The 71,615-nt window shown below is 43.4% G+C and overlaps 2 protein-coding genes across 2 annotated transcripts; one reads left to right on the top strand and one right to left on the bottom strand.

Moving 5' to 3' along the window:
- The first annotated feature begins 15,607 nt into the window (after positions 1–15,607).
- LRIG3 (leucine rich repeats and immunoglobulin like domains 3) lies at positions 15,608–60,783 on the top strand. The gene is made up of 19 exons (XM_032493251.1): positions 15,608–16,125; positions 21,828–21,899; positions 22,194–22,268; positions 41,993–42,124; positions 42,661–42,804; positions 43,823–43,966; positions 44,281–44,424; positions 44,829–44,972; positions 45,920–46,000; positions 46,911–46,982; positions 49,109–49,180; positions 49,689–49,852; positions 51,897–52,217; positions 54,048–54,329; positions 55,334–55,786; positions 56,562–56,720; positions 58,337–58,480; positions 58,577–58,852; positions 60,112–60,783. The coding sequence occupies exons 1-19, from the start codon at positions 15,908–15,910 to the stop codon at positions 60,354–60,356; spliced, it is 3,342 nt and encodes a 1,113-aa protein (XP_032349142.1). The 5' UTR covers positions 15,608–15,907; the 3' UTR covers positions 60,357–60,783.
- Positions 60,784–63,950: 3,167 nt separating this feature from the next.
- Positions 63,951–64,756, bottom strand: LOC102515911 (60S ribosomal protein L10a-like; the record flags this gene model as incomplete). The annotated part of the gene is given in 2 exon segments (XM_032493805.1): positions 63,951–64,141; positions 64,144–64,756. Coding segments are annotated over 2 exon segments (741 nt in total), but the record flags the coding sequence as incomplete, so codon positions are not given.
- Between the last annotated feature and the right edge of the window lie 6,859 nt (positions 64,757–71,615).

The raw sequence follows: 71,615 nt of genomic DNA, 5'->3' as shown, positions 1-71,615 counted from the left end.
CTCTGCAGTACGTATGAGGGGTAATTGTGCATGGATTCTTTTGGTAGTTAATTCCAAAAGGTTCATACAAATTTATACTCCTGTGTGATTTCTTTTTCCTCTACATCAAGGGCCAGCAATCTATTGCCCACGGGCCAAATCAAGCCTGCTGCTTTTTCTTTTTTATAAATAAAGTTTTATTGGAACACAGCCACCAATTGGTTACAGATTGTCTCCAACTGCTTTTATGACACAATGGCAGAGTTGAGTCCTTACAGGAGACCTCTTGGCCTGCAAAGTCTAAAGTATTTAGTATCCATCCTCTGTAGGAAGTTTGCCAGCCCCTATTCTATATCCTTGTAAATACTTGATACTTTCTGACTTTAAAAATTTTTGCCAATTCGATGTATATGACATATTTCATTGTGGTTTAACATGTAAATATACCAAATTGAATTTGATTTAATTATGAATGATGTTTATCATCTTTTCATATGCTTAAGAACTTTCCCTGTTTCCTCTTCTCTGAAATGTTTATTCATGCCTTTTGCCAATTTTTCTATTAGCTTTTATTGGGTTTTCCCTTCACCTTTTTGAGCCATAGAAGTTCTTTATACTTAAGAGTTAGTAATAATTTTTTTAGTGACATATGTTGGAAATATTCTGTCCTGGTCCTCGGCTTATCTTTTACTGTTTTTATTTATGATATCTTTTGCTAAATGGAAGTACTTAATTTAAATGAATATTAAATATCTTAAGAGATACCTCCATATCCCAACATTAGAATATAAAAAGATACTCTGTTATATTGTCTTCTTAAAGCATTTGTTTCAAATATTACCTTTCGTATTTAAGTCTTTAATCCACCTGGAAATAATTTTTGTGTATGAGATGAGACAGGGCTCCAATTTCATTTTTTTCCACAGGGGTTATCACTTTTCCCAGCATCATTTATTACATTGTTCTTCCTTTTCCCATTGATTTGCAATGCTTGTTCTTCCAAAATTCAAATTCCACATAGGAAAGGATCTTTCCAGTTTCCCTACTTGTTCCTATGGGTCTAATTTGTATGGAAACCCAAGCTGCCCCAACATCTGGTTAAGCAAGTACTATCACACTGATCACCTCTGCTCTTACGTACATATTTTGAAAAACCAAGTTGGAATTAACTTTGAGTTTTTAGATAAAATTTGAGGGAATTCACTTTTTCATAACATAGGGCCTGAGATTACAGTATATACGTCTCTATTTAGGTCTTATTTAATGTCTGACAATAAAACGTTATAACTTTCTCCATAAAAGGCATGTATGTTTTGACAGTTGTTTTTTTCTTGGTAGTGATTAGTTCTTGTTGATTTGGGAGATATTAGAAAAATGCATTATCTGCATTTATTTTAATTGCATTTCATGACTGTTGAGGGTACGTGGGTATAGAATTGAGTTTTGTATTTTTATTTTGGTATCAAATAAACTTGCAGAACCCTTTTATTGACTTAATATTGGTTAAAGGCAATGAGAGTGGGCATCTTTGGCTTGTTCTGAATTAAAAAAAGAATGCTTCCTACATTTCACATTGAGTATGACATTTACTGTACACTTGTGGTTAAGAAAGTTCCATTGTACTCCTAGCTTACAAAGACTTTTTACTATGAATGAATATTGAATTCCGTCAAACTTTTTTTTTATTATTTTTAATATAATTAAATACCTTTTCTCCTTTAATCTGTATATCCTATAAGAAGAATATAGTTGGATATCCTATGAGTGTATGTCCTATGAGAAGAATATAGCTGGAATTTCTTATGTTTTAAAATTCAACCCAACATTTGTTTTTTAACTGAAGAGTTTAGTTTATTTACATCAATTGTGATTACTAATATATTTGGATTAGTTCTACATTCTTCTTATTTGCTTTCCACTTTTTCTAATTTTCCTGCTTCTTTTTTAATCAAGGAGATGGCATGATTGAAACTTTAAAAATAGTAAAGAAATTTAAAAAATGTTTACATAGGCAAGATGTACTCATTTCAGAAAACAAGAAAACACAGATAAGGAACAAGAAATTTTAAATGCAATCAAACATTCCATACTCATTACCTTCATATATACCTGTACATACTTTTATTATTTTTCATACGTTTAAATAGATTGGTTATAATGAGATTGGTACATATACATAGAACTGAAATTTTTTGAGGAGAAAATTTATACTATTAAATAATATGTAAATTAAAAGTATGGGATAGGTCAAAGGAAAGAGATTAGCATCATAAAACACAAAACAAAGAGGCTGTTGTAGTTATCTGAGCATAAGATAAAAGTGTGGTTGAAGTGCATTAGAGCTCTCAGCACCTGCTTATCCTTGATAAATATGTCACTAAAATAAAAGCCAAAAGTCACACTAAGTTTGAAAGCAAATCTTCATACCCACATCATTATTAATGGAAGACATTGTTTTAAGTCATAATTCAAGTATATTTTAAAGTCACTGAACCTTAGCTCTTTAATGATATCATCAATCTCAGTTGTGTGAAATAGAAATCAGCCCACTTTCGCAACATTTTGACAAGTGATTGGAAGATGAATTAATTGAAGGTCTGTTCATCTACACGTCATCAAATTAAGTTGGGGCAATAGTCTCACTGAATTAACCAGTTTTTTAAATGTTGTGTAAATACAGCCTTAGTTTTAAAATTTGGCATTGGCAGCATTTCTTTTGAAGGTTGCCAAGTCTGGAGCTGTTAAAGGTTGTCCCATCCCAAGAACTTTCCACTTGTAGCTGTCAAAGATACTTTTTTTCTTAATTAAGCCAAAATAGCTGAATGTCTGAGCTACTTCCTGATTGCAAATTTAGTGACTTTGGAAACCATTCTACATCTTCCAGGCCTAAAGGCCAGTCCGTGGTGCTCTTAAGATTTATGTACACTGCCGTGGGGAAAGCAGAAGGAGAGGATACCGCAAGGAAAGAGTGTCCTGTGCAGGGAGGCAGGTGTTACTGGGTGGGACTCACCACAGAGGAAACGTGTCCACTGGGGAGTTCGTGCTGTCATGAACAGTTTCCATAAACTGTCAGACCAGCCTTGTTTCCACCCTGTGAGGAGCTTTTAGAAAGGCATCCAATATCCTTACCTTGCAGAGTTCACATCTTCGTCCTGAACACCCACACTGATCTGTCCTGTGCTCAACAGCCTCATTCTTCCAGTTCAGGGTTCTGTGCGGTTCTCCGAAAACGGCCACATACTACTTCTTAGACCTGATCTTCAGCAACACTTTCTTTTTCCCACTTTAAGTTTCTTTCTTCTCCTTTTGTGCATTTCAACACACAGACACACACAGATCCTTTTTGGTACATAAAATTAATGTGCTAGATCCCAGGCACTTGGCTAGGCTCAGGAGATATTGTAATAAATCATTTAGAAATAATTTGTGCATTTTCCAAACTCATGAATACGTGGGCTCAGAAGACAGATGGCAAAAGCATTACCCATATTCACTCTGGAGCCTCCAGCTGCCCTGGATAACCATCCCTCCCCACACAGCCCCAACCCAGGAGGCTTTATTTTTGTAATGACTCGAATAAATAGACCTGAAAACACGGCTGAGGAGGACCCAGTTCAGTCGATGTCTCGGGCGAAGGCTGCTGTCTGCTCCGAATCCCATCCCATCGGATCTGGGCATACAGTGAAAGACAACAAACAGAAGGGGTGACTTCACCTTCTCCGGGCTAAATGTAGCTGCTTATTTTGAGTTGCTGAGTGTTGTTTCCCTCGCCCCGTTTTGAGAAACTCTCTTCAATGAAAATTCAGTGGTGACTCATCGAGACCCCACAAGGAGAGAATTGTGCTCCGTGGAGGACACCTGTGGAGAGGGCCACCGTGGCAGTTCCCCCAGAGTGGGTCTGCTGGGCACACAGCCATCCCCCCCAGGCCGGCTCTGACCCGGGTTACAGGAACGCTAAAGATCTGCTTTAATCCAACCAAAATAAGAGTAGGCAGTCTTAAAGCTTTTAAAGAAAAGGGGAAAAAAAAAAATCTAGTTTTACCTTTGACCCTGGCTATTTTTCCTCAAATATTTCAAGTTCAAAGGCACCATGTGCTTATACTTTTATTTCAAACCAGAAAACCACTCTTATTGTGTTTGATCACCCTCTTATTTTAATTTGCACTCTTGCTTAGTAGTAAAACATGAGCTGGACTTTAGCCTAATATATTATGTGTGCAATAATATCAGAACCCTTTTTTAAATTATTAACTAGGAAATACATAAAATACTGACCTTGTGGGTAAATGACTTTAGCATCCATTTTTAATCATTATTATGTTGCTAAAGAGCTGGCGAGAGTAAGGTTTTAATGTGGCTCCTGGGAGAATTATACCAGTCTTTATGGAACACATTGCTCACAGCTGTGGGGACAGAGCCAACGCTAAAACTCACAGCACCTTCTATTCCATGTCAGTGACATCACTGGTGTGATTTAACCTTAATCCACATGCGGGAAGCAGTTGTCTACCAACGCGAAATTCCCCTCAAACTAATGTGAAGGGTAGGGGAGAACTGGAACATAATTTTATGGTTTCATTTGCACTCAGCATTAATGTCATTTTCCAAATATTTTAAATAAGGCCATACTTCTCCCACTCTGACAGCAGATGATAATTTCAAGATACTTCTTAAGATATTAATAGGAAGATACTTTCCATAAGACTACTGAACTGGCTAAGATTCCTGGGCTTTTCAATGATCCATGTTCCAAAGTTTTTTATCCCATAAAGACTTTCTCTTTAGAAGCGTGACAGTGAGGCAGTTAGTGCCTAAAACCTAAGTCCGTATCCTCTGAGAATCGTGATGAGGAATCTGAAATTGTCCTGGGAAGAGATGAGGAATCTGAAATTGTCCTAGGAAGAAATCAATAACTGGCGGATTTGTATAGGGTATTTGAGTTCTCGTTGGTGTAGAACAAGAAAGAGAGGAAAACATTCTTTGGAAAAGGCCCATCTTTGAGCGTTTGTTGTCTTATCTCTGATATTGACTTGTTTCACGATAACTTCCGTGTCATCCTATAGCCTTCGGCTGGGCAACGTTAATTTTCAGATTATTCTACAGTAGAAAACCAGCCCCCAAATCTCAGTTAATCGGAACTAGCCTTCTTCCTGACTTCCTTCATCCAAACGGGAGAAAATAAATGTGTTCTGATGGGAGAATACGATCAAGGAGGGAGGGGAGGACTAGGTAAGGGCCCTCATCTGAAATAAGTACGTTCTGCTCAACAGAATATTTGCAACCAGAAGCACAAAGCTTCTAACCGTCATTCACGTAGACGTTCAGCTCGGTACACAAACCTCGGATTACGTGATGGCTTTAGGGGTGCAGACCTTCAATGAAACCTCACTGATGACTAAGCCATGCCAGACATTGTTCTAGTGTGAAGTTTCAGTGGTAAATATGATCAAGTTCCCACTTAGCCAGAGGGCTTACCTTTTGGTGGAGGACATAAGCAGTAAAAACATAAATATATATACACATACATGACGTAATTTTTCGGTGGTGATAATACAAAGAAGACAGATAGGTCCGGTAAGGACTAGAGGTTGCCTGGGCAGGGAGGGGAGGGAAGCTATTCGGAAGCTGTGGTAAGATAAGTTTCCCTGGGAGGTAAAATTTGAGCGGAGACCTTAATGAGGCGAGAAAGAGCTGGAAGTGAACAAGGAAGCACGCTCTAAGTCCAACGAACAGCAACTGAAACTGTCCTTGGGTGAGAATAACCTTGGAATGTTCCAAAAATATAAGGAAGAGTGTGGTGTTGAAGAGGGAGCGTGGTACAGGGTGGTGGGAGATAAGATTAGGGGAGAAAGCAGATCCTCTGGGGGTCTCCTGGACACTTGGATTTTATTCCAAGTGTCAGAAAAACCATGGGAAGATTTTGAGCAGGAGAGGACTCGGGCTTATGTTTAAAAAGAAGATTTGGGCTGCTTTGTGCAGAACTGATTCTAGGATTGCGAGAGTGGCATCAGAGAGTGGGCCAGAGGTGTTTCCATTAATCCAGGTGCAAGACACTGACAGCGCAATAGGGGAGCGGGAGTGGAGGCATTGAGACTGGTGAGAATCAGCACTCGTGCTGAGAAGCAAGCGGACGGGACACGCTGATGTGGGAGGTAGGTTGCAAGCTGTCAGACAAAGGGGCGAGTCGGGGAGGAGCAACTCGGTAAAAGGCAATCTACCAGCTGAGATGGGTTTTCAGGGACTGTGGGCAGTCGGTCCACGGCCTCAAAGACTCAAGGAGCTCCCATCATGGGGAGACGCCAACACACACACACACACACACGCACACACTCACTCACTCACTCACCCCTGACAAGTATGGTAATAGAAATACACTCAGGAATTTCCTGATCTCTGGATTTTCCTTAATTTTCATTCAAGTGCCCCTTCTTTTGCCCTTACTATAGACAGTGGACTAGGGTGGCGTGCTGGGACACCTGGTATTTCGGTCCTGGCTGATTGTACGGATTTGCTTGTACAGCAGCATATTCCTTATTGTTCTCTGTCATCTAAGTATCTATCACCACAGAATGTATTCTCCTTTTCCACGGAAACATATGGGAAAGTAGCCCTCTTTTTTCCAAATTTCCATACTGGTCCCAGGCAACCATGATCACTCAAGATAGACTCATAACGTCTTTTTCTGTATTCCTTAAGATTCGTCTATATTTGACAGAGCAGGATGGGAAGAGAGGGGAGTTTCATGTGCTTATGGTAAGGGTCTCATCACCCATGGAAAGAAACCATAAGGAAGGCTACACTGTAATAGGAAAGTTAGTCCCCAGCAATTCCAGAGATGCAACCTGCAGATTGTCAAACTTTGAGGAGTGTGTTAAAATGTAGAATTCCCCAGAATCCATCTGAAGAATTCAGTATTCAAGATTCAATATGTTGGGAAAGGGGCCAAACAGTCTTTATGTTAATAAGCATCCCCTGTATCTGATGCTACAGTTACACTGAATACACTTGGAGAAACACAACCATCTATTTATTGTTTCATTTTATCCTGTGCCTTCTAAATGGCAGACAGAGGAATCATATTCAATATAAAGGTTTAGAACTTAAGGATGATAGAAAATGAAAGATATTTTAAAGATTCTCTGACCTAGACCTCCTTTTATTCTTTTAAATATCAGAGTTTTAAGAAGCTAATTGCTCTTAATTTTAGATCTACTCGCGTATAAAACACATCTTAAAGAAGTAACTCTAGTTCCCAGATATGGATTGCCCCAGGATATTTCAGTTATTTTTAGTGGAGGCAAGCATGCTACATTTGAGTGATTCTTATAAAAGCTAATTTGAGAAATATTTTTTTGCCTAGGGCAAAACTTTTAGGAAGAGCTTTTGTGACTGCAATCAGTATGTTCAAATTATGCATAATTTTGTTTCCAACATTCTCATCTTGGATCACAAGTCAAGTATAATATTAAAAAGATGGTGAATTCTACCCTCACCTTGAGACATTTATCATATACTCTCATGAATACTATAGGAAAAGATCCAAAGTTACAAGTTAAAAAAATATAGTACATTTTACTGTTCCTTTCACAAGCATATGAATTTCAATGAATAATCACAAACTTCAGGAAAATGCCCATTAACTTCTAATGCTATTGAATCCTTTTGGGACAGGCCCATCAGCATTTCCTATAATTAATTATTCATTTTTCCACTAACTTCCTCTGTGTACTTTCATTAGGTGAAATAAAGGTTTTGTCCCAACTCCTGTTTTTGAGATACGCTTTGGCTTTTAAAAATTTTATCACTACATTACATAATTGAATGTTCTAGGACAAAGTGTTCAAATAAACTGTATTTTAAATAACATATTCAAACAATAGCTGAAAAAATTGACATGCTTTTATACGAATTATTTTTATGTGCAGTCTCATAAAATTGTAGGTGAGCGCCCTTCATTCATTCAAAAATAAATCCACAACATTTAACATAGGGTACCTTGTGTCTCTAGTGCTTTCTTTTATAATATCAGAAAATTTAGATTTTTATGAGAATCCCATCTCTTTCTTGATGTCTATTACATTATTCATAATAAAATTTGTCATGGTGATGGATGGTTTGATCAGTACAAATTAAGATAATGAAAGTTACTGTCTTACAACTTGAGTTGGGTCTTTGAACGTGAGGAAGACTTCAATGCAAGCACATCACTGAAAGGCCTTGGGCCGAGTCCCCTAAAGAAGGCAAGCCTTTGAATTGTTACTGGAGCAATGCACTTGACGGGGAGCCTTATTTAAAAAGCTGTTTGGGAAATTAGAACTTAAAATGAGCCAATATGGGACACTTAAAAAAGTTTCTCCTTATACTGTACAAGCATTAGAAAAGCGTAAAAGCTAGCATTAGCTAATAAACCAAAAGCTAAAAGAGAATTCTGCTACCCCATGTAAAGCATCTCGACAATTGAAATATAATCTCTAGTATTAATATTCCATTTCTCTGGCCTTCTTGGATTCATGGCTCCCTTAATTAGGTGCAGCCCTCAACGAAACTAAAGAAAGCAACGTCTGTTTCCTTTCTACACCTTTCTTCTCTTCTGATTACCAACCACCTAGGCTCTCCTGCAATCCATATGCAGTTTCATAGAACATCGACCCGAAAACGCCAATGCCACCCATGCAACACTCCTGGAAGCAGGGGGCACTGACAGTGCAGAAGAGAACTTCAGGGAGATGGTTGTGCTTGAGCACATACAGTTAATCTCTAATGGTGGAATTTCCAGGACCACTGGAAAATACCTAGGCAGGAACATCAACCTTTACAAATCAGAACCCAAAGCAACCGATTTGTACACCTGCATAAGACAAATATTTCTTCCCCAAACTTGGATCAACAAAGAAAGGAGGGAAGAAAGAGGGAAGGAAAGGAGAGGGAGTGATTGCAACTGATCACTTTCAAGAATTATCAGGCAAGTTTCATTGCTTCCTTTAATGACCGCAGTCTGCTGGCTGGAAACCCCGTCTCTTGAGCATAAAGGAAGCCCCTGGAAACCCTTATTTCTTCTGACTCTAGTGGCGAGCAGCATGCATAGCAATTAAGAGGGTGCACTGTGGAGTCAGAGTGACTGGGTTTGGATAGCAGCTCTGCCATAGGCAACTTCCTTAGCACCTCCATACCTCGATACCTTATCTGGTAACTTAGGGATGACACCTTACAAGGTGGTTGTAAGAAATAACCGAGCTAATACATGTTGAATATTTAGAGGATAGTAAGAATGGTGAGAGCTTAACCCGTGTTGAACGTGCTCATTTGTGGAGTTGCAAGGGTCTCTTACTCCCCGCCCCCCATACCCATCCATCCCTACGAGGCACATAAACAGAGAGAAGACATTTCTGATCCTCACAAGGGCATTGGAGGAAGAGAAGTACTTGGGAGAAAGAATTAAGGACTGCAATGACCTGATTTGCAAAGAGAAAGCTAAGGACTACTTCTGGTAATAGCTTCTCTTTTGTCCCAGAGAAGCAGAAAAGCTCAAATGGCAGCAAGAGAGCAGGAGGAATTCATTTCTGTGGGCTCTAAAGATGAAGGCTCAGACTGGAAAAGTTGTTCAAGTCTGAAATAACTGCTTTGGGAGTGGAGGGGGCTGCATGCTGCAGATATGGCTGTGCCAGGGGCCAGCAGATAAGCAAGGTGCCCTTGAAAGCATCTTCATGCTCTGTGTCAGTATTTCCCTGGAACTTTTTCTGTATGTATGTATAAACATAACAGAAGTGTGTAAAGCTTTGGGATAGAAACGTAAGACTTTAGCAGACAAGTGTCTGTTCTGCCTTTACCGTAACAGGAGCACAATGTCACGTTGAAATGAACCCTATAGAACCAAAACCTTCATTCTCTATTTGAAAATACTTATACAGAACGACATTGTGAATTCTGCAGCTTGAAAGTGGTCCTTAGATTTAGGGAGAGAAGCAGAGTTTTGAATGCAGGGAACTTGATTTTGAGAATACCCATGACAAAGTCACCTTAATGATTTGATAGTCAGGCTTGGGTAAAAATCAAATGTGTAAGAGAATGAAACTATAAGTAAAAGTCATAAATAACTCACTTATGAGCATTCTTCTGAGTTGGAAATACACATTAATTTTTAGACTAGTGTACAGGCCAACTGTTCAACCAAGAAGTGGAAGAAAAATATTCTGTAAAAAAGTTCCCTGGAGGGATATATGAGTCTTTTTAGCAAATATGTCTAATCATTCTCTTTGACCTCATGGCATAAATCATAACACATTGAGTTATGCAGTAACTTTTTGAGACAGCATAATAAAATTCCTATGAAAAAATCTCAGGATCTGGAGAGTCTGCTGTCATAACACACAGATTAAGGGTTTTATATGAAAGTTATAAAATGGTTTTTGTTTGTTTTCCATTTGAGCATCAATTCTTTTCCTCATTTTACTTAGAAGAAATAGTTGAGGGTTTATATAATTCCAACATTCCATTGGTCAATAATCCCAGCAGGAGAATGTTTCTGCAGTTAACTCACTTTGTCTCCCCAAATGATGAGAAGAAAACAGCAATCTGAGAGTTAAGGAATAGGAACCAGCATCCATCCGGGACTTCACAGTATAGCAACGTGTCACTCTTCACCGTTTCACAGGTGAGGAAGATGGTGCACAGAGCTGGTCACTAAGCCGAAGCTACAGGGCTTATGACCTCAGAGTCGGACTTCTGGCCACCGTGCAGCCTCGGCATCTAGTTCTCAAGCATTTGGATTTCTGCATTGCTGACAGGGTGGGCTACTTTCTGTGTTGAGATTCCAAGGGAGGGTCTTAGTATTGCTGTTAGCTACAGACAAACATGCAACAGGGTTGGAAGAAGAAAAGATCCTAAAGTCCCTAAAGGAGCAGAGCGTCTGAAGGCCACACACAGAAAACATCTGTTGCCAGGAAGGACACCAACCACTGAGGCAAGTCTGGTGGGGTCCCAGCCGCCCTGAGCCTTCACCCATTCCCCACCGCCACCCCCACCCCAGGGCTCACAGCTCTGGGCTCCACCAAGGTGCCTGCCAGGGTATCCAGTTTTGTCCACCATATGAGATTTCCTCAGAGCACACATTAGTCCCAGAGAGTGACTTGAGAAATGAGCAAAATAAAAGCCAGCATATGCTTAATTTATAGTTAACTGAACGTGCAGATAACACTGTTTGTTTTCAATTCAAGTAATACCGCACAGTTGGCCAACTCGAGAGAAACAGATGGGTGACTATCTTCATTTTTCTAAATACTTTCTAAAGAGTTTAGGCATGCTCATTGCAGGGGTTTTGCAAAGTAAGATTCTATTCTCTGGCTCTCTCAGCGAAGCATTGCATTTTTTGTGCGTGAGAAAAGGGGGTTATCTATTTCTTCTAAAATGCCTTAATGAATGGGAAAAGATATGGTTAGGTTACAGAGCACAGCAACGTTTGCTTTTGGCATCATTATCTGGGGCTTTTTGTGCTTTTCTTCCTCCTTGGCCTTATCTCTTTTCCCTTTTCACAGTTCACACTTACACAAACTGTGTCATTCATTGTAATGATAAAGCAAGTACTGAGTGTTTAGCTTTCATTCTTGTCCTTGGATGTGAAAACTGACAGCTTAGCACCTCTATTACTTTTTATCGGTGAGTCATTGCCCTTGCCAGCACTCAAGATAAGAAAGTCTCACACTTGCCCGAGGAGGAAAAAACAGGAAAACTGACAAGAGCCCTGGGGCTGGGTTCCACTAATCACAGAACGGACGGGAGGAGGCTGTTTGGAAAATGGATGGGCCTTGCCATTCTCCGGGACAAAGTTATAAACGAGAAACTCTCCGGCCTGATTTAGGTCATTTCCAATGGAGAGTGCATTTTCAGCACCCCAGTTCTGCAGCCTAAACCAGTCAGAAGGAGAGAAGTTCGACACTTGATGGCATTTTAATCCCAATGTTAAAAGACCAGAGTGAATCTGATCACCTCACACTGAATCCTTATTTATGAAAGATTAGCCATTTGATACTACTGTACTCTGTGTGTGTGTGTGTGTGTGTGTGTGTGTACACAGAAAAGCTACATCATGAGAGGATCAGAGAATTCAGTGACACATTAAGGCTGTGTGTGGGTCACTGCTATTCACTGATAAATTTGGGGACAGTAAAAATTGTGCGTTCCTTTCCCGCCTCTAATTCAGACCATCTTTCCTAGTGCTGGGACTTCATTCCTATTGTGTAGATACTACAAAAAAGGCTGCACAGGGCTGCGAGGGACCTCAAAGACACTTAGTCCTCACCTGCTCGGGGAGACACCCCATTGGAGTTCTGCCCTGGAGTTTGTGAAGGGTTTGGGAAGTCTGAGAAAATATTACTTTGGTTGAAAGTTGCCAGGTAAGGCTAGTTCCTCTTCCTATTGACTGCGTGGGTGAGGACCTACTGAGACAGAGAACAGCCACATTGAACGTGAGATGCATCCTTTCCATATCATCACGGTTTGCTTTCTCAAAAACCTCAGATGAAGTTCTGAGTAAAGCATGAGCCACACCCATGAAACATCGTCTGCTAGTTGATTCCCAATCATGATGACTTTAAAGTGGAACAAGACCTTAAAGGCACTTGCAAAGCAACCTGGGTGACAAAACCTCCTAGATTTATCATTTCTCCCTGGTTCTTATCATTGTCTCACCCAAATCTAATCTGATGGCGTTGTGTGCTAGTGATTACCTACAAGAATCTTTCCCAAGCTTCAAATTCATTATCATTGAAATGGAGTTATTTTCTGGTTGCACTCGTATTCATTTGGTTGGTACAATATTTAATTGTGTACTTATAGATATAGACACATCTGCAACTACAATGGGTTCACATCCGACTGGCAGGAGCAGACAAACGGAGGATGTACTAGGGAGGGGCTGGTAGCCACTAATTCCAGCTAGTCTTGGGCATTAGTCCATAAATCTTAGAGAGGGAAAGTGAGTGATGGCTAATCCAGTAAACTGATTAATGGAAATCAGGTAAGAGAGTTTTTTACTGTGTTCCCAACTTACAGATAAAGAAACTGAGGTAGTGAAAATTTAAGTAGCTTAATCAACATCATATATCTGGTAATACCCTTAAAGGCTATATAGGATACACGGTCATGTGGAAATAGCTCTAAGCATTATTTAGGAAGTAGCAGAGTGACAATGGCCAAGTACATTGCAGCGAATTCCGGATGTGCTGGGAGTGCATTAGAGGGATAGCTCAGACAGGACTTGGGAATATTTCTCCGAAAGAGGGATGCTTAACTTGAAATGCCAATCAGCCAGACAATAGAGTGGCAGAGAGTGATTTGGACAGAGGGACCCTTCTGTGAAGCAGGGCCAAAGGCAGAGAGCACAGCAGGGGAAGAGAGCCCCAAGGAGGTCCTATAGTAAAAGATTGATGATCAAATAGAATGAGTTAAAGGGGAAAGTAGAGGCCAAGCCCCAAACCAAACCAAAACCAAACGCTACATAAGTCTTCTAGAGGATTTAAACTTTACTTTGAGAACAACAGGAGTCTGAGAAAGGAGTTAGGCAGCTGAGTCACAGAATCAGATTTGAGCTTTTGAAATATCACTTGACTGCCCTGTGGAGAAAGGGCTGGAATGCCTGATAGGAAAGAGGCTCTGGCAGTACTCCAAACAAGAGCTGATGATGGTCTGAGTTTGCATAATGTCGACAGAGATAGAGAGGAGATATATTCACTTGCTAGCTTCATTAGGACTTGCTAATTGGTTGATTGTAGAGATGGTGGTGAGAAGGAAGAGACGTTGAGGGTGAATCAGGCTTCTGGGGCAGTAGTCATCTGAATGGAGGCACGTATCATTCCTTGAGATAGTGAACTTAGGAGGAAAAGGAATAAGGTTCAAGGGTGGGGAAATTTAATTCTAGATATGTTACATTTGAACACCCAACTTAAGATAAGCTGCGGGTGGTTGACTATGTGGGTCTAGACTTCAGGAGACAGATCTGGGCTAGAAATCAGCATATGGGTGTAAATGGAATTCACAAAAGAAGATGAAATAATATAAGGAGAGTGTGGAATGAGGAAAGAAAATGAGCCAACCTTCCCCAAAACGGTAGCTAATTTCTGATTATCTCTGTCACATAGGTGATACATCAGTGAGCATGGCACTATGCTTATACATAATGGCATCTCTCTTCTTGTTGAAAAACTCCAATGCACTAAGTCTGATTTTCCCTGTATGAAGCACATGAGGGAGACTGAGCTGGAAAATCCATGCCATGGCTGGGGTGTGTCTTGTCCACTCCCAAGCAGGCAAAATAATCACTCAAAATCGAAGTGCCTTCATTATAAATATTTTCTAATTGTACACAATCAAAAAAAGTGGTGAGGTGGATCCTAATGGTAGCTGGAGAATAGAGGATGGGATATCATATCTAAAGTGGTGTGCTTCAACTTCAAAGTTGAGTCCTTTCCCGCCCAGTGTTCACATGGGTAATTTGCTACAGAGGAAAAATCAACCCGAATGAGTTGGAGTTAAAGTCTCAATTCTCCAAGCGATCTCCACTCCTCAAGAATGAACATTTTAAACAGCCCCAAGGGCTCTTTTGGCAGACAGCGTGCAAGAAACAGTTGTGCAAGAAACAGTTTAAAATAAGCTTTCAGTTTTTGCCACAATTAGTTCCCTTCTCTGGGTGCTTTTCCTCACCCAGAGGAGGAAGATGTTTCCAGATGATCTCTGAAGTCTCCGCTATTTCCTGCGGCCCCAGTCACCGGCTCGAGTTAAGTGAAGGCACAGACTTCACTGCGAGGTTCTGTACACCAGAATCCACCCCTGACGGGGGAGCAGGCAAGCAGGACTTCTAGCCTGGTAGCACAATCAGGATTTGTCATCACTCAAAGCACAGGTGGACCATGGTGCATATATTAATGTTTCCTCCAAGGTCCTTGTTTTCATTTGCCTTTGAAATATTACTATGACTATTTTTATTACTTTTACCTATTGCATGCAGTCTGTGCTTGCCACCGCGGTTCCTTAGAAGGTCATTTCCCATCATCTCCCCCCCAAGTCTATCCAGTGCACTAACGCTAGCTATTTGTAACTCAATACACCATTTCCAATACCATGACTTTTACATTTTATTATTCTTTTTACCTTTGGAGCTGACATACGGGAAAAACCCGACCAGGGTTAATGTTAAATAAAAAAAAAACAACAACCTGCATTTTCATTTAAACCATTGTTTCATCTGATTGGTAGGATAATTAATACTTGCTTTAAAATCTGGAATGAAAGATTTCCTAATAACTTTACTCCCCTGAAGTGCCCCAAAATACCTCAACACCGAGACCTGGCCTAATTTTTTGCTCACTTGTTAGCTCACTCCCTTTTTCTCTTCAAGCCCATTTGATGTATGTTTCCCAGGACGTCGCGGAGACTTCTGGCCCGGGAGGCTGGAAAATGTAACTCCGACTTTCCTGCAATCTCGGTCGCACTTTCTCCCGCGCGCCGGCCCAGGGCGGGAGCCGTGTTGCTGTCACGTGGCCGCGGGCGACGGGCCCGGCCGGCCAATGGGCGCGCGCGGCCCCCCGCACGGCCCGCCCCTCGCCCCCGCCGCGCCGCGACTCGGCGCTCCGCCGCGAGGAGGAGGCCAAAAAGTTTCTGCGAGGGAGTCGGTGTTTGCGCGCGCGGACGCCGCTCCTGCTGCCGCGCCGCCGCGGCCGGCCGTTCTTTCCGGGTTCCCTCTCGCTGCCCCGGGGCATGAAAGGGCTTTGCGGCCGGGACTGAAAGACCGGGGTTTACCTGCGGGCGCGAGAGGAGGGTGCGCACACGCGGCCCGGAGCGCGGGCGTCCGCCCGCCCCCGCCTGGAAGTTGGTGCCGGGCCCCCGAGTGCGCGCCCGCTGCGGAGCCCCGGGCAGAGCGAGAGGCCGCCGGCCCGCGATGGACGCGCCGAGGCTCCGCGCGCTCGCGGCGGCGCTGGGGCTGCTGCTGTGCGCGGTGCGGGGGCGCGCCGGCCCGGCCGAGGGCGACGGCCCTTCGGGGGTCGCCGCCGAGCACCCGTGCCCAGCTCCCTGCCGCTGCCTCGGGGACCTCCTGGACTGCAGTCGCCAGCGGCTGGCACGCCTGCCTGAGCCGCTCCCGCCCTGGGTCGCCCGGCTGTAAGTATTCTTCCTCAGGGCGGAGCGGGGAGCCGCTCGAGTTCGGGACCGCCGGCGTGGTGTCAGGATGCTCGGCACCTCCTGTTGGCCCGGGCCTGGAGCGGCTCAGTCTCCAGGAGCCGGGCCTCAGTCTCCCTCCACCGGCCAGTGCCCTGCGGGCGGTGCAGGTGGGCCCTGGGCGCGCCCCGCCGGCCGAGGGGACCGAGCCACTGACAACCCCGGGGGCAGAGCCAGCGTCCTGTGCGCGGAGCTCGCCCAGGGGGCTCAGATGCGCGCCCTGCCAGGCCTGGGCAGGAGCGGCAACAACCTGCGGCCAACTGGAGTTCGCAGTTCTCAACTTGAGAGTATGATCCCGTGGCTCGGTAGCTTCTAACTGGTTCAAGCCCCTTTCCCGTTCCCTTCTAGTAATCGAACGCGCTCCTTTCGTTTGGGAAGCCCCCTTAATAGAGTTCGATCACTGTCCACGCTGTGATAGACATCCTTTTGTTCCTTAACTTGGGCTTAATTTTGCGTTAATAAATTCCATAAATCCCTTTTTTCCCTACCAAATTATAGCACATCCTCGTTCGGGAAAGAAGTTGGCAAGACTGAACACTAGGTATAGAAGGGAAGGAGCTAGAGGGTTGTTTGTTTGTTTGTTTGTTTGTTTTTTCAGAACCCAGGGCGTGATTTCTGTGGCGTCTCAGCACGCCAGAAGGTTTAGGAGGGAGCGCTGGGTGCTATTATGCAAGTTTTGGGATGCTAGCTGTGAAGTCTGAGAACCTGAAATCACTGCCAACTGCGTGGACGAACAGGGAAGAAAATGTAGTTTAGTTGGAAAGGCTGATTCTTTCCAAATGTCATCTCCTTATTCTCTCCCAGCCCTAGTTTTACTAAAATTGCAAGATTTCTGCTAAATGTGAACAGTCAAAACTTTTTTTTTTTAATGGCTATGCTGTTTAAAAGAAACAAAAGTGCAGTCCATCCTTAATCCTTAGATGTGGGCCTAGCAAAATTGCAATGGAAATTCTAAACTCTAAAAACAACTCTAGTCGGCTCTCCTTACTACCAAAAAACAGTTTTGGAAAGTTTGATCAGGTGGTTTAAGAAAACTGTTTTTAAATCACTGTGCTAATCAGTGTCTCTATTTGTGAATTGTAGAATTGTTGACCATCAAAACAGCATATTCTTTGTGTTAATATATCTTAGTTTAATAAAAGATACAGGGAGTTTCAAATTGATGTGTAATCTCTTATCACAGGATGTCTTATTTAGTAGTTTTTATTACAGTTGAAGAGGAGATAAGGGCTTTAACCTAAAGCAGGAAGACTTTCAATTAGTTGTGGCTAATTCTGTTCAATTGCTGCTTGTGGAGGTCATGCTGCCTTATTCATGAAACATGAATGGCTCTATTGACAATTTATGGAACTGAACGTTTCAATGACTGGAGGTGAACACTTACGAATAATAGAAGGATGCAGAAAAGAAAATATAGTGCTTCCTGGGGTGTGTTTAGAAATGCTTAGCTCCTTCACCAAGTCTAACTTATATTCAGTAGTTTCTCAATGTTAAGTGGACTGTTGGATCAGGCCAGTGTGGAATATATTTTTTGTGTGTGAATGTCATTTTTAAAAAATTGAGTGTCTTCAAAAAAAAAAAAAAAACACACAACTCTATTGCTCTTGATAAGAAGTTGCATTAAACCAAAAGGGGTTTGATACCTATTTAAACATTGTCTTAAAAGTAGCTGACCTAATTAGGATTTTGTTTTGCAGATAATTTGGTGGCACACTAAAAACAAATTACAGTTTATTTGGTTAGCACAATCTTTAATGACATTTCCGCCAGCAGTAAATTGTCTCGGTACAAGTCCACATTCCTTAAATGGATGTGAAAATAAGTTCCACTTGTACAGATAAGCACTAGGTCTGTTGGCAGAAGCCCTGCTGTGATCGCTCGTTGGACAGCTCTGTCATTCTTGTACTTGTGTGACTTTTAACCAACTTTGTAGTTGTCACCAAGCCATGTGGTCCGAATTCTTTATTGTAAATGTTTCTTTCGTTTGTGCCTAACGCTCCAGAGGTCTCCTCTCCCCACCTTTGAAAGGAGCAGAAGAGTTATGTGGAATTGAGCTTTCACCTCTCTGTTACTTGATGTTTGGAAGAGGAGGCGTAAGATAAACTGCTTCTTAAATTTTACATAGTTAGGAAAAGCTTTTACGTAGACTGTTCCCAGTGTTCAGAAATAAGTAGAAAAATGCATATTGTTCTTCCCCATATCTTAACTTTTCCTCAGGTACTTACGAAAGTACAAGTGTGCCTTAGGACTAGTTTATGAGAGCACTCTGCAGAAAAAGTTTAGTGTCTCAGCATGTTAAGAAATTATTGAATGTACGTGTGTATGTATGTTTTCCCTTTTATTCAGTTGTAGTTTACAGTCATAGGAATCCTGTAATATGAAAATTTGAATCATTTGAGCTGTAAAATAATCATATTGCAGTTAGTTCTCTTTTCAAAAAGAAACTTTTAATACTTTTAAGGAAGGTGGCTCTTAAAACACTATTCGAAGTGTATATGCCTTTAAAGGCAGGCTTGAGTTTGCATCTAGTGTTTGTGCTCACAAGGAGTTCTGAACCCAAAGAGAAGGGCTAGTTAGAATATGTTTACTTAGCCAGCCAAAAGAGGGAAAAGTTGCTCTATTGTCAGTAAGAGCTTCAAGTGCTATGAAGATCTCACTGGAATTTCAGCATTATTTGTCTTATCACGTAGAAGGGTTTGAGTTAGCTGGGCTCAGGCAAAAACAATCCGAAAGGTACTTTCTGCTGGTGTGGCTTCTTTAGTGTCTGCCTGTTGCAAATCCTCTGGTCTGCACCAGAATTGGGGCTGGGGTTGGGGGTAATAGCCCTTATGGTTTTCACAGCTGTTTTTCTATATTTTCCAGACTACAACTTGAACATAGCAGGCTGATTTATGAGTCACTTTGGATCAGTGTCTTAAAACAGCTACAGCCTGGCTTTTTGTTTTTCAGCTTTCCAGATTTTTGCTGAATTAGCAGCTCTGCAGGCCCCAGTGGGTTTGATTAAGAAGCTGTGCTGGATTTGCATTTTAAAATTTGACTTGGAAGTCAGATTTCCCAACGCTAAAAGGAAGAAAATGAAAGCTGGAACCAAACACTGTAAATTAATTATTTTCCTATATTTATTCGCTTGCTAATATGCAGAAAGAGAGATGTCTCTCTACCATGTAGAGTTTGGTTTTCAAGTGTTTGGCCAGCTTAGTTTCGGGTAAATAGTTAACACCTCCCTGCCTCGCCACCTTTCCCATTTATTAACCTCAGTACAGAAAGTTTTTTAAGAAGGTTTCCTGGCAAGATGTTCATTAATGGAACTCGAAAAATGAAGAATCTTACTTCCTTGTTGAATGTAATGGGGTTCAAGAAAACATCGACACTGTACAACTTGAATAGATTTTTTTTAATGGTCTCACCATAGAAACAATACAAGGAAGATTTAGGAAAATGTGACATCCTTTGACTGGAAAGTAATCATTTCTGAAACATAAACTGTATTAAATCTAAATTTAGGTGCATTAGAAGTTTCATAGCTGTAAGTATTTAGCAATAAAAGTCACTTTAGGGTGATTTTTTTTCTCCCACATGTAATATGGTTTTAATAGTACACAAAACTCAGGACTGGAAGTGTGTTACAGTAACTGAAATGTTTAAGGTTTTCAGCTCCTGCTCCTGGATCAAGAATGAGTGGTCCCCAGCGTGTGCCCCGTTCTCTGAAGGCAGTTTCTCATTTTAAAGGTCTTTTGTTGGAGATCTCATCCCGTTACTGGTTAGGAAAAAAAAGTTAAAGCACTCCATCTTTTTTTTTTCCCCTCCTCACAGGATTGCCTGAGAAATAATCCTTAAAATGAAGTGAAGGGTGGAATTTTCGGTTTTTTTCTAATTAAAGAGACAGTCACCTGTATGAGATGCAAAGGCCAGATGGGTGCCCCCTTTCCTTTGAAAACCCGACTCAGTAGGGGGTGCTGTTTTAGGCTGGTGCATGGTTCTTTAGTTAAGTGGGTCCAAATGAGACTTTGTGTCGATTCGCTACCTCCCAGGTGAAGGGCTCTTTTCCTTGGTTGCTTTTCAAACCCGGTGGGAAATCCGTGACTGTCTGTGGTGCTAAAAGCACACAGGTTTTGTCTGAATCCTAACATGAGTTGTTGGGCTCACGGTTTCCTTGATGAACTCCAGATGGACGTGAGCTGGGCTGGGAGGGAAAGTGTCTGGCTCCAGCGTGGGGAGCGTGCACAGCAGTGGTTGTAATTGCAGGATTTTTATAGTTTAAAGACTGTGCCAGGTTTTTTTCATGTTATAACTCTACCAGAACAAATCTACTCATGTCTGTTACTGTCTGGTAGGTCTCTAAGCAAACATGTTTCAAATAAAACCTTTGCAGATTTTTTTTTTTTAGGTGAAATAGAGAAATCCAGATTTCTTCTCAAAACAAAAATTCAAAGACTGAACGGGTCTCTGATTTCTAATTGTTAACTAAGGGATGTGCATTCAGTAACACTGCCCTTCTCTGAATGTGAGTTCTCTGCCTTTTTCTTTAGGGGGAAGGTAATATTTTTATGTATAACAAATGGTCCCTGCTTTTCTCCAGTCAAGTTTGGGTACCTCTGACTTTGGTCATTTAAAAATCTTCACCTGTGAACACTGAAGGAATTAATCTAGTAAGGATTGGTAAGCCTCTTCCAGTGGGAGAGCTTTAAGCCATACTGTCGGTCAGCCTGGTTTTCTATAGCTGTTCAACCACTTCATTTTCATTAGACCATTTTGAAGGCACTGATTCAGTGTATTGACCAATGCAGTCAAGTATTTGCCAGATTTTGTTTCACGCTTTGAATCTTAAATCCTGAGCTGATGTCCTCGCCTAAAATGTTGCAGACGTAGAAGTTTTGTTTTGCTTTCTTATAAATACTGATGTCCTGTGGAAATGGTTAGTATTAGATGGAGTCTCTGAGTTAGGAGCAGATTTATTTTAATGACTAAAGAAATCTGATCACAGGTTTCTGTACAGTTTTCTTAACTTTGTTAGGTGGTCGATGTGGCTTAAATTATACATTATATTGAGATACTGAGATTTGGGGAATTCAGGAAAACAGAGTTCAGGTTCCTACCCACTCAACACACATACACTCACACAGCAATACTTTAAATAATTTGGCGTCTTAACCCAGAGAAAGGAAAATCTGTGAAAAGCAAGTTCTACTTTTTTTGACTGCATTAAGGACACCAATGCTTAGTTTTATGATAATAAAAAGGTTTCTTTAGAGGTTTCAGGTTCAGCAACCTGCCTAATTAGCTACTTTTCATAAGCTATGACTTCATCCTATCGAGTTGGGAGAGAGGGGATGGGAGGGGGTGGGGAGTGCAAAGCAAAACAGCCCCTTCACAAAAGGTCTGTTCACCCTGGGCCAAAAAACATCTCCTGAAACATTTGCGGGCTTGGAGCATTTGAATCGACCAGCCTCCTAGACTAATTTTGTCCTCAGAGTTTGTATTTTGAAGTTTGCCCTCTAGATTATGGCCAGGATGGACCAGTTATTTCTTATGTTGTCACTGGTGTTGAGAGAGAGACTTCATAAATCTACCCTGTCTCACACTCCGTTGAGCGCTATTCGTGATTTTTGGAAATGACTTACAGTTTTATTTTTGTTCTCTTGTAGGGACTTAAGTCACAACAGATTGTCTTTCATCGAGGCAAGCTCCATGCGCCGCCTTCACAGCCTTCGAGAAGTGTGAGTTTAGTCATTTTCTGTTTGAGGTTTGAATAAAATACACTACCCATCACACTGTTTAATTGTAAAGAACATTTGGGTTGCAGTAAATGATTTATAACTTCTGACTTGGGAGGGGTCTTTAAATAACTTTGTAAAGTTTTCACCTTTATGTGTTACAGATTACATAACCAGCTTCTCTCTCTCTCTCTCTCTCTCTCTCTCTCTCTCTTTCTCTTTCTTTCTCTCCTCCCCCTCTTCTCTCTCCCTGCCTCCCTCTTTTTTTTTTTTTTTTTTTCTTTTTGGCATTTGTAGGAAACTGAACAACAATGAATTGGAGACCATTCCAAATCTAGGACCAGTCTCAGCCAATATTACACTTCTGTCCTTGTAAGTGAACGCCAGCAGGATTTCACATGTGTGTTTGCAGGGACCATGGGTAGTGCCTCCGTATGGGCTAGAGCACAGATCTTACAAGCAAAATATGCCGTCTTTACATCAGTTGGCTTACTTTCCAGCCTCACTCTCACTCTCCTAAATTTTAAAGTATGGTACTAAGAACGCCATACGTTTTACTGTCGTTGCTGATCTGGTCTCTAAGATCAAAGAAGCCACCTTCACCCCATGGAGTGATTATGGTAGACTAGGACCTTAATTCTGGTGTTACTCAACGGTTGGCATGGGACCTGTGGATTAGGTATTACGTGGCCCCGGTGGAAAATGATCGGAGTTGTTCTGGGATGAGAAATGGGAGTTGGTACTAAAGCATTGGGGTATCCTTTTTGAAGTGTGGCACCTGCGGTGGAAATCAAGGTTCACAAACATCACATCAAATATCAGCTTTATACAGTTAAAGTTAAATAAATGATTGAAGTTAGAAATACCATTGCATGTTTCTTGCAAATGTGAGTTTTCAAACAGTATTAAAATTGTGTGAAATTTTCTGTGTAAAAACTGGGCAGGAGACAGGTTTATATTCATGCATCAAAGATGTTTTGGAATAATTTTGACTTTCGGCCTTTAAAGGTAGCATTTAGAATGAATATGGTTTAATTTCTAACATTAAGTAGTTTACCACCTTAATCTTGAATAATTTAAAAATATATTTAAGCCACTGATGTTAAAAATGTTTTCCTCCTTTAAACAACTTACTGGAAAACCACCATTGTTTGCTGCATCTGGGAAAGGTGTTGGGAGAGTTGAAATTATACAGTAAATTTCAGGAAAGCTGTTCAATTAATTAAAGTGATCACTGCCCAATTGCTTACATCTGGTGATTTATAGAGGTTTGTTTTTACTGAGGGCCCAGGTCAGCTAAGTCACGGGTGCAGCCGCTCTGTCTGCTTTCCTCTGTTTGAATAAGAACTAAGTGACATTTGATACTGATGTGGTTTTTCCAAAGATCAGAAACAGAAAGGAATAAAAGAAAAAGCCGTTGGTATTTAACAAACACTGAGTTTAAAAAATCTCTTTTTGCTAGCATTAGTACGTGCTTTCTTTGTCTTTCCCAATTGCTTAAAATTTTAGAGTCTAAATGAAGTACTGCTTTTGTTATCTTCAACATCTTTAGCTATTCTCATTTGACCACTGGGGCCTATTTAAATCCCAGGGAATGCCACTTCCTTGCCCTGGGTTTCGGCAGATTCTGTCAGCATGGCCGAGGGTCTTGAGGGTCATTGCGTGCTTTGTGGCTGAGAGGGTCTACAGTGGAGTTTTGGAACCTGAGTGGGATGAGGATCATCTTCTCTTTGGCATGGTATGGAGTTGAAACCGTATGAACTTGTAAGGAAATTAGACAGCTCTATCAGAAGTAAATAACCTAGTGATTTTACACTGTGTTTTGCTGCAATTTGTAATTAGAAAACTGAAATGAAATCTGGGAAATTAGAAACCTTCAGTATTTGAACTCTTCTACATATTTTTGTGTCTCACTTCAGCGAGTACTGAGTGATCTTTACTGAACATGAATAATCTCACTTTCTTTCCCCTTCATTTGTTGTAGTACATCTAACCAAGGTTTGCTTTGTTCACTTTATAATGATATATTCTATTTGTTACCTAGACTACACAGATTCTGCACAAAGTAATTTGTGTGACAGGCCTGCTAATTGAATATGCAGAGTAAAAATTGTTTTCCTACCTATGAAATATCTTAAAAATTTTACTTCTCTGGCTGTTTTCTGCTGCAAATATTTTCTTCTGTAGGCTTCTTTGGGTTCTATAATACACATTGTGTCTAAAGCACTATTAATTTCTATCATCTGTTGTGTAGGGTAGACTTATTTTACTCAGAAGCACTTGAAAATAATCAGAGCTAAAAGTAAGTGCTTAAATGCATTTCTGAAATTTCAGAAAAAATTTGTTCAGCCACATAACATGGCTCAGATTAGAAATTTGCTACAGCACCACAATTAAATCCCGTATCTTTCCAAGTAGTCCCCAAGACTGTTTGACTTTTATTTAAAGAAACTTTTTTTAAACATTTTGTGGAGGAAAGCATTTTTCTGGGTAATATGCACAAGTTAAATAATTGGAAGGCATGTTAGAGAAAAGGAAACATCATTTGTAGTCTTGAACAAAGGGTTTAATGTCGGTGCCCGCACTGTTGCTGCTCTGTGTATGTGTGTGTGGGGGGGGGGGGTCCCTCGCAGCTGGAGGGGCTGGATGCAGAGAAGGCTGTACCTGGTGAGATCCTCCACTCCTCTGGCTTCAGGAGCCAGCAGCTAATAATGGGTCAAACGTCACTCCATGTCCAGCGATGAATTCGGTTTGATGATGTCAGGGAAGCATCTTGGGATGATGGTTGGGTGAGCATTGAACTTCCCCACTGAGAAAGCTCATCTCTTAGATTTTAGGGATCTTTCAAAATGTAAAAGACCTGACCAGACTTGATTTCCTTTGAATCCCACAGAACACTAGCTCAGAAGTCAACTGGTATGCTAGGGGCAAGATGTGGTTTGTGTTTTGTGTTTATTTTTCTGAATTTCCCAGCCATGCATGGCAGGATGGTATGTTTTAAGGGAAGCAATGGAATAATTTTTGGAGTGAATATATCTTGTACTAAAACTGTTGACCTGGCATAAGTGAGTTGATTTGACCAGATGTGATGGTTCTGGCTTCTTGTGATGTGGCATGAGCTGCCCAAGCATTTGAAACGTGTGACCTGAAGTAGGTCAGGTTTGTAAGTTCTGTAAGTTCCGTAACGTCACTTTTGAACAGAAGACGCCTATTGGTCATTAAATAGAGCTGCTGGGTCCTGGCCTCCACACTGATGGTTTGCACTGTATTGCCCAACATGCAGGTATTTTGCCTGGTGTCTTAGACTGGAAAGGGTTTACGTCACCGAATGTCAAAGGGGTACCTAGGTTACTGGTTAAAAGTGTTTTCCTGACCCCATCCCTAGAGATTCTGAATTACTGGTTTCAGATGGGGCCCAGGAAGACCCATGTAACACATCCACTTTGCTGATTCTGATCAGATATTACGTAAATATTTCTGAATTACTGATAGAGTCCAGTGGATCATAACCAAACAAGACTTTCCTCATTATTATTTCAAAGGTAGATCATTTCTTCCAAGTCCATCATTTTCTTCATAGCCTGTCATTTCCCCAGAGACGGCAGTATCCTTCTAGAGAGGTTGTTATAAATATTGATCACTTCTGCTGGTGGGACCCCAGTGTGGGTGTTCTACAGATGAACGGCCGTTGAAGAGCTTGAAAGCAGAGTGAGGTGATCAGTTTTACTGTTGGAAAATGTCACTCCAGCTTCAATGCGGAGGATGGCTGGGCAGCAGCAGGAGAGGGGCTGGGAGGGGCCAGACGATGACGAAGCCACCACAGTAGCCGGGAGCAGTGGTGGCCCGGTTCTCCTGCAGCGCGGCTTTGGTCTGGTCAGTACAACAGCGATTAAAAGCAAAGCTCAAGTCAGAGAGCTTGCGGCTTGTTGCTGGCTCTGCCCTTTGCTTGGGCAAGTTCTGTCTGTCTGTCTGTCTTTGCTTCCTCCTCTGTAAAATGAGGATAATCACAGTGCCCACCCCGGCAGGTTGTGTGGATTGGGAGCGAGAATACAGGTGAAGCCACCTGGCACGTGCTGAGGGCTCAGTGAACTGGAGTCACAGTCACGGGGGGGGGGGGTCATTCATTCAACGAAATTGTATTGCTGGAACGGTGCCAGGTTCTGTTTAGCGAGCTGGGGACACAGCAGTGAACAAAGCAGACCAACCGTTCTTACCATAAAGCTCCTGTCCTAGTGAGGGATGAGAGAAAGAAAAGTCAGAGAACAGACTTGGAGAGAAAAGATAACTTGGACAGAGGGATGATAGGCCGGGCAGTCGCCCTGCAGGGAGGCCAGGGAAGGCTGCTCTTTGAAGATTCACCAGATCTAACTGTGTGCCGGGTACCGAGCAGAAGAGACAGAAATCCCGCTTTCGTGGGGCTGACTTTCTCATGGATGGAGAAGGACAAAAAGAAAAACGAGATGTGGTCAGAAGGTGGTACGTGCTCAGGAGAAAAAGAGAGCAGAGAGCAGGTATCGGAGCGTGTGTGATGGAAGAGGGGGGCTTACAGGTTTAAATGGGGTTGGAGGGAGGGGGTCACTAGCCGTGTGACACTTGAACCAGGGCCTGAAGGGGTGAGCGGGAGTCAGGGGCCGTGTCCTGGGGGTGGCGGTCATCTCCTTAAGCCTCCCCCGCCCTCTCTGGGCCCATCTTGCTTTGTGTAGCCAAATGTTACATGGTCATGAAATGATTTGTTTATATTTTTCTCCACTGACTAGGATACTGACTCTTGTTTTCCCCAGCACTAAATGCAGGTATATGGCATGCAGTTGGTGCTTAATTAGTGTATGAATTGAATTAAGGAATATTTATGGAACAGCCACATGCACTTAGCATTATTCAGACAGATTATTATTATACAGATCTCCCCCTGTAGACTCAGTCTATACCAGACTAAAAACTTACAGTGGGAAAGCATACCTAGGTTTTACTTAACTTGTGTTCAGCTGTGCATGCCTGGTAAAACATAAAATAAAATAAAAAAATTACAGCCATGGCAATAATAATAATTAAAAGAAAAAAACAAAAACCGAGAACTCATTTAAGTAGCAGAAGGCTTCAGCTCACCCTTCTGGCCAGGAGCCCCGGCGCTGGAGGGTGTGTGACGGGAGTGTGCGGGGAGTCACAGCCCCCTTTCCCGTTTGCCTTTCGAAGTTCGTATGTCTCGGCCCCCCGAGGATGACTTCGGTCTCCAGAGATACAGATGTTTCCTAGCCCCTGTGCCCAGCACGCATGTAAACTACATCAGGTACTGGGCTGAAAATTCAAAACACAAAACAACAAAGCAAAACACTTAATTGACCTGTCTTAACCCTGAAGGAAAAACCGGACCTACGGGAAATCAGTGAGACAGAGAGCAGGAGGGAGCATATGTGTCTGCGTGAAAACCTTTGCAGGTGTGTTCAGGGCCCTTGGGTGTGTGAGTGACAGTGGCCCTCCCCCATCCGCGGGCTTTGGAACCTGCCGCCGCGTGAGAGGTGGGCGGCCGTCACATGGTGCGTCCTCTTGCGCCAGGGAGGCAGGGAGGGGTGAGGGCCATGCCCCGCCCCCCCCCCCCCAAGGTCTGATGCGACTGACATGCCCCGGAGAGCACTCCTGGGTAGTGGGCGATCCTGGCGATTCGTGCGGGTGAGCGGGGTTACTGTGGAATTCAGAGAAGGGGGTGACTTTGTTTTTTTCTTCTGTCTCGGAACTCCCACAAGTGCAGTGCGTGTGGTTCTACACTGGCATTTGTCACCGTCTCACCGCAGGGTGGGGCTCAGCGCCCCCGAGCCCTCCCCCCCACCCCGCCCCGCCGCGGCGCCGTCCCGAGTCTGGCACGTGGGGGCTCTCAGCGAACCCGGGGCGGAGAGAGCCACGGCCGGTGCGGCAGGGGGAGCCCTGAGCCGGGGCTGCGCCGCGCGGGGTTTGCCTCGTCTCGCTCCAGTCACCCGTCTGGCGCGGCAGAGCCCGCCCGCTCCACTTAGTTTATCTGCAGGAAGAGCGGGAGCCGTCGGCAGGTCCGTGCCGCGTGGTTCCGGGAGAGGCTTCAAGGCCAGAACGTTCGCGAAAGGGCCCTGGAGAGTGAGCTCGGCCCGGCTTCCCTTACGGTGGTAGGCGGCTTGCAGAGCGGTGCGTTCTTGAACCGGAGGTGGCCGCAGGAAGGCAGGACTGACAGACGTCATCCTGGCAGCCGCGGAGGAGGGAGGGAGAAAACCTGGCATCTGGGGTGAGTTATCAGCAAAGCTTTTGCTCTCTTCAGATAGTTCCAAAAAAATGTTAGTTAAATGAACAGCATTTCCAGCCCCGGAGCTGACATTCTATAAGCTGGATTTTGAGCTATTTAAAGTCGCCCCAAAATGCCACTTACAACATACCAAATGCTGGAGAACAGAGGAAAATAGCGGTTGTCTTTTTGAGGGGCCTTGAATAAGTAATAGGTCTATGGACCATGAGGAGATACTCTGAGGGGTGGTGCCCTGGGTGGCAGCAGCAGAGGGGAGCTGTCATTCAGTGCGCAGAGTGTGAGGGGGAGTGAGGGAAGGGGATTTGGGTCCAAATTGGGATCAGCACAGGCGTTTGACAGGTTTGGGGGAGTAATTGGCTTTTTTGTAAGCAGGGGAATGAAATGACTGCATTTGAATTAAGCACAGAATCTGCTTCTCTCCTTTCTTCCAAGCAGTCATTGAACAGTGCTTGTTTTCAAAACCAAGTTCTGTAGAGACAACTAGATAATATGACTTCAATAGTTAACAGTTATGACTCGCCAAATACTGTTCTCCATCCACCTTTGCACCGGCTGTGTTCCCTCACCCCTGCTGCATGTTAAAGCCCCGCCTCTTTCCCTCAAAAGGAAATCGGCCGTGGGGTGGGAGTCCTGTGGGCACTGGCTTCTGTGTGATGGAAAGGGTAGAGCTGAACTCGTGATTAGAAATCAGATCAAATCTATTATCTATATTGCTGAACCCAGCACCTTACCAAGTGGGAACTCCATCCATAAGTGTGCATTTCTCATTACAGTCTGAAAATAGGACTAATGAAAAAATCAGTTTGGAAGACTTAAGAGACTTGCCTGATTGTATGGCACAGAGTTTATTTAAGTAATTCATCAAATTCAGCTTATAACTTTTAAATCAAAATTGATATTTTAGTAGCTCACAGCTCAGAAGGAAAGCTACATGTACAGAAAGCGAGCATTTTTATCCAGTTTCAAGTAATGATGTAGCTAAGATGATTTTGTAACCATGAGGTAAAGCACAAAGGTAGAAACGTTTGTTTTTCAAGCCAAAGCCCATATAAGTCAGTATTTGAAAAGAGGTCACCAATTTGTCATATAAATTAGGGAAGTTGAGAAGCTTCAGCCAAAATTACAACTTAAGTTTCTACCCAATCAGGGAGCTTTGTTCTAATTAAGTGGACACAAACCATATCCCATCTTTACCCACGTGGGGGAGTAGATGAACCTGTGGAATTTGACCACCTTAACTGAGAAATTCATCCCCAAATGGTGCTCTACCGATGAGGATAAATGGACTAGTGTCTCTGTATGTGAAGGACGTTGTGTTAGAGGGCCGCCACCTTCACGAGTACAGACAGGCCGGACGATACCGTGTTTCATGGCCACAAGCTCGTGAAGCCCGAGTCTTACAAAACACACACATAAATCTCTTAATAGGATACGTGTAATCTTTTATTGGAATTTAAAATGTTTATATGTGATTTGCACATAGGGGAGCTTACGGTACACAGAGCTGTGTGCGTAATACTCTCTACGTTGATCTTCACACTTACTCATAAACCGGCCTCCAACATACACATTTGCTAGGTTTTTGAATTCTCATTTTACAGTGGCTGTATTCGAAACATGAATTTGTGATCGTGTCATGGCCCTTTAAACCCTTCAGGAACTTCCCATTGCTCTTTAGAGCAAAAACCCTGCTCAAGACAGGCAGTGCTCTGCGCGACCTGAATCCTCTTGTCCCGTCGGGCTTCTCCGCATCCTCACTTCCAGGGAGGAGCCAGCTCGTTCCTGCTCAGTCCCTTTGCCTGGAACACCCACCCTCCCCCCGCTTTCGCTAAGTCGCAGTTAGGTCTCCCCTTGCACATTTTCACACCCCCTTCACTTGCTGTGTCCACGTTATTGTCCTATGCACAGTCCCGTTTTCAGGTGTATGGCTGTGACTTTTTTAATGTCCATTTCCCCCACCAGAATGAAATGTTACAAAAGCTGAGATCATGTCTGTGTTCATCCCCGCTGTAATCCCAGCACGTGGGCTCAGTGCCTGGCATGTGGTGGCGCTCAGTCCATGTTTGCTGAATGAATGATCAAATCATTAGCCTAGTCCAAGTTAAGACATAGTTAATTGCAGAAGAAACCAGTCAGTTAAGCTTTCTGTTCCTCTGCCTCCACAGACACTTAAAACTGTTGACATTAATAAAAACTTTGTTCTAATGTGACAGCATTCTTAGAATTGACTTGATGATCCATTGGACACTTTTCTTTAATGGTGATTCTTGGAGCCCATAAAACTGACCTCCAGACCCTTAAATCTGACCTTCCGGTATAGCTGGTCCCAAGAATCCCTGTATTACCTGTGTTTGTCCTGAACCTGCACTGTTTTCTCACTCTTTCCCTCAATTTCACGTTAGCCATTTCGGTTGCTGCTCTGAAGTGTCAGATACAACTTCTGCCAGGACTTCTCTGTGCTGAGCGAGGCCTGTGCTGCCAGGACAGACAAAACAGCAGGTTACAGGCAGCTGCTCTGCATGACTGGGGAGACAGGATTCAACATGTGTCCCTGTCCTGGCCTGGTTACTTCTCTTCCTTGTCTTCTCTGTTTTACCCTCTCTGCTGTCTTCCACAGAGGTTCAGGGCTCTCCTTGTTGGTTAGAGACCCTAACAATGTAGTAGGGCTCTACCTGGTACCACCCCTTCCTTCTCTGGCTGAAAGTTGCTTAAGTGCTAAATTCAAAACATGAAAGCAAAGGTAATTATAAATATTAGCACCTCCTTCCTGGCACTTAAAATCCCCTGCCTGGCTATCTCCCTCCCCCTGCGGAAAGCGTTAGCAGGTAGACAGAGTGTTCTGCAGACCGAGGTTGAAGGCAGCATGAAAGATTAAGGTAATGTTCCTGCTGCAAGTCCCATACAGCACAGGATAAACATGGCACACGTTCTTGGGCTGTCAGTTTTCCTCCACACAAGCAATTTTAAATGTTTTTGTAACAAAACAAATGTACAGAGTTAGAATCAAAATGAGCATCATTTTTTAGAAAAAAAAAAAAGGTGCTTTTGTACTTCATTGCCGACAGCCATGTCATCCTGCACAAGGTACAGGCCTAGGAATAAGGGGCAATACTCTTTAAAGATGAGTAGGTGTTGGCAGAATCAGGACACTACCCAGTTAACTGTGCAGATCGCTCTTTTCTCATGTTCTCCGCCCCCTGTCTGTCTTGCTTTTACTTCTCCACCACCATCCCCATATAAGTATCAAGAAAAAGGTGTAAGGGGAGTGAGAAACAGTCTGCTTGTATCATGTAACCGGTCAGAACCCACGTTTGGTTAGCTTTGAGGGTCTGCATGCAATCCTAGTCACTTTGAATTGGAAGAGGCCCTTCTCCTGTGGAGAGAGCTCTGGTGGAGAGGTTGTCCGTCCTCCCCTTGAGCGCCCCCAGCGACAGACGCTCACCCCGGGGCGAGGAGCCATCCCTGCGGAGTAGTTCTAATTGCTGGGACTCTCTATTTATGGAGCTGAGCTCTGCTTTTCTGCAGCTTCCACCTGTTGTCCTGGCTCTGAGTGCAGAGGAGAACAACTTCAGTCTGTTTCCTGCAGCATAATACTCCCAAGTCTTAGCACGTGAGGTTTTCTGAATGCTTTCTCTTCTCCTGGCTCACGTTCCAAAGCCCTTTTTCTGTATGACATGGAGTCTAGACCAGCGCTGTCCAGGAGCCCTTTCTGTGGTAATGGAAATGTTCTGTATCTGTGCCGTTCGCCGTGTAGACACTAGACACGGCGGTACTGAGCATGTGAAGTGCAGCTAGTGTGACTGAGAAATTGAATTTTTTTAAACCCTTTTTTATTGAGTTATAGTCAGTTTACAATGTTGTGTCAGTTTCCAGTGTAGAGCACAATTTTTCAGTCTTACATGAACATACATACATTCATTGTCGCATTCTTTTTCACTGAGACCTACCACAAGATCTTGTATATATTTCCCTGTGCTATGCAGTATAATCTTGTTTATCTATTCTATATATGCCTGTCAGTAAGGAGTTGAATTTTGAATTTAATTTACTGTGAATTTAATGAGCCACGTGTGGCCAATGGCTACGGTACCGGCCAGTGCAGGTCTAGACTCTGAAAGTCCTCCCCTCACACATGCCGTCTGGCGTGACACTGTAGGACAGTGCCCAGAGCAAGGTATCTGGGATGTGGCCTAATGCAGAGTGTGGTGGGACCATGTGTCTTGACCAGAATACGGAATGTGGATGAAGCAGAAGATTATACTAGCTTTTAAAGGACTGTGTTGTGTTCTTGGCGCATATGGAGTTGTGGTCAGCTGAGCTCCGATGTCTGCTGTCATTCTCATAAGAATTGCTTCCCAGTAGGCCTTTTAAGATGATTGATTAAAAATTCAAAACACCGCCTTTCCCCAGCTGAATTTCTTTAGTCGCTTCTAGAACATGCTGTTAGTATGTTGAGAGGTTTGGGATCATGATTTGTCTAATAGATGGATTACACGTGTAGCTCTGTGGTATTTATACACGACCATATTTGTACAAACATTGACAGCACAGGGCCACAGACAGACCTAGTATCAGCCACCTCGCAGCTGAAGGTCAGTGCCAGTCTGTGAATAGAAGGCCAGGGGTGCAGACTCACCTGCCCCAGTGGTCATCACCACCACACGTTCACAAGGGCACGTTCCATACTTGGTGAAGTCAAGCCACTCTGTGTCTGTGATGTTCCTAGTCCGTTGATCTGGAACCAATATCAGAAAAATAAAATGACATTAATTTAGCCTGATATGTTCATAAGAATTAATCCTCTGTATGGTAATGGTTTATTAATTTGAAGTTCAGAATAATGATGCCGTATTTTCTGGTTCATACTATCACCTTAAGGTAAAATTCTTTATATAGGCTGATTTTTTGTTAAAATGTCTAAGTTGAATGATGTTTCAGTAAAAAAAAAATTATAGTAAGTTTTATGAGGGTAGGTTTTATTTTGGTTCTTAGAGAAAAACTGATTTTATTCGCTGATGAGATTGCCATTGAAAGCACAGAGAACTGTATTCAGTATTTTGTAGTAACCTATAATGGAAAAGAATATAAAAATGAATCTATGTATGTATGACTCAAGCATGCATACACCAGAAATTGACACATTGTAGCTGGCTATATTTCAATAAATTAAAAAAATAATAATAAAGTAGATTCCTTTTGAAAATGTCCTGTTAAGCCTGGTGGACGGAACACATTTGCTTCACTCTGCGTTGTCCTAAACCCCCTTAAGATGAACATATAGGACTAAGGTACACACAGACTGGAGCAAAGAGAGAACAAGAGAGGAGACAGTCCAAATGAGAGAGGCCATAAAAATTTTGCAAGCAAGTGCACAAGTTGTAACTGACTTAAAAGAGAGAAAGTGGGGTGGATCTCCAAAGAAACAGACACTTTCTTTTTGCTGCAGAACCTTAGAATGCTTCAGAAATTCAAAGTCAGTAAAGGGGGGGGGGTACAGAGAAGACTGAAAATGGGGGATTGTTGAAAACTCTTACGAGAAGCAGTCAGACCCCAGGTTCCTCCTCTGAAACTCACAGACCAGTGCCTGCCCCTCCCGTGATGGAGGCAGAAACCTGGAAGTTTACTCTCCTGAGGGTTGAAGCAGAAAGTCTTGGAATTTGGGACACAGGCCCAGCTGGGCAGGGGGTGGAGGTTGAGGGCAGCAGCTCCTGCAAGCAGGGAAGCAAAGTCAGACCTGAATACTGAGGGTGACAGTCTTCCCTCAGCTTACATTCCTGTTCGCCTTCCCAGACACTCGCAGTCATGCTCATCCCACCAGACTGGAGGTTGGAGGGTTTGAGTGATAAGACAGACACGTGTAGATCCCATTGTGAGATGGGTCCCCTGCTCAGCCACCTGTCGTGAGGCCCACCAGACAACAAGTTGTTACCTCACAGCCCTCAGCAAGCTTCCCAGGGCTGCTTTTTAATAGGTAGATAGCCAGTGATCACTGACTCTCGAAAGAGTTTCTGAGAATGAAGTCAGGGTCTGAAATCCATAGGAAAAGGGAACCAGAGAGAATGGAAGGAGAAGGGAACTTCAAAACAACCTAATCTCTCTGGAAAGGAGAGAGAGTATGTTATACTCACAAAATAAAAAATGCACGGTACTAAAAGGAATATTCAGAAAATGGGGAGGAACCCACTGAAGTTAAAAATATAGTAACAGACACTTTAACAAGGTAATAGAAGTGTTGGAATAAAGTTGAGAAACTCTCAGAAAAACCAAAAGACAAAGAGATGGAAAACAGGAGAGGAAAAGATGAGAAGATAGGAGGACCAACTAGGAAATCTATCTAACTGGAATTCCACAAAGAGACATCCATGGAAATAGACAAGGGGAAATTATCAAAGGGACAAAAAAATTGCCCAGAGCCAAGAAACATGCGTTTCTAGGTTGAAAGACCCCACTGAGTGCCAGCAAGTGAAAAAAAGAAAAAAGACTTGCACTAAGGGACGTTACTGTGCAACTTTAGGATATCGTGGTTAAAGAGAAGCTCAGAGAGGAGGAAAACTAAAACAGAAAACAGGTCACCTGTACGGATCGACAGTGGTTCTCCAGGCATGAGCCTCAGAGCATCAGCATCACCTGGGAACTCAGCAGAGATGCAGATTCTCAGCTCCCACCCAGACCTACAGAAACAGGAACCATGAGGGTGGGGTTCCGCAGGCTGTGCTCCAAGACACCCCTGCCCCTCGCCCCCCAGGTCTGATGCCTGCTGGAATTTGGGAAACACAGACTGAGGCACTGGCTCCTCAAACTCACAGCCATGAGTCCTGTGATGGAGAAGAACGATGTCTGCAGAACCCTGAGGAACCTGATTTCTCGTCTCAACTCTATACACCCGAATTGTCAACCCTAGAAAGACGTATCCAAGCGTGAAAAAAAAAAAAAAAAAAAGCGCCTCTACACATGGTTTCTTCAAAAGCTAATGGAGGACATGCCCCAGGAAAGTGAGGGAGCAAACCAAGGAAGACTGGGCTGCCAGGCAGTGGGACTTGAGCGGAAGAGAGAGGTGAAGCCCGCGAAAGTGAGGCCACACTCTGTACGAGGCTGCAGTTTTATGTGACAAGTACTTGCAAATCTGGTCATTCGCCATGTTTGTCATCCAAATCCACAGCTCCTCAGAGCCGGAAGAGGTCATTTCATTCCATTTCCTCCCATTGAAGGGTGAGAAGATGAAGTATAGTAGATCGAGGCACGCTGCCAGGAGCAGAAGCAGACCCTCCTGGCTGGGGAGCTGTGGTGTGACCTGCTGCCTCTCTGAGGGCCTCCTTTGGCGGGTCGGCTGACGGAGGGACTCCCAGCTTTGCTTTTTCTGCCGTGGTCATCCCGCTTTCTGGTGTACATGCGCCTCTCGGACCACCGCTCAGGGAAGTCCCTCTAGGCCAGTCTAGAGCTTGATCTAGAGTTTTTTAAGACTAATCGAGACTGGTCGCTTCAGGGTCTTGAAACCCTTTATGTAATCCTGACTTCTGGGGAACCAGAGATGAATGAGAGATTCTCTTCACTCATAAGTGAATCACAAGCTAGTGGGGAGACTCAGACCCACAGCCTCAGCATTAACAGTTTATATTGGGGCATTGAAAAAGGTGGTTTTGTATGTGGCATAAATGGGGTTTTTACCTGTATTTCTGTCTTCATTTTCACACGTGTGATAATTGGCACATATTTAGGGCCCTGATTATTGGAGGATCTCCATATTAAAACATTGTGGGCATCTTTATTGTGTTCACAATCCAAAACATAATTATATTTTATGATGACCCTGGCTCTTAGCACAAAGAACTGATTCTCTCCTCGCAGTGGCTCATTTGCTGCTGAGTGTCGCTGATTCTTAATCAAGAGTCTTTCTCCTTGCTGAAGTTCCTCAGCTGGCTTTATTCTTTCATGCTGCAGTACCGGCGGGCCAGTCTAAACATGTGGTCTTTTAATGAAACTTCTTAATTATCTTTTTAGAAAAAAAGACGCGCGGAGACAGTTTATTTTTATCTGTATGGGAGAGGTTCTTGGCTTGCCAAGTCTCTCTGTTAAAAGAAGCCTAGTATTATGGGGTGTTATTCCCGCCAAGGTAGTTTTCAAGGAAGCTTTTTTTGGGGTGTAGGGAGAGGGGTTATTGTTGGAAATATAAGTGATCCTTAATGTGTTTGCAAAATGTAGTGTTTTCTTTAACAACTTGTAACACCTTTATAAATGGTGTTAAACTGGTTGCTGGCAAGTTACATATAGAAATCACTATTTCCTTGGGGCCAGGCTGGCTGTCCCGGTCAGTACAGCTAATGTGCTTGCTCTGTGGCCATATGGAATGACCACAGATTCAGCAGTTTGTTGGCTGCAGTAACTGAATCGGACTTAAGGGATGTGGTTAGAGTAAGGCATTCCAAGAAAGGAGGGCATTGCAACATGTTAAAAAAAAAAAAAGGTTTCAAATTGAATTTCTTTGCACATACCCTCTCTCAAAGGAAAACACCACATTCCTGTACCCTCTCTGAACAGCCACGCTTGTGTGTCTCCACACATTGAGCTGCAAAGCCTTAAGCTGCCTTTATGTTGTGTAATAGGTAAGAGACAGTAGAAACTATTGACAAATATTTCTTATTCACCAAGAAGCTACAGTTTAATTGGTTCAGGAATTCCAGTGTGAAAAAACCTGATATTCTGGTTCCTCACAAAGAATATTCCACTCTGGAAATAAACTGACACTGTTTATACCCACTTAGGAGGTCATGAAGTTCTTCGGTGACTCTCACGCTTTCTAGAGATCACAGTGAGTCCAAAACAACCAGTCATCATCATCCCGAGCAGTCATGTCAATAACCTCGCAAGTTCTAGTTTACTGTTATTAATTTAGCCTGGGTTCACATCCATTGCAGGTGTTCAGAGTATCAGAACAAACGAACACGTTCCTTATATATGAAAATAACACAGATGTGCATTTTCCCAGTAATGACAGACATGAAAATGCCAGCACTGGGCTCTTCTGGCCAGTAGCATCTCACATCTGAGCAAGGAGGGACTCTAGTCTGCTTGAGAAGAGGACCCCACGCTTTAGAAGGCCTCTCAGATAAGCAGCATAAGACACTGCGGTAATGGGTGGAGTGGATAGGAACGCCAGTCGTGCTGGACCGGGTTCCAGTGTCCAGAGGCTGCAGGGCTGGAAACCTGAGCCTTACGTCAGGGGAAGAGGAGAGCATGGTCTGTGCCCCCGGAAACCAGGGGAGGAATGGCGCTTCGCCCCGAGGGGGTAGCTAGGCAGACCGTCACCGTTACCCCAGCACACCATCATCCATCCCCCGCCCCTCCCCTTCCTGTCCCCCACCCTTCTCCTGCCCCACTGCTCCTAAAATGCACGTGTGGGACCGTCGCCCCACCATTTGAAACCCTGTCCTCCTCCCTCTGCTTGACCAAGTGTCGGCTGTGGTTTACAGGAGCGCACGTGACCTGCTCTCCTCTCCTGCCAGCACCTTGCTCTTGCGCTTGGCCTTTCTCTGGCTCCACTGGTGAGCTCTGCTCCCCCCACCGGGGCGTTCTTCCCTGTCCTCACAGGGAGGAAGCCTTGCCTCGCTCTCACTGGCTTCTGCTCGGACCCTGGCCGCCCCCGCTGGGGAGGCTGTGCCGACGCCCACGCCCCTCCGGCTGGCCGCCTTTCAGGAGGCCGTCCTCTCTCCTCTTCTGTCCCTCTGGTGGCTGCTCCCGCCTGCCGCCTGTCTCCCCACCAGAATCTCAGTTCTGCGAGGTCAGGGACCATACCTGTCTCGTTTGCTGTCCCGTCCTCAGCACTGCCCGAGCAAATACCACCAGACAAAAATGGTACATCGGGCTTGCTTCTGCTTCCAGGTACTTGGCAGAGTGGGCTGAAGGGTGAAATTAGCGACTGAGGGAAGCCATTATTCTTGGGCTGAAGTACCTGGGCCTCCTGCTCTTCCTGTGGCCTCTGAGAGGCCTGAGGGAACCACGTGCATTCCAGTGACCAGGCTCCCGAGCCTGCATTCATCCACAAGGGACTGATTATACTGGGCCTCAGCAACGGTTCGACCGTGGGACGCCCTGTACTCTCAACAAACATAGATGACCAAAGTATTCACGGTCCTTAGGATGGATTTGCACAAGGCTCAGACGCCTTCCAACACTCACAGTAAAGATTTCTGAACAATGGAAAGATGGCATTTCCACACTGAGGAATGGAAGAAGACAGTCATACACTTTGTTTTGTTTTTGTGTTAGAGCAGTGCACATTTCCTGCCAAAAAATATTAATGAACTACAGTGCTTTTAAAGTGTTCCTCAGTTTTGGCATTTGTCCACATTTGGAGACAAGTTAAAGCTGGGGTTGAATTGGATCTTTGTCTCCTAGAAGCAGCTATTGGTGGTTTGCTCTATTGTGAAGTAGGTTTATTTTGAAAGTTTTGGGCGAATTAAAAAGATTTTTTCATCTAGTTTTTTAATGTAGTTGTCTTTTTTATCCCTTCTTGTTTGATATAAAGCAAGTTTGTTTTTTTTTAACTGGTACATATCAGGTGGTTATTTGCCAGTTAGTCTGAGAGCGACCATGAAACTGGTGTTTGGATTTAATTCCATTCCATTAGAACAGAGTTAAAATTCTGTGATACAGGGACCATTATCCTGGCGGTTGTGAGTGATTTTTGTGCTGGGCAGCAGTGCTGACAAAAGACGCACTGTGCACGGTCCGTTTGTAACTGAACACTCTCACACTGCAATTTAGGAGGTGTGCAGTTGCGGAAATTGCTGGCTTTGGCCGGAGCATACTTTAACTGCAAGGAAAATTTTATCCGTCCCTCAAGTAATTGGCAGTTTTAATGCCTTGTTCATAATTACCTTATAAACAAACGCATGCATAAACCAGAGACTGTATGGCCTGTTATCTGACTCACAGCCTGATTTGACCAATGTGACAGATACCTGTGGGTGTTCCTCTCCCTCCCACAAAAAGCCAATTTGCTCCGTTTATTGCAGAAACCGATAGCTGAGTGTTTCTTTCTGTTGTTGTTAAATACAAGCATAGCTGTACTAGCCCCAGACAACCTGGGGGCCGAAACCAGTTGCAGAGTTTGATGGGAGGGACGGGGAGGGAAGGAGATGAGAGGAGGGGCACTTCATGGTTACTCTTCTGCTTGTGGGAGGACATCCTGGTAATGCAAACATTTGGGCTATGTATTTAAGAGCACATTTTTGTCCCCTGAAGTGTGGTTTTGTTTAACCCACACACCCTGACCCTAAGGCCCCGTGGCTTGTCTCCTGGACTCACTCCATCTCCGGGACGTAGAAATTGGCTAATTGTCTCACTTGCGTTTCCCTGCACCTCCCAGCTAGATCAAGGGGCTTATGCACAGATGAACCCAGATGTGGGAACAGTCAAAATCAGAGGTCATGGCTGACTTGACTCTAAACAAAGTCTGTAAGACTTTCTGGGGATCTGATGTTTGTGACTTGTGCATGGAATTGCTAGGTCCCCCCGCCCCCCCCCTTTTTTTCCAACCTTACTATTGTCACAGACAGAGTTCAGCTCTTAGGATATACATCTCCTATGCTTGTTACCTTGTACTGGCTTACTTTTAAAAATGGAGTTAGATTTTCAGATGACTCGGATCGAAAAAGACAATTCCCCACCGTCTTTCAAAGTAACATATGGAGGAGTTTTACCAATATTTTAGGAAGTTTTGTTAGTTCATTGTTGTTTAAATAGAAACTGTACAACCTGTTTTTTCCCTTTATTATTCTCTTTTGTGGGGAAAGAAGCACCTGACATTTGCACGTATTCAGGAAGCTGGTCTTCTACCCAATTGGATGCCAAACATGTGCAAACTCCGGAGGGCCCTCTTACCCACCAAGGGTGCGAGCACAGGCTGGGGGGCCCTGTTTCCAGGGCATCCTTAGTGTTGGCATGATGGTGGCTCGGTGAGCCAGTGTGGATTCCCACATTATTTTGGAACCAAAAGTTCAGCATTTTTGCAAGGGTGGGAAGTTGCAGGCCTTTCTGGAGGTGCATTTTCAAGTAGGAGCTTAATTGCCAAAATATGTTTGAAACTGTTCTGTGGAACAGCCTTCACGGGTTGCTTTAGGACTGACAGGGGCTTATTCTGTGAGGCGGTCCAGGACCGCTTAGACTTGTTAGGTTAAAAGCTCTAACTTCCTAATTTAAACACCAGAGAAATGTTACTATAATCAAATGGCATAATATGTGAAAAATGCTTAGCATGGGGCTTGGTGTCTAGCATGTCCTCCACGTTGTGAGAGTCCATATACATTCCACAGCAGAGGGGTAGGGACATAGCGCTGCTTCGAAGGAGCTCACAGTTGACAGAAAAGACCAACAGCGTGAAGAGTGCTGTCAGATGCAGCAGAGCGTTTTGTGAAAGCCCCTAAGAGGTGCTCTTATCTCAGGAGCCTTCTGTGATGGCGAGAGGCCCACGAGTTACAGTAGTGCAGGAGAACTTACTGAGCTCGAAGCACTATGCAGATGCAGTTCTGGGCAAGAAGGATGCGCACGTGAAGTCACTTCCTCAGTTTTCCCCTGAAGCGGTTTTACCGAACACTGTGGGCAGAAGTCGCGGCACGTGACTTACATCACATACAGAGTTCTCCTTGGAGCCTTTGGATGGTTTCATTGTTCCTTACGTTGTAAAGAGAAGACCCTTTATTATAGGTGGACTTTGCCATCATTCCACCCTTTCTACCTTGACATGTTACTTTCCCCTGTCTGATGATGTTCTAAAAAGTCCAAGTTACCTGGTCTAATATGACAGTTAAGACAGCTTGCTCATCGGTTTGGCTCCTGTTTCCTAGCAAGGTTGTCACTTAATGCTGAATTTCCCTCTTGGAAACTGCTGTATCAAGTATTTTAAGAGCTTTGACGTGGCCTCTTTTTGTTTGTTTCATTTTTTCGCTTGTGGTCCAGGACAGTGCTCACCAGCAGAACTTCCCACAATACTGGGAATGCTCTGTATGTGTCCTGGCCCATTTGGCACATGCTGGGCACATGTAGCTATTCAGGACCTGAAATGTGGGTACTATGACTAAGGAATGGAACTTCAGCATTTAATTTTAAAGAGCCACAGGTAGCTACCATTTTGAACATCATGGTTAGTCCAGTGTTTAAGACAGTTAAGGTCAAAATTTTTAAAGATCTAGTTACTCCCAGGGGTTGTTTAGACCGACGGACTCTTCTGTAATACTTTTATAATATTCAAAGCTCTGGAGCGAGCATATCCACTGATACTGAAGACTGTGGCAGTGCATTGAAAGGTGCTATTTCTTAAAGAAAAAGAGATTTCTGTAGGATGGCTTTTTAAAAGCCCCAGTCTGATGAGTACTTTAAGTTCACTGGCACCTGTAGTGTGGGTACTTTCCAAGAGAAGAATTAGAAGTGGATTAGGATTCAAAAAGAAAGAACAGGGAACGAAACACATCAGCGCCTGGAATGCTAACTTGGTGCTAGTCACTTCACATCCCATTTCAGAAAATGATAAGGAAGAAAGACTGTTAACAAAACAACAGAAAGAGAAACCAGTTTAATTGCATAGCATTTCCATAACCACAGCTGTTAAACGCTCCCTGATTTATAAAGGAGTGCTTTTCATAATTCTAATACTATGATTTACTGTTTAACGCAAAATTAAAGTGACTAAGGAGTATTTGTTTAACTTTTAAAAGTGCTGTTTAGAGCAATCGGTTTTCCATATTTCTGAAAAATGAGTTAGTAGATAGAAAATGTTTTTCACCTTTCAGATTGTTGTACCATCAACCCTGTTATCTGTGCTATTCTTGACTTCCAGAGCTGGAAACAAGATTGTGGAAATACTGCCGGAACATGTGAAACACTTTCAGTCCCTAGAAACTTTGGACCTGAGTGGCAATAACATTTCAGAGCTTAAAACTGCGCTTCCACCCCTGCAACTCAAGTATCTGTAAGTCGAGTTGTTTTTAACAAAAGTTTTCACATGTGATGAGTATATTGTAGTATATTTTTAAAAAGACTCAACGTTAAGATATGATGAACTCTGTCCTTTTTTACTGCTGATGGATCAAAAATGTAACTTTCTTACTGATAATTTGCTGTAAGCCCAAATAACTACAGTCTTCATTTTATTACACTTTGGGTTACAAAAATGAGATACCCTTTGTTAGAAACTAAGTGCTTCTTTTTAAAAATAATAATCCAGTTAAACCACTAGAGTGATTCATTAATAAATGACTTTCACGGAAATTGGATGAGCATCTCTAACGAGTGTTCATAGTCTTCAAATGTTCCAGTCGCTTTCCCCAGCAATTGGTGTGAATCGTAGCCGACGTTGGGACAGGGACCTAAAGGGTTAATGATTTTAAGCGTCCATCATTTCAAACGATGGTGAGGTTCTTTGGAGATCCTTTATATGCAGAGTATACATGCACTTCCACTTCCCAAAGAACCAGGGAGAGAAGCTCACCTTCACACTTCCGACAGGTCCATCAACAGCAACCGAGTGACGTCCGTGGAACCGGGGTACTTTGACAACTTGGCCAACACGCTCCTGGTACTGAAGCTGAACCGGAACCGGCTCTCCGCTCTCCCGCCCAGGATGTTTAAGCTGCCCCAGCTACAGCACCTGTAAGTACAGAGCCCCTTAGATACTGTCCTCTCACCTCCTCTAAACCCTCAGCACCTGCCCCCTGACATCCACTATGTGGCAAAGGGAGTGCAGAGGCAAGGACGTGGCCGCTTACCCGGCGGGAGCCGGAGCTGCAGAATCTCCACCTCAGAACCTCACAGTCACCCAGCACAAGCTTCTGCCTGACAAGGCAGGCTGGGTTGTTACTGAAAGAGTGAACAGGGTGATCATTGAATGGCCTTCGTCAGAGACATCATCGTGGCACTGAAGACGGCGTGGGGACTCCCACTGCTGTGGATATGAGGGTCGTGCCGACAGCTGCAGGGCCCTGATGGCCTAAGCAGCCGTGAAGAGCTGTCTCGTTAATAAGCGGAACCCCGTCTGTGAGCAGGCTCCTCCACTATAGCGGTTTTCAGCCTTGGCTGCACATTACAGACGCTTGGGGAGCTTTTAAACGTCCCAATGCCTGGGCCTAGACCAATGATATTAGAACCTCTGGGGGTAAGATCCAGGCTTCATTTGTTTTTAGAACTTCCCCAGGTGATTCCTGAGTGCAGCCAAAGTTGAGAATGTGACTGCCTTAAAGAGAAAACATTAAACATGGACCTAGTTGTCAAAGAGAGAAATCAATTTTTGTTAGCAGACTGAACAGGATAAACTTGATGGCCCTGCTCCTGAGTAGACCTGTTTCCACATGATATTCAACATTCCCATTCTGGATAATTTAAAAACCAGTATTAATGTGTTTACTTCTATACTGAATGGACAACAGTTTAGAAATTAAAGTGTCATCTGGTGTGAGTATTTTATTATTCCAGAAGTATACCATGCTTCAGGAGGAAATTGACTCACTGCTAGTAAATCAAAATTCTTCTCAATGAAAATGTTTAGAAATTTAAAACATTCTATGTAATTTAACACTAGCTGGTTTAACTCTACTGTAGTAATATCACATTTTATTACTACCTCCGGAATTTGTCACGTAAGCTAACTGTTTAACTGTAATATCCAATGCAGTGAACTGAACCGAAACAAGATTAAAAATGTGGATGGGCTCACGTTCCAAGGGCTTGGTGCTCTGAAGTCTCTGAAGATGCAGAGGAATGGCGTGACAAAACTCATGGATGGGGCTTTCTGGGGGCTGAGCAGCATGGAAATCTTGTAAGTGTGGGTTGTCACAGTTCCTACTCCGGAAGTGTGATCAAACAGTGCTCGGTGAACATTTAGTAGCTTTCATGTGAAATCCAGCGTTAAAATCTCATAATTTACAATCGTACCATTTAATTTTTAGTTTTGTTTCAGCTAATGTGACTGAGAATTTATAAGCATGGTGTTTCATGCTGATGTCTTCACATAACAAAAGCTAATCCTCTAGGAACAATAGGAATGTGTAGTGGATTGTAATCATACGTCCCCTTGGAAGAGTCTAGATGATGAGCTTTGGATCTGGCTTTTGGTTCTTATTGTAACTGTAGGCAGCTGGACCATAACAACCTGACAGAGATCACCAAAGGCTGGCTTTACGGCTTGCTGACGCTGCAGGAGCTCCATCTCAGCCAGAACGCCATCAGCAGGATCAGCCCTGACGCCTGGGAGTTCTGCCAGAAACTCAGCGAGCTGTGAGTTGCCTTTCATTCTCCTCAGGTTCAAGAGCAGGAATCAAGCCAGAGCATGAGCTTCTTACCACTGATCTGTGAAATTTTCATAACAAGGTTTCCAAGGTGACAGCTTTTTTCACATGCAACCTAGTCAGAGTTTAGTTGCGGTAAGCTGAAGCCAGCTCTGCTGTTTCGATTCAGTGGCACGCGGGCCAAAGCAATGGTGGTTATTTTCAAATAAAGAGAATTTTTTTAATTACTAGGATTAGAAATAATGTTTGCCTGGGTATTATTAAAAAGGCAGAGTTTTAAAATAAGGATTATTGTGTTAATATATCTCATCCTTTTTTTTTTTAAGTGGATCATTGTGTTGAACTGGAAAATAAAAGCTATTGTTTGTTTTCCTGTTCCTTTTTTCTTTACAGGGACCTAACTTTCAATCACTTATCGAGGTTAGATGATTCAAGCTTCCTGGGCTTAAGCTTGCTAAATACACTGCACATCGGGAATAACAAAGTCAGCTACATCGCTGATTGCGCCTTCCGGGGGCTTTCCAGTTTAAAGACTCTGTAAGTTACACATTGTGCTCTCTGTACATGAACCTAATTGGTTCCTAAACGTGCCCACTTTTCTCCAAGCAGGTTTCCTTTGTTGTGAAGGAAATGTGTACGGCCTCAGAAGTGGTGTCTTAATCTTTCCCAGATCAGTTTGATTACAACCGGCCCATTCCGTCCACATGTGCTTCTTGCAGGGATTTTGCAGGGACAGTGATCAGACTGTGTGGGCGATTACAGTTAGCCTTCTCGGGATCTCCAGGAAGCTGGTAACGGCTCAAGAGGGAAACAGTTTTAAATCTCTAAATTTTTCTTCGTAAAAATGCTGATTAAAAATTGACCCAGAGCAGAAAAAGATATACAAAGGACAGCAAAAGAAGATGCCTGTTTATCAGGCCAGTTATATCCAGACTTGATCTCTGTCCCAAGAGAAAGAAAAGAGAGTTGGATTAATTGACCTTTGAAAAAAATCTCTCAAATGTTCATTTTAATGTCGTGCCATGGGCTTTTGATTTTTGGCCTGTTGGAAAGGCTTGCTCTGTTCGCTATTTGAAGCATTACATAATTGAAAGACATGCTGTGTGCTTTGGCGAACTGCTCCTTGTGTGGTTGGAACAGTGGTTTTAAAGTTTAATGTATTTTTCAGACTATTCAAGACTTTCAGAATTTAGTCATCTTGATAGAGGAGTTAATAGGGCCAGAGTCAACTGTCCTGATTTCGGGCAAAAACTTAAAACGTTGCTGAGTGAGAAGGGCAGGATGTAAGAGATATGTTGGAGAGAGAGAGTTCCTGTCATTTTGAAAGGGGCAGAGATGACATGGGGACGTGCAATGAACTTCTTACAAACTACGTGCCACCTGGGAGGTGATGTTAGATTTCTAAGCATATCTCTAAAGAGAACACCTGTATCTTTGGTGAAGAGCCTGGTCCTAGTTTCGGTAACTTTCCTTCTTTTAATTAGGGATCTGAAGAACAATGAAATTTCCTGGACCATTGAGGACATGAACGGTGCCTTCTCTGGCCTTGACAAACTGAGGCGTCTGTGAGTCTGATTTGCTTCGTAATCTGCCTCACTCTTTGACCAAAACATTTTGTCTTAATCACAGTCAGTTCCACACACAAGTTGACATCTCTAAAGAGTTTAGAAATAGGTGCTTAATCCGTTCGTCATTTCCCCAGATGCCTGCTCTGATACAGAGTGTATATTAATTAGATTTTCTTTCTTGGACATAGTGGTTTTACTCAACACTTTAGTCAGTGCGCAGCTTACTTTAGCATCCTGATAAGAGTTTTAAGTTGTTTTGAGTGCTTGGACTCTTGAGATGATCGTTGTGTAAAAGTTAGCGCACTTACTAAGTTCAACCTTTTGAAACGTCCAGTGTTGCCCTTTGCTCAGAGGAATTTTTAAATGAAGTGATCCAGTATCCAACGATAATACTGCAGTGGGTTCCAAGCAGTACAGGATAAAAATCTGTTTATATTCAGCCACAAAATGGCCTTGCTGATGGCCAGATTCTGAGTTTTAAGTGAGTGGTTTTCAGATTGAGTTCCACGTAGCCCTAAAGGTCTGTGGACAATGAAGGTTTCTACAGGGAGGGAGGGGGAGGGGAAGGAGGAAGTCTCCCCATTACCTGCTTTACTTACTAGAGTTCTGAGACACTCGACTTGGAATAAAAATTTCTACCTCTTCGAAAAATCACTGCTTTAATTTAACCGTCAGAGTGGCTTCTTGAATACCTGTTTTGGCCGGATTCTCTGGTGAATGCCTTTGCAACCATGCTGAACTGTATTACTGAAATAGATGGCACGGATACATTTTTTTTAAGGCTATGTTCTTTAACTGAAGAAAATAGACTTATTCACAAATGATTTAAAAAGCAATTCTTTTCATGAGAATCGCACTCCAAAATGGCTTTGATTAACTGTTCCATTGTAATTTTTCTTTTTTTAAGAACACTCCAGGGAAACCGGATTCGATCCATTACCAAAAAGGCCTTCAGTGGTTTGGATGCACTGGAACACCTGTGAGTAGCAGGACTTTGTTCCCCTCAAGGAAGTCTGAGCTGGTTCTCTGCTTACGCGTCACGAAAGAGGACGTAAACCAGAACGGAATTCTGTTGGTGTCCTCACGTCTGTACACATCTGTCTGTCTTCCGCCTTACCGAGCTACCTGCTCCTCTGTCTGTATCTCTGTGAAAGTGTACATACACAGGTACATACTTCTTTTGCATTTAAGGACATTACATCATAACTGGGTTTTCTTTTAATTATTTTTCTCAAGCAGAGGTACGTTTAATTTTTTTAAAAGCCTCCATTTATCACATATGCTCTGCATCTCAGGCATTCTGCCAAGTATTCATATATAATATTGTCTCAATTAATCCTCACAAGAAAGCTATTCAACGGCTATTATTATCTTAATTTTTAAGTTAAGACGTGGAGGTTCTGAGGGTTCACCAGCTCTATTGAGCAGTTAAGGAGGTGACTTGCATTTTAAAAATCAGAAAAGACAGGTCCCCCTGTCTTCGAGAATGTGGAAGGAGAGCTTTAAGGCTGCTTGGAGGACTTCTGTTGTTGTGGCTGTTGCTTAAGTATAAAATGTACAGCCTGTTTTTCCTCCTTTTTTTCTTTTCATCGTTCTCCTTTGCTAACCAACCTCTCAGTCCTGGCAGAAGCAGGACTCAAACCAGGGTGGCCTCCGCTTTCTCAGCAGCTCTTGCCCTCACAGCCTCTGCCCTCAGTAACTCCCGGCACACATTTCTGAAATTACAGTTAGGGATGTAAACATTTTCAGGCACTAGGAGGGCAAGCCAGGCAGCCTTGCTGGGAGTCAGAACCTGCCCAAGCGCAAAGCCAACTAGCTTACCGTATAGCCATGGCTGCAAGTGTTTGTGTGCAGTGAGAGGCCAAAGTAACATGAAGCCTGCTCACCCTGACTGTTAAGGAGTGCTTCTGTAGCCACAAGTTTTAATGCCCATTCACCTGGACAAAAGCAGTTATGATGTAAGAGACACATCTGGTTGTGCCGGCACTGGTGCTCGTGTCCAGCTGTGATCTGTGCCCCATTGTTGTGGGCCACTAGCCGCACCGACCGTGCAGCAGTGCGGGTTGTGGTCTGATGACTCTGCAAAGCATAGTTTGGAAGGGCGGGCCAGTATTGCTGGACTTAGTGAAACAAATTATTTTCAAAAGGAAACTAGCCAAAAGCATTTGTCATCTGACCCATAATGTTTCTGGGAAAGTGGAATTAGTAGGTCAGGGGAGTACTGACCTCTGCTTCAGTTTCCTAACCCTGTATGCCTCCCCCAGCCTCTTCCCCCGCCCACATTTGGGACCTTGATTCTGTCTTCTGCTGCCACTTGTCTCTTTCAAAATCCCTCCTGTCTACCCTGACCCACGTAAAGGGAAGCAGAGTGGCAATCACTGTGGCGAGGACTTTAATTCAGACTGCTTGTAAGTACGAGTTAAAAATCAAATCAGCCTGAATACACTCTCATTTGGAAACGTCCTGCCTGAAGTGGCCGTTGGTTGGTTGGTTTTAGCGAGTACCTCTTGTCTGAACCCCTTGCTGTCTCTCTGTCAGTGAGTTGTGAGTGGCAGAGTAGGCTGGTGACTCAGAGCATCGGTTTTGAAACTGAAAATAGCTGAGTTCACATCTGATCTGCCTCTTTTATGCAAACCAAGGAGTAGTTAGATCATCTTCTTTTGGGTTGCTGTGAGGGATAATTGTAATAACGTGTAGATGTAAATCACATAACACGGTACATATCATGGAAGGTATTCTGTCCATGATAGGTTTTTAAAAAGCATAATTATGAGGAATTTTATTTGTGTATTTAAAAGTTACTAAGCATTAGTAATCTGAATAATGAGAAATACAGTAAAATAACATGGCAGAATAGCTTAGGCCCTTGTGGGCCAAAAAGCCTGTGGTGGTGTAAACTCTGTCTGACCAGAACGGAACCTGCTCTGACGCAGGCATCCTTGTTTTCAAACCCAGCTTCCTGTTGAGTTCCTCTGGTCCCCGCATTGGTGCGCTTCACACAGAGCACTTTTGTGGTGAAGGGGCGGGCAGCGTGGGTCCAGCCTGTGCCTGAAGGCGCCCGGTGACCCTGACTCCCTCTAACGCACTTGACGTGGTTGCTTTCAGAGACCTGAGTGACAACGCGATCATGTCATTGCAAGGCAACGCTTTCTCACAAATGAAGAAACTTCAACAACTGTAAGCTTTTCTTTTCCATCCACGAATTTCAGATAAAGCATAAAGGGGGGGGCCTGTCATGGGGTAGGTCCTCCTGGATGATGTGTCTATAGGAAGTATCTGGCATGTTCTTCACATAACTTTTATTACGAGAAAGCAAGAGGAGTTGGTTATTTGTTCCCTTTGTGGAAAAGAGGAGTTCCTTTTTCTTTCCGTTGCGATTTTGCAGTTTAAGCATGCGGGGCCTGTTACGGCGCAGAGCCTCTCTCGTAGTACGCAGTGTCCAGGAGTCAGGTGTGTTTGTTACATCAGCACGTCTGTCTCCGCAGATCAGTAAGAACCACCACAACAAAAAAATGGTGCTAGTTCCACGTCTTGCATTTGAAGATGGACTATAGAATGTTTATTCCATGGGTTGTATGTATTTGGTGTCCACATTCATTGCTTTGTTAGTATTTACTTGAGTTTCGTTTACTTGTAGAAATCTGCATTTCATACAAAACAAATTGAATGTAATTACTCTCTTCAGGCATTTAAATACATCAAGCCTTTTGTGTGATTGCCAACTAAAATGGCTCCCGCAGTGGGTGGCGGAAAACAACTTTCAGAGCTTCGTCAACGCCAGTTGTGCGCATCCACAGTTGCTGAAGGGGAGAAGTATTTTTGCCGTCAGCCCAGATGGCTTTGTGTGTGGTGAGTGGCACTATGGCCTCGGCGTTTTATTCATTCTTCTTTCTTTTTTTTTTTCCTCCCATCTGTCCAGATCTTGGATTTGAGTAAATTTATGTTCCCCTAATAAAGCTCTTATTTCTGCTGAGGTAGATGAGAGTGGATCTTAGTTTGCTGATGATTGCAGTTTTACCAATGGAAGGAAATGCTCATACAGTTTCTTCCTCTTTGTGTTGGCGTCAGGGTGGTTTGGTGGAAAGAGAATGATGTTGGACATTGAGAGAGTTGGGGGAGAGTCTCAGCCCTTCTGCACGCCTTCAGTTCCCTAACTCTCAGTCTTTGAATCTGTGAGATGGGAACACCACTGTCTGCTCTTCCCAACCCCGGGGGTCATTGAGAGGCTCATGTGAGCCCAGTGAAGAGACGGACTTAAATCCTGTACAGATGCTAATTTGTGTGGAATAGAAAGAGAAAGTTAGCTAGTGGTTTATAGGCTGCTACAAATTTTTACAATTGGTGGGTGAAACATGACTGTAATAGAAAGTTTGAGTTTATTATAAATAAAGGTAAGGTCCTTTGCTTTAGCATGTACGCATCTCAGTGTTAGACATCTGCTTACCCGGCTTCAGATAGCTAGTTCGCAGATCCGGATCAGAAAGCCAGGTCTTCATCTGTCTGGTGCCGTCTGTTGTCTACCACACTACACTGCTGTTCACTCTTCTCTGCCGTGGAGATCTTTGTGAAAATAAGTGTGCAAATAGAACGTGGAATCAAAGTTTGCTTGAATTTTAGCATGTGCGTTGAGATATTACAGAACCCAATTTTACATTAGCCTTTAAAAATTTATTTAAAACCACTTTGCCTTCAATTGTTTAGTACAAGAAAAACTCCTTTTAGATTGCAGCATGCAATAGTGCCCACGGTTTCTGGAATTAAAACATCTGATGTGGCTTTGGATCTAAATAAGCCCTGGACATACATCTGTAAGGGCCTGAGCATTCCTTTTCCATGGTCTCTATTTCACAGTTCTTGCATCTCACGATAAGAATTCTCTATTGCTTTGAGACATATATGTGGTCTCCATAGATTTGTCACTCCACTGAGAATCTGAACATTGACTGACCACGTGAGAATTTTAGAATAATCATAACAGAAGAAGAAATGATCTGGATTACAGCGTGCAGGCACGACATTGGAGATGAGCTGCACTGGAGTTGTCAGAGGACCCCCCACATCCCGTCCATACATGCACACACACATGCACACGCACATTAGTTTTTCAGAGCACCCAAGGAGTACATTTTAGAGGATTCAAGATGCTTTCTTCTGGGTTTAGACCATCTGAGAAACTGAAGTTCAAAAAGGTAACTTTTCTAAAAAGTAACTGAGAACTTAAAATACCCGTTTGGAATGAGAGAGTTGCTGAGCCCTAATTACAGTGTGGCTCTGGCAGTGTAGCCCAGCGGCCTGGTGGACTGGCCCCTCCAAACTCCAGGCTGCAGCCAGGTCTCACAGTGAGCTTGAGAGAGGCTTTTTCTTTCTCTGCAGGATTTTTTCCTGCTCTGCCTAAAAATTACTGCCGTTTAATATGAACTGTGTTTTTGGTAAATGGGGTGTTAATTGCTGTCTCTGGTGATACTGATTATCATTACTGATGTTTGATTTCTTAATTTTTCTGGTTCTTATTTGTGGAAAACATATTGTGGGGGCATGGGAATGCAGTTCCTGACAATAGCACTTTAAGCTGATTCATGAGCTTGGAAGTGTCTTAGCTGATTATGTAAAAAGGGACCACAGGGGGTCTGGAGTATATTCCAGAATTCCAGCCTCTTCTCAGTTAATGACGGGTAACTAGGTCTCAGTCTCGATTTGAGATGAATGCATTCCTTTATAAACTCTTCCCAGCTACCATTTCAACAGTGGGACTGCTACTCCATCTGTGAAACATACACAAAAGGGTAAAACCTAAGCCACTGTTTGTTTTGAGTTTCCTGGTGTTCAAATCTGAGTAGCATTTGGACTCTCAAGCTTTAAAACTGTTCTGTTTCTTCCTCTCCATTTTGAACAGATGATTTTCCTAAACCCCAGATCACGGTTCAGCCAGAAACGCAGTCGGCAATAAAAGGTTCCAATTTGAGTTTTATCTGCTCGGCTGCCAGCAGCAGTGATTCCCCAATGACTTTTGCTTGGAAAAAAGACAATGAGCTACTGCATGATGCGGAAATGGAAAATTACGCACACCTGCGGGCCCAGGGCGGCGAGGTGATGGAGTACACCACCATCCTGCGGCTCCGCAATGTGGAGTTTACTAGTGAGGGGAGGTACCAGTGCGTCATCTCCAACCACTTCGGTTCATCCTACTCGGTCAAAGCCAAGCTCACAGTAAACAGTATGTGGTCTGACTTTTCCTTTTGCATTAAAAGACACCTTTGAGAAGCAGAAAAAGTGCCTGCTTTCCTCTCTTTCTCTTCTTCCTACCCCGGTCCCCTGCTCTCCTGGCTCCCACCCAACCCTTCCTCTCCCTGCCTCTCACTCCACAGCATGGAGTTTGCGGGTTATTTGTATGTAAGCAAGCGGCCATTGTGTTGAGGGCCCGTGCTTAGCGGGCCGGGGAACCCAGGTGAGCCAGATGCTTTCTTGCTCTTCGGGAGTTCACAGTGTCCCAGTCTCATGTGGGAGGCTTTGAAGTATAGTGTTAAAGCACACGCTCCTTTTTTTTAAATTGAAGTGTAGTTGATTTACAATATTGTGTTAGTTTCTTTTCAGGTGTACAGCAGAGTGATTCTGTTTTTTTACATTTTTTTCATATTATTTTCCATTATAGGTTATTGTAAGGTACTGAATGTCATTCCCTCTGTTACACAGTAAATCTCTGTTACTTGTCTGTGTTATGTATAGCACTCTGTATCTGTTCATCTCAAACTCCTAATTTATCCCTCCCCCTTCACTCTCCCCTTTGGTAACTGTAAGTTTATTTTCTATGTGAGTCTGTTTCCGTTTTGTATGTAGATTCATTTGTGTTATTTTTTAGATTCCACATGTAAGTGATGCCGTATGATACTTGTCTCTCTGACTTACTTCACTTAGTACAGTATTCTCTAGGCCACCCATGTTGCTGCAAATGGCAGTATTTCATTCCTTTTTATGGCTGAGTAGTATTCTAGTCTGCGTGTGTGTGAATGTCTGTTTTTCTTAAACCAGCCATCTGTTGGTGGGCACTTGGGCTGCTCCCGTGTCTTGGCTATTGTGAACAGTGTTGCTGTGAACATTGGGGTGCAAGCTCTTTTTGAAATAGAGTTTTTTGTCTTTTCTGGGTTTATGCCCAGGAGTAGAATTGCTGGGTCTTACGATAGCTCTATTTTTCAGTCTTTTAAAGCACCTTCATACTGTTTTCCGTAGTGGCTGCACCAGTTTACGTTCCTGCCAACAGAAAGCATACCACCCTTAACTCAGACATCTGGGTTTGCATCCTTCTACTCCTGCTTGCGGCTGAGGGGCGCTCGTCGAGTTCCTTAACCTCTCTTGCCTCCTTTTCTACATCTTTCATTTAGGAATAATAGTGCCTACCTTACAGAGGTACGATCATCGTTAAATAAAATAATTGTGTAAAGAACTTAGCAGAACGCATGGAATACAGTAAGTGTTCAGTAAATGCAGTGTTAGCTGCTGTTCTTTATAAAAGCATCTCATTGTGCACTTTGTGTGGCAGGTAGACAATTTTACAGTGTATCATTTGTTTGTATCTTCTGTGGTAGAAGATACAGTTCATTAATGTGTTTATTCAGCAAATGACTGCTGAGGCCTGACACATAGAACAGTAAAATTAGAGGACAAAATACATATCCAAAGTCACAGACTGTTAGGGCCAAAGGGGAACTTCAAAAAGAAAGATGGAGAGGTCAGGGTGCAAAGAGATTAATTGATCTGTCCAAGATCTCACACATAATTATTGAGGAAACTAAAAAGTGACTGAAAAATAGCAGAAAGACCATCAGTCTGAAGATCAGATAACCTGTTTCATCTTTACTCCATCACTTCTGTACCTGTGTAGCCTTGAGGGAGTCAGTCTCTCTGTCTTAACTTGCAAATGGAAATAACCCCTGCCTTACCTATGTTAGGGACATTTGTAAGTCCCCCTCCAAAAAAAAGGAATAGAAATGAATCAGTGAATCTCTCAAACCCCAGCACACTAGTGCCTATGTTGTGTTTCTGATTTCAGTGCTTCCTTCATTCACCAAGATGCCCATGGACCTGACCATCCGTGCCGGGGCCATGGCGCGCTTGGAGTGCGCCGCCCTGGGGCACCCAGCCCCACAGATCGCCTGGCAGAAGGACGGGGGCACAGACTTCCCGGCCGCGAGGGAGAGACGCATGCACGTCATGCCTGAGGATGACGTGTTCTTCATCGTGGATGTGAAGACAGAGGACGTCGGGGTGTACAGCTGCACAGCTCAGAACAGTGCAGGGAGCATTTCTGCAAACGCCACTCTGACTGTCCTCGGTGAGTGGGCGTTTTCAGCTTCTGTGATACGCGTCAGTCTTAAAGATACCCACTCACCCGAAGGCCCTAAGAAGTGTCGCAAGTTTTGGGGGTGAGAGATGGTCTGTAGGACCCCGCCCTTTCCTGGAGAGGACTGTGGCTTCTCAGAAGCTTTGAAGTTGCTTCCTCAGGCCTGTGGCCAGTGCGATGAGTCTGCTCCCTCCCTCCAAAGGCGGGGAGGAAGTGCATGCTTTGATCCTCCCCCTTTTTGCAGGAATCACCTTCCCTTACTCTTCCTGTTGTGTGCAGTCTCCCCTAAGGGTCTTAACAATGTAAACAACATAAGAAAACAAATCCATGAACAAATTGAGAGGGAACTACTTTTTCCTTGGCCCCCATACAACTCTGGAAATCAGAGTTCATCTTTTATCATTTACCTAAACATTTGCTTTAAAAAAAAGTATACGAGCATGTGAATCATATGTGTATCTTTAAAAGAGTAAATCAGAGTAACCTACCAACACCACACAGTAATAGTAAATTATTTTCAGAATTTTGATACAGATCAGGACATCTGGCACTAGAAAGTTTCCCTTTAAAAATGTAAACATGCTGATTTTATTTTATCCAACAACACGCCCTTGTGCTTGAAGTAATTGTAATACATTCTGTATTTCTAAAAAACGCCTGACGTGCTTTGCTTCGCGTCACTTCCAGCATTCGCTGCCCTTGCCGAGAGTGAGGGGGACAGGAGCGAAAGAAACAGTAAATATTACCCTTAACTGGTATCGTAAGTAAACAACAGCCAAATGATGACGTGAAATCCCAAATTCTGTGTAGATGTTTAGGCTCTTAAAAAGCCGACATTAAAATTCTGAAAATAATTTACTTTTGTTATTTGTTGTTCATAAGTTGTGAGAGAAGACAGTTTTTAGCTCCAATTTGAATACATTTACAGGCGAGGTTTTATGCCGGGCAAAGTCTAATTTCATGTCAGAGATTAAGAGCATGATTTGTCATTTCAGAGACACCATCATTTCTGCGGCCCCTGTTAGATCGAACTGTGACCAAGGGGGAAACAGCCGTCCTGCAGTGCATCGCGGGAGGGAGCCCTCCTCCCAGGCTGAACTGGACCAAGGATGACAGCCCTTTGGTGGTCACTGAAAGGCACTTTTTTGCAGCAGGCAACCAGCTGCTAATCATTGTGGACTCCGATGTCAGCGATGCCGGGAAGTACACGTGTGAAATGTCTAACACCCTGGGCACTGAGAGAGGCCACTTGCGCCTCAGTGTGATCCCCACCCCCACCTGCGACTCCCCCCAGATGACGGCCTCGTCGCTGGACGATGACAGATGGGCCACCGTGGGCATCGTGATCATAGCGGTGGTTTGCTGTGTGGTGGGCACGTCGCTTGTGTGGGTGGTCATCATCTACCACACCCGGCGGAGGAACGAGGACTGCAGCATCACCAACACAGGTGTTAGACGGCAGCCTGGCGCAGGGTGCGGGGTCGTGTGTGTGTGTGTGTGTGTGTGTGTTTGCACGGTCCTGCCGTGATTTCCTCCTGGAGTGTGTGTCTTGCAACCTGAGGCCGTGTCACAGGGGTGATTCATTTGTTTCAAGCTGCAGAGCTACGGTTAGCTCCAGGCAACACACCCTAGCCCAAAACAAAGCTGATGGTTACAGATGAGTGCTTTTTGTTACAACCTCATCAGAGTATCCTGTTGGCTCTCAGAGTCAGTCCAAATCACGGCGTAAACCCATCTGACAGGATGGCGACGGAGGTCCAGGAACAGCCCTGCAGTCGTGAGGCTTGTCCTGGGCCCTTGTGTTTTGTTTTGTCACGTGCTACTGCATATGCGCATGTGTGTGTGTGCAGGTATCTGGTACGGTGGGAGCGGAGCTTTGACCTAGATGTGCAAACTCCTATATCGATGACTAATACTAAGGCAGGGATGTGGCAGAAATCAAGCTTAAATCAAGAGCTTGGATGCGATCCCACGAAAATGGCCACGCCTCTGTCTGTGTAAACATCTGTTGTGTTTGAAATGCGGGAGGGGTGTCCCACAAGCTGTAGAGGAGAAGGTGGGCGCGGGTTCGCCTTAGCCCAGTACTGCTCAGTCAGGACGGGTTTGCACGAGCAGGTTGATTGGACCTGAACAGAAAACTAAACAGTGCAAACGTTCATTGGGGAAGCCTATGTGGCAGTTACGATCCGTCTCGGTTAACAGAATGCTGTTGTTTGGTTGCAGATGAGACCAACTTGCCGGCTGACATCCCTAGTTACTTGTCATCTCAGGGAACGCTAGCCGACAGACAGGATGGGTACGTCTCCTCAGAAAGTGGGAGCCACCACCAGTTCGTCACTCCTTCAGGAGGCGCGTTTTTCTTACCACAACATGACAGTAATGGTATGTGTTTAAAACGAACATGGGCTGCGGTTGTTTTGAAATAGCCCGATGGAAAGGTCCAATATAATCTTAATTTTCACAAGAAGTTGATACACTTGTATATTTGGAGCCTGGCCGAAGATCACTAGCAAAGCTGACGTGAAATAGGTGTATGCCTTTCTCTTACACACTGGAAAAATCTTTGTTTCCAGCAATTAAAAGAAGAGAAACAGGCTAAGTAAATTCAGTTCCTCCACGCGACATGATATGTCCTTTACGTTGTGAATGTTCTCTGGCCCTGAATGTTCTTCTTAAACGGCGTTCAGCTGGTTTCATGCGTGGTCTTAAAAGTCAGACGACTTAAGATCATCCTGTAGAGACATCTAACTGACTGCCGCGTGAAGAACTGTGCGGTTTGAAGCGTGGTGAGGAGGAGGTGACGCAAGTGCATCAGCCGGTTCAGGGCCCTCTGCTCACGCTCCCCGTGTGTCCTGGGCAGTTGCGATCCTTCCCGCTCAGGGTGTTGTGAACACTGGATAGGATGATAGTGGGGGGCCAGCTGGTGCTGGGCACAGATTAAGGGCTCAACACGTGGAAGCTGGTGACGTTTTAAAACATTTTACTGTCTTCCCACAAGCACTGGTTGAGTGGTCTGTGGCCAACTCTGTAGCTGGGATGAAAGAATGTCTGTCTTCAGTTTCACCGTTTAGTCAGTAATGAGACAAAACCCTCAACGAGGAGTCGCGAAGTGCTTGGCAGGGCAGTGGTGGAGGGTATAAACACAGGAGAGAAGATGGGAACATACAAGCAGGTGGTCTGTGAGATTTATTTGGTTGCAAGAACTGAGGCCCTAAGCTCATTCAGATGGAGCAGGGTTGACCAAAAATTCGTTTACAAACACCTAAGGGACAGAGCTGGAGCAGAACAGCGCCGCGCTGCCGGGATGCTGGGGCCGGGCTGGACTGGGCTCTCGGAGCAGCCCTCGAGGCCCCGGGCGTTGCCGAGTCACGTTCTGGCTGTTTGCTTCTTGCCAAGACCCCCGACTGCCCGGCCCCTGCTGCCCGGACACGTGGTCTGTCACCGCAGCTACACCCTCACGATAGCCCTTGTCCTTCCAATGCTGTGTCTGTGCCCACCCGGCATGTCGTTTCTGGGTGGTTGAGCTCAGGCACTCAGGATAGGAATTTGGTTTTTTTTGGCTGAGCTCATCTTTGAGCTGGGCACTAAAGGTCATTGGTTAGGCGCCAGTCCCTCATCCTGGTCCTCAGTGACCTTCTGGAGAAAGGGGCAGTGCTGGCGGCATCATGCGGTCCAGACCATGGCTGCTGTGGCCACAGTCTCCGTACGCAGATCGGGTTCTCTTGGAAACCAGGAGACGCCAGCAGCCAGGTTAACACATCCAGCGCAGTAGCTAATCAAGTCCCCTTTTAGTAAAATATCACAGATTTACTCAGTTACTAAGCCGTAGGCCTCAGTACATTTGGAAAAACTCTACCATTAGTTTCTGCCATTTTATCTTTTATGTGGTATTCTGTCTAAACTTTTCATCTATACGTATGGAAAATGTCAAAAGTGGAGAGAATGTGGAGTGATACTTGAACAAAATTAGCACAGTGACTAAGATGTGTGTTTTCAAGGGCCATGCCACATTGACAACAGCAGCGAAGCTGATGTGGAAGCTGCCACAGACCCGTTCCTTTGTCCCTTCTTGGGACCCGCAGGCCCTGTGTATCTGAAGGGGAGTGTGTACTGCTCAGACCCTTTCGAAGCCTACCATCCAGGTACGTGGTTCTCTTATCTGGAGGGGATTTTATTTCCTGGTTGGGCTTCCGGAATCACTCACTCTGTCCCCGGAATGTTGTCCCCACATTACCAAGGTTGCGGTCCCGACCCGAGGACAGCTTTAATGGACCACTGCGAGCCCAGTTACGTAAAGCAGAAGGAGTGCTGCCCATGTCCTCAGCCTTCGGAAGAGCCCTGCGAGCAGAGTGTGGGTGACTTAGGGTGGCCTTCCCGTGTGAGGAGGGTGCTCGCCTCTCCTCTCTCCCAGCGCGAGGGGCCCGGAACGAACACCTTAAGTCTCAACAAGTCTTCTGTAGACTTCGGCGCAGGCCCAGAGCCAGCGTCACTTACTCTGAGCAGTTCTTTCCTGGGTAAGTTTATGCAGCTACTAGACACCCTGACTCAGCACCCACATTCCCAGTTGCACAGGCGAGGGCAGTAGAGAGCTTTGAAGGCCAGACTGCTGAAAATGGTTTTCGGTGGCGGTGTTTTTTTTTTTTAATGATGCCGTCATGATAGCCAGTTAGTTAGTATACATGTTTCTAAAAGCAAAGGCAGACTTTTAATGGCGCTTTTACCTGACTATGTATTTAGTCGCGCGCTGAGCCTCAGGGACTCTCTGGGCAGCGCTGTGTGTGGCATCGTCCAGAAGACAAGAGATCTGCAAGCGGCTTAGGCGCCCCGCTGGTCAGCCGTGCGGAAAAAGCGGTGTGGGGCTGCAGCAGTCTCTGGGGTGGGGTTGCGTGCGCGGCACGATTGTGGCTGGGGGTGTCTGGTGGCTTATGACTGAGCCCACAGCTGAAGAGTAGACCGCGTCCTACCTGGCAATGCCTGCCCGTCAGCCAAGCTGGACCACCTCCTGCGAAGGAGGCCTGTCAGTGCCTTGAAGCCCTGGGTGGTGCTGGGAGACACGGGCTGGCCCCGAGATTCCGTTGTGGATTTTTCAGTCTAGTGCGTGGGGATGATGGGGTGGAAGAACTGAGATCATCTTTTCGCTGCATGGAAATATGGAAAAATGAACCACAACATTTAGGAAAAAAATAGAATTTTAAGATATTTTACTCAGCTTTTAAGAAATGCCTTGCTTTGTCATGGTATAATTATTTAATGTTCCTTTTTGAAAAGTGAAAATATCGTATATGACTGAGGCAAAAATTTGAGTCAATGGAGTAATTAATTTGCTACTAAAGAAGAAAGGGCAAGACATAAGGATTATTTTGAAAGAAATGTTCTACATTCAGGCAGCAGTTTACTTGTGCATAACTATCCCAGTGTCCTTTGTGGAGAATTGTGGGCTCTCAGTAAAGCTAGGATTTGGGAGAACTTCTGTTACAGAATATCATGCTCAACGGTTAGTGTTACTGTAGGTCATGAGACGTGGTCAAGAATGGATGCTTGTATTCAGTGGGTGTACACTTAAGAGGGGTGCAGGTGCCCCCAGCTCCTTTCTGTAAGGTCTCTCTCCACAGCACGGACACGTACGTCCACCAGAGTGCCCTAACGCGGGCTCGTGCGAAGCCCATACGGTATTCACATTCACAGGCTGAGGTGCTCCTGCACTTGAAACCCATTTTGCTGAGTTACATGTTAACAGCGGGACCCGAGTGCTCAAGGGGTTTCTTTCTTGCAGGAACATTTGGAAAGCCTCTGAGGAGACCTCGCATGGATGCCTTTCCAAGCCCTGGACGGTCATCGGATTGTCCGCCAAGAGCCTTTCACTTGAAAGCTCGCTCTTCCCCGAGCCTGGACTGTGAGTCAGAGGAAGAGGGGAGAGAAAGGACAGATTTTCAGCAAGAAAAGCACACACGTACCTATAAACAGACCTTAGAAAACCACAGGACTTCAAATTTCCAGTCTTATGACTTGGACACATAGACTGAATGGGACCAAAGAAGAGTTCTGACTTACTACCTCAAGTGGACTTCTATTTAAAAGAGAGAGAATTCTATGTTTTTAAATGGAGTTACGAATTTTAAAAGGGTAAAATGTCTTATTTATACAGAGGGACCAAAATTACAAAAAGTTATAAAAATTTTATACTGGGAGTAACTTTCATATAAGAATACCTTTTAAAACTATTTTACTATTTTATAACTTTGCTTTATGCAAAAAAAAGTCTTATGTAAATTAATGGTATAAATCCATGACTATTTTATGTATTTTTATAATGCCAGATTTCTTTTTATTGAAAATGAGTACTAAAGCATTTTAAACAATACCTGTCTTGTACGCGTTTTGAATAGAAGTCACTTCATTTTCTTTTGCACGTTACATTCATTAAAATGTGTCATTTTTATCCCAAGTCGCATCTTCGTAATAACAATTTTTATTGTTTTCAATAGATTTTAGGCTTAATTACTTCATATTATCATGTCTCATATTGATGAAAATTATATTCAGGACATTAAAATATGAGCAAAAAATGATCATTCTGTGTACCCCCCAGGGCTATTGTAATAAGGCTCAAATCAGGTTAGGATGTGTGAAAGCACATTGTAAACGAGGAGGAGCTACAAGGACCAGAAGGTGCATTGCTCTATTTCTGACTCTGCAGACAAAAAGATGGGTTGTTGTAGGCTCGTGTAATGTAGTACAACCGTTGTTTAAATCATTGCTCAAACCCTGTTTCCTTCATTATAATAATGCCTTACGTGGTCTAATTCTTTGTGCTTTTCCAAATAGTTTCACACCCACCATCCTTAATTATACCAAGAATGGCTTATGGCACATTTATGTAGTAGAAATGCCTACCGCAGACACGGGTTTTGATCCAGTGTTGCAGGTTTTAATGGCATGCTGCTAGAAGTCTTTGCTGTTCCTGTTGATTTTCTGCTGGACGAGCAGTTCTTTACCAAAAAGGTACTCTTAAGCTATTTTGCAGCATTCTTTAAGAATTCAGATATTTTCCCAATTTGTTCATTGCAGCTCTCCTTGTTAAACACTGAGTATCCAATCTGTTACTTAAACAATGATTTACATTATTTCATTTAAGCTATGTTCACGTGAAAATGTTATGACATGAGTGGCATATATATACACAGACACACAGACACACACACACACAAAGAATATCGTCATTTTCAAAAAGAAGTGACATAGTTTGAAGTAATTAAATGAGACAAACGATTAAGTTTAGTAACTTAGTAAAACTTTTTTGTTTTGATTTGGTTTTTTTGGTAAATCCTTGTTCATCTATCTGTAGTTTAAAGAAAAACTCCCTAGGCCCAAGATAAAATTGGGCTGGAAGAAGTTAACAGAGTACATTAAACTTTACAATCTACTGACCTGTTGAAGGTGTGAATTGATGTCATTGTCAGGTCTTTGAACTAAACTGAAAGCATTTATCAGAAAAGCAGGCTCTCCTCAGAGGATGTGCTGGGGTCACATTTTTTCCTGCCTGGTGAATTTAGAGCTTCGTTGTTTGTGGGCCAGCAGCCTGGAACCCAGATTGCAGAAAGATTTCCCTCCTTAATTTAGACACCGGAGTCCAGGCAGGAAGTCGATCCTTCCCGGGACCACCAGTGACTAAGTGCAGAGAAGTGATTTCGTGTGCTTTGGCTTTATCCTATTGCCAGATTTTCAAAATCGTGTTAATTTGTCTTCATTATTGCTGCATGTGATGCTGCATCGATAAGGGGTCTGCTCCATGATTATGAACTTCTTTTAAAGGACTTGAAGTTTTCCAGCATGAAGGTTTTAAATCATTAACTCCTGAAATTCAAAACTTAGGTTGACTGTGCATTGACGTGGTTTTTCCCTTTTACTCTGCTTGTGGGCTGAAATGTATGGACTGCATGTAATCGTAGCTGTGTGGAGAAACAGCAGGAGCTTAACTTCTCTGACGTTTGCAGGAAAAGAATCTATATAATTTTGAGACTCCATGTTGAATTAACAAAGTAAATCTAGTAGGTATTAAGATAGCCTAAAATAACATAGACTTAAAAAAATGTAGATAAATATCAACTTGGCTTAGTTATGAGAAGGAATGCTTGAAGTTTTCAGTTTAATCTTTCTGTGCGTTCTGATAGGGGCAGTTCTTTACAATGTATCTTAATAGATGTTCACACAACTTTTGTATCTTTTTTCTCAATTCCACTATTGACACTAAATGATGGGCTATTTACTGTGTGTAATCTTACCTGTTTTTTGAGATACTGGGAAAGAAATATTCCTTAATTGTGGCAGGCAACATTTTACAAAAATTAAATATCTGTGGGACAGCACCATTTATTTTCACAGTGTTTCTACAGAAAGAAACCGAAAGTTATTTCTCAGAATAAAGCCAATGGTAGGTACCATTTTAAAAACTCAATAGAAAAAAGAAGGAGTGATTTGGTGTTTGTACATACTTGAGAGCTTTTTTTTTTTTTTTTTACTCCTTTTGATTTAATATAGGAAGTAATTGATAACCAATATTACAATGGATCTGCTACCCTGGTGTTTTTCAAAGAGAATGAGAACCAAATGTCGTTGCAAAATGCCTGCTCTGTCCCTCCTGCTCTTGGAATCTGCAGTGACTGGACTTGTGTAATGTATAATTTAACACTCAATATTTTTTAAGACAGCATTCTATTAACATTGAATAACACAATGTCCTGCCAAAAAAGCTATTAGAGTCTTCAAAGAGGGGAACAGTTTCTTCATGAATTGAAATTTCAGTATTTCAGAAATATCCCATTACCAGAACGTATCTTTTCTGTGGGGCATTTCTTTAACCAACGTATAATTAGAGAGAACCGAAACAAGCTTGAGAGGTTGCAGCTTTGCCCTAAATTCACATAGTGGTTCTTTGGTAGATATTTTCTTTTAACAGAGAAGAGGATTTCCCCACGTATACTTACTGAATTATCTCAAGTTATCCCAATATTGGGCGCCATTTATTTTTTGCTTTTTGTTTTGAGAAATCTGATACTGGTAGCGTGTCTTTTAATGAAGAGGCTTGATTTTACCTGAGGTATATTATCAAGGTACAGCATACGTGGAAGTCTATATTATGGATTGAAAGGTATACAATTTATCGAACACATTTTAAAATTACAGAAATCCTAAGTTCTCCCACTCCTGCTCTCTTTAGTATCAAGGATCTGAATTCTGTATCTTGAGTTTCATATCCTACCATATAATGATTGATAGGAACACAAGAAATTATAGCTAATATTCACATGTACCTTTTTATTAGAATTACATTTTTTAATTTAAAGAATTTTTGAGAATGCATTTTAAAGAAAAAAGCAAAGCGATTCATAACTGTTACAATTTCCTTTTTGGATTTCTTCTATAATTTTTTTCATGTATCTTTATTGGGTTTCATGGTTGATTTTGTCTTTTAACAAGTTTAAAACTTTTTTAAAAATCATGTTTGAGTATAACACCTAGTGCCATCATGAGATTATTGATACTGTTCTGGCAGTTACTTTAGTATCTCTGCATATGGCTATGTTTTGATCTATCTACAACTCAGAGCTGAAATTTTTTTTTATTTTATTTTTTTTTTTTTTTTTTTTGGTGGCAGCTGGTTTATTAAGCTGTGCCTTAGTATAGGCGCTGGGACTTGCCCATGGTGCTCTTAATGTACAAAGCCCGGACATTCTGCCAATTTTTCTTGAATAATGACACCAGGAAATTGACAGCTAAGTGGATGTTATACACAAGCTCATCATTGTCATTTTCACATGGCCAACAGCCACTGCCAGACACAGCACCTTCTTCATCTGGAACTTGACTGTGGACTTCACTTCGTCAGCTTTGGCCACCACATTCTCATTGTGGGCCAGCAAGGAAGGGAACTTGCCAGCCTTATTCAGACCTGGGCCCACGATTCTTGGGATCTGCTTGATCAGAGACTCTGAAGCCAAAAAGGCATCGTACTTCTTGGCCAGCTTCTTAACTAGTTTCTTATTCTTGTTGAGCTTCTTCAGAGCCTCGATGTCCATGTGGGGGATATCCACAGCCTTGGCCTCATCACAGTGCCGCTGGTCCCCCAGAACACATGCGGAGAGCTTGGGGCGGGGAGTGGACTTCCGCCTGACGGTGCCCGAGAAGCGTTTGTCCTTCTGAGTGTCGTAGTTCTTCAGGCTGATCTGAAGTTCCACTGTCTCCAAAAACTTCCGGCACTTGTGCTGGTTCCCGTGCAGGACTTCCCACACCGCCTCATACAGGGTGTCACGGGAGACCTTGCCGCTCACGATGCCTTGCCCCGCGATAGCCGGAAAAGAGCCAGAGTTGAAATTTGGTAACAATACACTATCAGTTGTCAAAGTTTTTTTTAATACCCTTCACTGTATGTTAGGTATAGGTGGTGTGAAACGAGTAAAATGATCCTTGTCCCATCTGCCAGTGGGGCAGGAAGCAGGTTCATAAATAAACGTTTATGATGCGTTGCGTCAAGTGCTGCAGTCTAGCAGGGCGCCCGTAACGGGCGCTGGTTTGTCTAATTCTGACTGAACTATCTAGACGTGTTACGTGCGCTTCACTCAGCGTGCCCTGGAACAAGCTGGTTTTCCCCCTGTTACCCAGTGTCCCCAGACGGTTCCAGGTCTGCGACTCCCTTTCTTGTTCCATCATCCGTCAGTCATCACCATTCCTGTTGTTTTGCACCTGAGTTTTCTTGAGGCTGTTTTTATCTTCCCTCTTCATCTCACTGCCGCAGCCAAGTTCAGACCCTTCTCCATCTCTTGCAGTGGTGTCTTGTCCTTGTCTCTCAACGCAAGTCATTGTTTCACTGTTACCAGAATGATTTTTCTAAAATAGATCTGATTGGTCACTTTCCTGCTTTAAAATCTTTGATGACTAAATCTTCAATCTTAGTTACAATACATAAGACCTTTCACATACTGATCCCAGCCCACCCTTCAAACCACCCCCACCCGAACTTTTGTGCAGTCCCCATAACCAGCCCCTATGCAGCTCTGTGGCTTTATTTTGACATGTACATCTTGGAGTTAGAATTTGGTAACAATACTGTCAGTCGTCTTTGTGTTTTCTCATCTATGGTTCAGCAAACATTTTTTTTCAGTGGCTACTATGCTAGGCACTGTCTTAGATGCTGGAGCTGTAACACCATTAAAAACAAACATTCTTCCCCCGAGAAGCTCCTAGACAAATGACAGAATCAGGACCCTGGGATGTTTTCTCTCTCGTCTGGCAGAATCCAGCCCCTTTTTCAAAACCAAGCCTTTCCTTTCACTCCAAACGTAGCAACTTCTTCTCATAGGGCTTCCTCTGAACCTCTGTGAGAAAAACCGTAGGGAAGCTGTTAATTGCAAAGCCAGCTGTGATGTCATCGTGTGAGAAATGCTAAGAACAATTAACCTGTAGGTCAACAGGACATCTAGGAAGGAACAAAGTAACTCAAAAGATCAGTGGGTTTTTTTTTAAAAACAATCACCGGATAATTTGTTCCAGCACTTAGCAGGAAAATCAACTCATGTTCAGTCGGCTAAAGGTAAACAGGTGGCCAGGTGTGTCAACAGATTTTTTTCCTGTGGCTGCCTCGCTGCTCTCCATTTCTCAGCCACCTTAGGGTTAGGAGTGTCTATAACTATAGGACCCTTCTGTCCAGTGGAATGTGAGCAGAGGTGTTGTGTGCCACTTTCGGATCTGGTCTGCCAAGCCTTCACACACACACACACCCCTCTGCGCCCTCTTCCTGCAGCTGTCTGGTGGGAAAGCCATGGCCCAGAGCTGCTCTCCCTTGACCACCCTCTGCAAGAGCCTGCCAGGTCTCTAAATGACCGTGTGCAATGTGGCCTCCCCACCCACCTGGAATAGCTGCTTCGAAGCCCTACTGGAGTGAGGAAAAAGTGTTTATAGCACTCGAACACTGTATTTTGGGTGTGCATTTTATAGCAGTCCGTCCTGCCCCCTCTTGAAAGTCATTTTAATGTGAAGAATGGCCCACGATGCCCACTGTTCTTCATTTATTTTTTAGGCTCTCTTTTATTTGTGTGTGTGTGTGTGTGTGTGTGTATATAATTGAAGTATAGTTAGTTTACATCTTGTGTCAATTTCTGGTGTACAGCATAATGCTCAGTCGTACGTGAACATACATACATTCGTTTTCATATTCTTTTTCACCGTATGTTACTACAAGATATTTAATAGTTTCTGGTGCTATACAGTATGAACTTGTTATTTATCTATTTTATATATAGTTAGTTTCTACAAATCTTCAACTCCCAATTTACCCCTTCCCACCCACTTTCCCCCCTGGTAACCATAAGTTTGTTTTCTCTGTAAGTCTGTTTCTATTTTGTAAATAAGTTCGTTTGTCTTTTTTTTTTTTTTTTTTTAGACCCCTCATATAGGTGATATCGTATGGTATTTTTCTTTCTCTTTTTGTCTTATTTCACTTATAATGACAATCTCCAGATCCATCCATGTTGCTGCAAATGGCATTATTTTTTACAGCTGAGTAGTATTACATTGTATAAATGTACCACAACTTCTTTATCCAGTCACCTGTTGATGGACATTTAGGTTGTTTCCATGTCTTGGCTGTTGTAAATAGTGTGAAATTCATACAACTTAATAAGAAAAAAAAAACCCAATCCAAAAATGGGCAGAGAACCTAAACAAGCAATTCTCCAATGAAGACAAATAGCCAATAGGCACATGAAAAAAATGCTCAGTATCACTAATTATCAGAGAAATGCAAATAAAACCTACAATGAGGTATCACCTCACACCAGTCAGAATGGCCATCTTTCAAAAGTCCACAAGCAATAAACGCTGGAGAGGGTGTGGAGAAAAGGGAACCCTCCTACACTATTGGTAGGAATGTAGTTTGGTGAAGCCACTATGGAAAACGGTATGGAGATTCCTCAAAAGACTAAAAACAGACTTACCATATGATCCAGCAATCCCGCTCCTGGGCACATATCCAGAGGGAACCTTAATTCTAAAAGCTACATGCACCCCAACATTCATAAGCTCCCTTTTTAAAATGAACAGCTTGGCTTCAGTGGCCAACCCTACCACTGACGCCAGGTTCTGGCAGATCAGGAAGACTGACCCTCACTTTTGGTGACTGAAAGTCCTCTTGCAGAAGTACATCCTGAAGTTACTTCAGCATCCTGTTTCCCTCTTGGACACGGACACAGTTTTCAAGGATGTTTGTCTAATGTATTTGGTCACCAGGATCTTTGCACCTGTGTTTCAAAAACTCTCAACTCCTAACAACAGAGCACCAGCAATGTGATAGGCTCTCAGGATCTTGGAAATGAAGGCGACGTGGCCAGGACCCTGGAAGGAGTCTGCTCTTGAGGGAGGCACACTCACATTGGATGATGATTTTCTCATGGTAAAAATCGTAATTAAAGATACTCACATGATCAGTTCATTAGTGGGCATGATTTGCCCTTCCTAGGTAGGACACAGCTGACACCCAAAGGTAAAAAGTGCTGTTGTCCAGATGGCATAGGTCCTCTGAGTGGCTTTGTAATTTACACGAGGCCACTCTTTTGGTCTCTTTCACTGAAGCTCCTTCCACAACCAACTCCTTAAAAATAGCTCAGTCGTGGAGTGCGTGCTTAGCATGCCCAGGGTCCTGGGTTCAATCCCCAGTACCTCCATTAAAATAAATGAACCTAATAATCCTCCCCCAACAACAACAAAAACTTTTTTAAAGTTTCTTCAAAAAAATAAATAAAAACAATGTTGCTCAGGGCTTCACCTGAAGTGCCTAAAGCCAATCCATTCTACACCAACTTAACTTTTTATTTGCTTGGTGTATCTTATCTAATCTTGTCATTTTCAGTCTTTCTGTGTGATTTTTAAAGTATGGTTTTAGTTACCTGAGGTGTCTAAAGTGATCCAGTTCATAGATACAGTAAGTAGAATGGTGGTTACCAAGAGCAGGGGTTGGGGACAACACGGGAGTCCTTGTCTAACATGTAGAGTTTCAGATTTATGAGATGAAAAAGTTCTGGCTTCACAACCATGTGAATACACTTATAACACTACTGACGCATACACTTAAAATGGTTAAGATGGTAAGTTTTATGTTGTCTTTTTTTTATATAATAATGAAAAAATGTTATAATCAGAATGTACCTGAAAATTTTCTCAACATGGTATTCTGTAGTTTTTAATAGAGAAGTTCAAGCTGTTACCATTTCAGATAGCTAACATATTTGGAATCATTCCTGCCATTTTATTTTGTTCTGTTTCCTATCTTTTTCTGTGCTTTCTTCACTTCTCCCCTTCCTAACTTCTGTTACATTGATGCAATATTCCTTGTTTATTTTTATTTTCCTTCTTGGGTTTTTTTTTTTTTTTCTTTCATTCTTTGGGAAGTTACCACTAAAATTTTGACGTGTTTCTCTCTCTCTCTCTCTTTTCCTTCTTTTTTCCTGGCAAAAGGTGAAGCTTTTCTGTCCTCTCAAACAAGGTAATAACTTAAACCCATTTTTCCTGCACACTGAGTTCCCACCACTTCCTTTCACCCACACCATCTCTGCTGATGTTTCCAGATTCTTTTTGCATAATTTGTAGACTGTCCAACAGATTTTACCATCCCTTTAATCATTTTTGTTTTCATATTTAATTTCATTAATTTTGGCTCATTTTTCCTTTCGATGAACTGTATTATTTGAGAATTCTTTTAACCTGTTGAAAGCTACATTTTCATGGTTTTCATGGGTCTAACGGTGTCTTCATCTTTGCCCTCACTCTTGAATGATGGTTCAGCTTAGTATACAGTGTTAAATGGATGGCAGTTGTCCCCTAGCATTTCAAAAATATTACTCCGTTGTCTTCCAGAATCACTTGTTGAGGTCGATTCCAAGCAGAACTGTCTTCCTTTTGCTGCCGTCTCACCTTTTCTCTCCGGTAGCTTTTAATACTTTTCGCTGTATCTTTCATGCTTGTCGGTTTCATTGTGATGGGTCTAGATGTGGGTTTATTTCTATTTAACTTCTCTGACACTAAGGATCCACTTTTAATTGGAAGATTCACGTCTTCAATTCTGAAAAATTATTTTTTAGAAAACTGCTTATCTGTCTTTCTGTTCGTTTTTGAATTCTTAAATTCCTTTAAAGTGTGTTTTGGAGCCTTACATAACCCTTCATATTTTTTATTTGCTCTCCTTCTGTGTTCTTTTTCGGAGCAAGCTCAGCAGTATCTGAATTCTCTAGTTCTTTAATGACAGTCTAGAAGGTCGTCTTGTTTTTAAAGCTGAGGACTCTATGCATGATTGCTAGTTGTTATGAATTTAGTTGCTTCTTCTAGTTATATCTGCTAGTCTGTGTTTCACAATTTTTTCTGTGTCTCTGAGAATCTTAAACAAAATGATTTCAGAATCACATATAAGTTGTTCCTCTATTTTTATTTTTTCAAGACTGACCCAATCTCCCACTTATATGTTGATTTTGTTGACTCTCTTAGTGCTAGTTTCCTTGGGTGCTTTGGAACTTTGGTTTGCAGGTTTATAATTCTTTGCTTCTTTTAGGACCACTTTTCCCTCTATAATTGTTTTACAGTTGTCCTGGGGGCGCTGCTGGACCTCTAGTCCAGAAGGAGGTTTTACATTAGAAGCTAGACCTGATTTGGGGCGCTTACCCGGTTCAGCCCCGGGAGCCAGCAGGCAGCGGGCTTTAGGTTCAGCCCGCCCCTTAGAGGCGCTGCAGGCGCACAGGTCGGCAGACGCCTTAGACCCGGCCAGCGGTCACTGCCTTCCCCATCGCGTCTCACAGGTGCAGAGCCCTGCCCGGCGTCCAGTGCCATGCAGTGAGCCTGGCTTCGTTCCCTGTGACACCTGGGAACTTCTGACTCTTAGTCATGCTTCTGGTTTTTCTCTGCCATGTTTCTGACTTAAAGCTTAATAGAATTGTGACTTTAGCCTCTGTGACTGCTGTGTGTTGCTTTTTTTGTTCCTTGAGTCTGGTCAACAGACGTGTTTGTGTCGCTTTTGAGTGTCACTATGTTGTGTGTGTGTGTGAGTGTATACACACACATTTGTGTATATATATCTCCATGTATACATAGGTGTTTATATTTCTGGGTGAAAACTAAAGCAAGCAATCATGTCCTCCTGGCCAGAAACCATCTTCTAATTAAAGTTGGAAGCGACTGTGAGGGAGAAACCAAAGACAATACCAGAGCTCAAGCTTTCGTGATCAGACGGACAGTGTCCCTGTTCACCGAGACACAGAACATGGCGAGTGTGGAGAGAGACGGTGATACATTTTATTTTGTACAATTTGAGGAACTTATTAGAAGACCAAGTGGAAATTTCAGTCGGCTGTTAGGAGAGCATCCAGCTCTGAAGAGCAAAGCTGCTCCTGGTGAAGCGACGGGAATCGGCAGCGTGCGCGTTGGTCTAGGTCCTGGGCGGCTCTGAGGTGAAGGATGTTTGCAGAGCGAGTCAGCAGGAGAGCCAGAGGCACAGGGGGCACACAGATGACGTGGGATTAGCAACGAAGCCCGAAAAGAGTTTTCAGGAAGGTAAAAGAAAAACAAAGAGCAAAAAGGAGACTTTAAATGCGTAAGCTGCCTACTATTCATTCATTTAATTAACAAACATGCATTGAGCGCTTTTCGGATGTCAAGCAGGAAACACAAGGACAAACAAGATAAGTAGACGTTGCTTCCCCTCCTTGAACTTACTGTGCAGGACACACAAGAAGCAAAATAAATGAGTTAAATATATAGTGTGTTACACAGTGACAAATGCTCGAAAGAAAAAGTGAGGCGAAGAGGTCAGTTGAGTGGTATCAGGGTTGGGGCTAAACTTTGATATGGGGTGGCCAAGAAAACTGACTAACGTTGAGTTGTCTTGAAAAAGTAAGGGGTCCAGCAGTGTTGATATCTGGGGGCAGAACACTCCGCACACAGTGCAAAAATTGCAAGTGGAAAGGTGTTGAAGTAGAAGTACAACCTGGATGGGATGAGTTGGGGGGCAAGGGAGAAAAGAGCAGGAGATGATGCCAGAGAGCTTAACACCGGGGTCAGATCACAGGGCCCAGGGGGCCACTGCAAGGACTGGCCCTTTCTCAGTGGAGCAGGCATAGACCTTGAGGGGCTTTGATCAGAGGGAAGACTTACATGTTACCAGATTCATCTCATGGCTGTGTTGATAATAGTCTAAAGAGGGCACACTGGAAGCAAAGAGACTAATTGTGTGACCATTTTATT

Source organism: Camelus ferus, chromosome 12 (genome assembly GCF_009834535.1).
Source record: "Camelus ferus isolate YT-003-E chromosome 12, BCGSAC_Cfer_1.0, whole genome shotgun sequence".
NCBI lineage: Eukaryota > Metazoa > Chordata > Mammalia > Artiodactyla > Camelidae > Camelus > Camelus ferus.
The sequence above is the reverse complement of the archived record's forward strand: the minus strand, read 5'-3'. Positions and strand labels throughout refer to the sequence as shown.

Excerpts from the sequence above, each read along its gene's own strand:
- LRIG3 (XM_032493251.1), top strand. The coding sequence starts at position 15,908 with ATGGACGCGCCGAGGCTCCGCGCGCTCGCGGCGGCGCTGGGGCTGCTG. Across the intron at positions 56,721-58,336 it reads ACCACAACATGACAGTAATG|GGCCATGCCACATTGACAAC; the intron begins GTATGTGTTTAA and ends TGTGTTTTCAAG. Across the intron at positions 58,481-58,576 it reads TTTCGAAGCCTACCATCCAG|GTTGCGGTCCCGACCCGAGG; the intron begins GTACGTGGTTCT and ends CACATTACCAAG.